We start from the raw sequence: 72,089 nt of genomic DNA, 5'->3' as shown, positions 1-72,089 counted from the left end.
GTCTCATTAAAAATGGCGGCGGCTCTAATTGATGGGGTTGTTTGGGGTTGTCTTTCCCGCTGGCACTGCCGGCAAAAGCCTTGGATAAACATCGCGTTTCCACGCTTGGCGATTAGAAAAGCGGGCCAGAGGGTGCTCGATTTACGTTGTTCAAAACAAAAGTGGCAAATGGGGATCTTGCAGGCACATTTAATTAATGAAAAAACTTGGTAAATTATATAAAAAAGTAATTCAACAATAACATAAAAAATGCAATTGATACAGGGTGTCTACTAATTAAAGATACACAGCAAAACAACTGATCCCTTATGTCGGGGTATTAGTAATTAACCAAATTTCCAAATACACGTGGAACAAAATTCATATCTTTTTCCAGTTGAAAGTTAAAAAAATCTCTGAAACAGGTCAACTAGTAAATAGTAATTGTCACTTTTTAGACAGACCTATAACATTACCGACATTTTTTTGTAACCTGAGGGGTTATTTATTTAATTATCTACTTTTATTAATTATCTATTTAATTCTCTAAAGAGTTACTATTTAATTCTCGAAGAGTTACTACTTAATTCTCGAAAGGGAGTTTATTTAGTTATCGTTATACTTTAAATAACACGTGGGAACTTAGAAATGTTGTATGTTCAGAAAATTACTTCCAAGCACTTACCCTTTCATTGCTTACGTGGGATGTAATCCAGTGGCTGGCTATACAGGGTAGCACTGAAGTTGGAGAAACAAAGGAAACACAAAACTTCCAGGAAGGGTCTTATTAACGATAAACAAAACAAACAAACGAAATAAAAACACAACGGCTCAACGACATTATTAATTAATTGATTCAATCGCGACAGCGTACCGAGATTCAGGGAATGTGCGCTCTATACAAAATTTAGAAAAACTATCAAAATTAATTAATTAGCCCGAGACTTTAAAGTTAATAATTAGTCTGCTCAATGTGAAACTTAAGAACGAACTGACTTCTTCGAGATCTTTCCCAAATTCCACAATTCGCTTTGACCACGCCCATTTCGTGGGTCCAGAAGTTTCTGTTCTTGTCTTATTGGCGGGGACCTGAATATCGGGACGCATGTATATAACTATATTAGGTTAATAATTACCTAATTGACTTGACTTTACATTTATAACAATAATTATATCACTAACCCTAACCTTCCCCTATGACTCCGCGTAGCAATTGCGGGACGGATTAGTCGATCTCATTTAATCTACTCTTATAGCTAGGAAAAATCCGTCAAAAAAAAACCAGCTGCTTAGGTATACTTTCTTTTCGAATTACTATCAATTTTACAATATAATTTAATTCTAATTTGGAATCTCCACGCTTTTTTCGCGGTGTTGCGCGTTATTAAAAAGATGGGGTTCTACGCGGCGCCTCCCAGACGCTTAACACATGGCCCCGACAGTTTGAGTGAACTTGTTGAATATCGGTAATTTTCTCCGAATGACTACTCTTGAAAACCATTAACCCTCCGATAATTTATGATGACTGAAATATCTTACTTTCCGTTCCGAGAACTAATAAATAAATGCGCGCGCGTCCCGGCTTTTGTTACATTTTTAATAGGAGTATAAATACAGGGTGTTTGGAAAAGTTGGTACAAAATTTAAGGAGGCGAAAGTAGAGCCAAAAAATTTAGAGAAGTTCCTATAAACATTGGTCCTCCGGAGCACCCTTACTGAGATATGGCCCCCCAAAGAATATTATCATTTGGATATTTTTTAAAATAACTTTCTTTCTGATTAAAATAATGGAATAAAAATTATAGGTAATAATCATACCATAAGGGTCTTTAACTATCATAAGTTTCATCAAATTCGGTTATAAATAAGGATAGTTTCCTAACTACCCTTAACAGAAATTTTATTCCTATGAATTATGAAGCAAATAATATTATTTTTTAATGAATTAGACTGTTTTGAAGGAAAAATGTCCCTACTTTTTTTCGAATTCTGCGTAGTTTAGTCAGAAATAATTATTTTTTAAATAATGTATGGCTCGAAACAGAAACTTTTTTTAACATTTTCGCATAGTAGGCACCTTTCATGGTGACAATTTCGTTGTAATGATACTATTGATTGTCACTTTCGCGTTCTATTATTTGAATTCTTACGTTTCTTAGTTGTGATCTTTGTGCTTGACTTTGCACTTCATTCGAATTTTTTACAACCATGAATATGCTGATATGCATTTTATTTACGGTTTCTGTAATGGAAATAGTCTGGCGACTCAAAAAGAGTATCGGCAACGTTTCCCTGATAGAAGGTAACCTTTTGCAAAATTGTTTGGAAAAATTCATGCAAGAACGATGGGATCATGAGCCAAAAAATATTAATTTTGTTCCATTTTTTTGGGGACACACTGTATTCAAAAGTTGTTTCTAAGTTGTTTAGATATTCTAAAATGCTAGACTAAAAATTGCGCATATAACGCACTACACGATTGCGGACTGGCCACCTCGCGATCCTGATTTAGCACCACTTGACTTTTCAACTAGAACACACGCGGGCAGCGATATAACAGGTCAACTACAGCCAGCAATATATTTTTCTGCGTTCACGACTCAGAACGTTGGTTTCTATGTTTTATTCAAGGCAACATTAACACACGTATTTTTAATGCTCGACACGGCTCTAATCCTCCGTTATTCCAGAGACCGGAATTTGTAAACGAAGGTTCGCGCCCGTTTATACATATGTATGGCTTTATTTCAATGAGCTCACATCCCTTCTCGCGCGAGCTGTTCTCCGCTGTATATTAATATTTCGCAAAACAAGTCGTTGCTGGAATTACCAGTGCGGTTGTTAAGTTTAATGCGAAAATTAATTCACTGCCAGTTTATTTCAATATCGGAGGAGGGCTTTTTACGGGGGTGGGGTTCGGGTTTACCCCCAGGAGTGAAAAATGTTGCTACCTGCACGGTACGGGTGTACGAGGAAAATTAATTTGACTTTATTCATGAAACAAGAGATGTTGGCTTCGTGAATACTGTTTCAAAGTTCTATCCAAACCAGAAATAGACAAATTTTAATAAAATGACCACTTTTTAGTCAATTATTTTATCAAATGACCATTTGTTTGCAAAATTACCATTGAAAAGGTCATATTTCGATAAAATGACCATCCTAGGTAAATTTTTAAAATCGTATTTAATACAAAATTTGTTAGTTTCGTGAATATCATTTCAATAGAAATCAAAACTGGAAATCACCAATTTTTATTGAAGTTGCAATTTTTCGATCGACGATATAATCAAATGACCACTTGCAAAATAATAACTAAAAAAGGTCATATTTCAATAAAAGGACCTTTAAATTTTTTAAATTCCAACGTAATCATGAAACAAGAGATGTTAGTTTCGTAAATGTTACGTCAAAGTTCTATTAAAATTTTAAATGACCGATTTTTAAAGAAGTGGTCACTGTTCGATACGATGGATTTGTAATGAAACATCTCTTGCATATATTTTAATGCCGATTTCTGCATTAAAATTACCATTTCTTAATTAACATGACCACTTTTTAATGTTTTAATCAAATGACCCACGAAAGAGGTCATATTTCAATAAAATGACCGTTGCAAACATTTCTTGTTGGAATGACCACTTTGTAATGAAATATTACCATATTTTCTAAGAAATTTAGTTTCAATAGCGAAATCTACATAAAGTCATCTGACATTTTGATAAAATGACTATTGTTCGGAAAGCGTTCTTCTAATATTTGTAATATATACATATACACTGTTAATAAAATAGTCACATCTCATCAAATGTTTCGATTAAATGAATGTTATTGTGTTGAGTAATAAAATGACCTATTTTTAGTAAAAAGGACATTCATCTACTGTTAATGAATTAAATGATGTTTTCTACATAGAATGCCGTTCTCTATGATATGGTAACTTTTCCTATTAATTGGTCCTTCGTTAAGTGACCTTAGTAAAATGACCACATTGTAACGAAATAACTGTTAAATAAATTACAAAGAAATTGTAGATTTAAATGACGATTTCTACATAAAATTAACCAATTTTTAATGACATGACCACATATTTTCAGTCAAATGACTTTGAGGTGTATACTTATTGATTTAACCCACTTTTTCCCCACGTTTCCGGTTTATCTCGAACACTATTAACTTTCGTATAAACAAACTCGAAGGTTGGACAATTTCCAACGTCGACAATGATGTTTGAAAATAATTGAGGCCGTAAAACTTTGAACCATATCGCTGCCTGTGGCGCGATAGCATAAGATTACATGCCCCGCCGTACGTTAATATGCGGTAACACCCAGTATAAAGAAGCTAACGATCTATTACGGGGAATTGGCGTCGTAAACACAAGTTTACTGTATAACGTTTGACGCAAATATGCCGAGGGGTAAGGACGGTATCGATCTTAGGCAAAAACCATCCGCATCGGCTCTAATTGCACACCAATCATTTTACCAAATGACCGTTATTAATAAAATGACAATTTTTCTCCGGGTACATTAACTAAAAGACAAAATGTCTACTTCTAATAATATTTTAATAAAATTCTCATTTCTCATTCTCTCATTCTCTTAAAAGATGTTATTTTTATTAAAATTCATCAAATTGAAGATCAGTCTTTCAGCAAATGACCTTTTAAATGAAATGACTCATTGCTAGTATCAAGAATGTTGGATTAATTGCTTTTCTGTTGGTTCTGAATTGAAGCTAACTGCTTCATAGGATCTAGAATACTAATCTGTCATGTCTCAAAAACTTATAAAGCATTTCGATTTTATATAGAATGACCTCCAATATTTTAATTAAATGACTATAAAAATGACCATTGTAAAATAAAAGATAACGTAAGACGAGATATAATAACATGATAACTCTTCAGACAATATTTTAACGAACTCACCGTTTCTTTATAAAATGACCATCTTTTAAATGAAATGACCCACTGCTGATATCAAAATAATATATGTGGTTATGTGAAAGTAAAAATGTGTAGTACTAATCATATATCATAAACTGAATAAAGCATTTTGATTAAATTATTAATTGTTAAATAGAACGTTTTAATTAAATGACCATTAAAAATGAGCGCTACGAGACAAATAAAAGATAAAATAAAGAATGTTTGTGGAGCACTAATCTTTCATCTATCACAAACGGAATAAAGCATTTCAATTAAATTAGCAAGTTTAATGGAATGATTTTAATTAAAAGACTTTAAAGAGTGACCACTACAAGATGAAAGATAAATTAAGTACCAAGATGAAATTATATCTCTTCGGACAATATTTAAACTTTTATGAAATGACCACCTTTTAAATTAAATGACCTCCAATATTTTTATTAAGTGATTTAAAAAAGTTAAGATGAATAGTAAAGATAAAATGATAACTCAATGAAATGACCATTATTTTATGAAATGACCCATTAATAATATCAAAATAATATCTGAGGTCATGTAAAAGCAAGAATGTTTGTAAAGTAATCATATATCATAAATTAAATAAAGTATTTCGATTAAATTGTCAATTAAATGGAATGACTTCCAATATTTTAAATGGCTATTAAAAAATGACCACTAAGTGTATAATAAAAATAAAGTAAGGTAAGATACAATATAAAATGATAACTCTATAAACCATTTTTCAAATAAATGGTCATTATCATCATCATCATCAAATGACCAGCTTTTATATTATTAAATGGCCCCTTGTTAATATCAAAATAATGTCTTATGTTATGTGAATGCAAGAATGTTTGTTGGGTACTAACACAGACAAAATAGTTATACAAACTGAATAAAGCATTTCGATTAAATTACCAATTTTTAAATGGAATGAAATGACCTCCAATATTTATGTGACTATTTTTAAAAAATTATTATTTTCAATAGCGTTATACAAATTGACCATACTTTTTCCGTCTGATTTGTTTTAATTCAAATGACTACTCAATCAAATGACCATCTTTTACCAACACAACAAAATAGCTATACAAATTACCAGTTTTTAAATGGAATGAAATGACCTCCAATATTTATGTGACTATTTCTAAAAAATTGGTCATTTTCAATATAGTCCAATTAACTAAGCCTTTAAATCGAAATTTTGTCAACTTGGCTGAATTTTTGATATGAGTTAGTTCAAGGTATATTATAACAATAAGTGAGAGTAATTTTTTGTTCAACCCCCGGCCAAGGGTGGAAAAAGATAAAACAAAGGGCTTTTTCAAGATAACTCAAAAAGGGTAAGAGCTAGAAAAAAAAGTTTTTCATAAAAGTTGTAAAGCAGACAATTCTACATAAAACTGGCCTCTTAACTTTTTCTTGTACTATTACAATTAACAGAGTTAGGGAGGCTAGAAGTTAAGGGAAGATTTCAGAAATTTAATTTTGTTAAATCATTAAAATTAACGATTAAAAATTTGATTTTTTTTATAACTTTCTTATTAAAAATTAAAAAATATATCTATTTCTCTGAAAAGAAAAGTTACATATTTTAGAGCAGATTGAAAAAAATATTACAAAATTCAATCATTTTTCTGTTTGTTATGATTTTTTTTAAATTTCTGAAATCTTCCCTTAACTTCTAGCCTCCCTAACTCTGTTAATTGTAATAGTACAAGAAAAAGTTAAGAGGCCATTTTTATGTAGAATTGTCTGCTTTACAACTTTCATGAAACTTTTTTTTCTAGCTCCTACCCTTTTTGAGTTATCTTGAAAAAGCCCTTTGTTTTATCTTTTTCCACCCTTGGCCGGGGGTTGAACAAAAAATTACTCTCACTTATTGTTATAATATACCTTAAACTAACTGATATCAAAAATTCAGCCAAGTTGGCAAAATTTCGATTTAAAGGCTTAGTTAATTGGACTAATAGGGATATACAAATTGACCATTCTTTTATCGTCTGATTTGTTTTAATTGAAATGACTACTCAAAAAAATTACCACTTTCAATAAGCTTGTAATAAAATGACAGCTCTTCTTCAATTAAATGACTATTTTTTACATAACATTTTAAGATCAAAATGTCTTAGAAAGGTGTGAATGTCTTTTTGTTTTTGCACTTTTCGTTCTCCTTTGCACTGAAATTTTTGACTAATTAGGCCTCACAAGAGCGTAATCGACATGAGTACCAATCTTTCACGTATTATAAAATGTAGAGTGGTACATTAGTCTTTTTTATAGAAAGAAAGACATTATGTAATAAAGTCTCTCGAGCCGAAAACCCTATTTTCTCGTTATACCCGCAATCCGAGACGTGAAATCCACTGAAACCTCGTCTGATAAATTGCAGTTCCAATAAAATCATGGCTTTCTAATAGTCGCCGGTTAAAGAAAAAGAACAACTCCGTATTTCATCTTCCCGGCAATGGCGGCGGGTGGATTTCCCATTTCTAACACAATAACTCCCGACGAAGTTGATATATCCCCTAGAAATTTTATGTATTAAACTTACAGCATTGAGAAATGCTCCCTGTTGAGCGGAATCGAATAATTGACTTTGGAAAGGGGTTTTCCCCCCGGCCTTCAGGCACGTTAAAAAGGCCAATTCCGATAGTGCACGGGAAAAAACCGTTGCTATTTACTGAAAGTTAACGAGAATATACGCAGACGTAAGTGGAAGATACCCAATTGTCAGAAACATACAAAGTATTATCATTAATAAACTAAATATGAACATATATTTTCAATGAAAGTACCATTTATCATGTTTTTTTTTGGGGGAATGACCTAAGTGATTTATAAAAAGGTCATTTTAAATAAAATGACCATTACTTATGCAATGACTGTTTATATAATGTCCAATTTAAGTTGTTCGACAGTTGCACGTTCAATTTATCATTCTCCTTTTTAGTTTTTAATGATGTATTGGATAAATGTAAAGTTTAACAGAGAAACGTTCCGGAATTTCTGGCTTTCCTTTTAACGCTGGTATTAACTTCCAGGACAAAGGACGATGTCAAAAGAGTCCAAATCAAGTACCTAATAGAATTCATTAAAGACGTCAGACAAAGAATTTTAAGTCAGTAATGCAAGTTAAGGAATAGTGAAGGCTTTAATTATTTTCACTTTACAATTAAGGCTAAGTTATCAGAATAGCTAATGAATGACAATATTGTGAATACCGTATGGATTTTATATCACACGTAAAAACTACAATGTCCTGATCCCCTTTGCATATGTGTTCCGGAAAATCCACAATGTAACCATCCATTAAAAGTAAGTATAGTTTTTAGTGAAATCTAATAAAAGACATAGCTCCAGGACCGTTAATTCGAATGTCATAAACTTTCCAGCAGGAAAAGGATTAATTTTGAATAAAATTCTTATCCCTGTGAAACAATCCTTACTGTGGGAAGGTGTAAAAGTTTTATGAGATAAAAACAGAAGAAAACGTACAATTCACGGATAACATTAACGGATTGTACGGAAGAAATAATAATAATAATAATAATAATAATAATTTATTAGCCCAACAGAAGTAATTCCATTTATAGAGCTAAATTACATTGAAATAGTACATAATATAAATATAAAAAACTCAATAACATCAAAAGAACAAAAAACAAAAAAAAAGAAGAAAAATACAATAGTTCGGTAAAGTGTAGGAGTTAAATGAATATACTTAACCTAAGACATGTAACTTAAAGCAAGAGAGGCATCAATTACGATCATGGTTTACTATACTCATACATAACATTTTGACCGAGCAATCGTTTATATCGCAAGTGTTACAGATAGAATTAAATGTCTTGCACATAAAATAAACTGGGGACTTTAACAATAAGTTTGTGCAAGCCCTTGGCAAATAAAAAGTTGCATGATTCCTCATCTCAGCGCGTGGTACTAGAAAACTTAGTTGCTCTAGCAAATCTGGGCAATCGATTTTATTATGAATAAGATTATAAAGGAATTTTACCGANTATATTTTTGGCAACATGAATTACACATTTATATATATAAATACTAGGAAAAGTTAAAATATTATTATCAATAAAATATGGCCTACAGGATTCACCTTGGGAAATACCAAAAATTAAACGAATTATTCGTTTTTGAGAGATTAAAATTCTGTTGACACTATGAATATTAACATTACCCCAGACTATAACGTTATAAGACAAATGACAATAAATTGTTGAATAATATATGTTAAGAAGCTGTGGAGTATCAAACATTGTTCTAAGTTGCAAGAGTGTATAGTAACCGTAATTTATTTTTTTACATATATTATTAATCTGACTTTTCCAGCTCATATCACAGTTGATAAATGTTCCCAGAAACTTGCTTTGTTCTGATGACTCTATTATTTTATTATTCACCGTAACTCGAAAAGGTACATCAATTTTTCTACGAGCGCAAAATTGCATGCATATAGTTTTTTCTGAATTTACGATTAGCATGTTTCTATTACACCATTCCGTAAATTGACCAGCTAAGGTATTTAGAGAACGTTGCAGCTGCTCAGGACTATTTTCATAGACTGCAAGAGTGACATCATCTGCATATAATATTGTACATTCAGTATTAAGGTTTGAGGGCAGGTCATTCATAAAAATTAGAAAAATGAGAGGACCAAGTATCGAGCCTTGTGGCACTCCTAGGCCAATGTTTTGAATAGTTGACATATTATTATTTAATTTAACATACATTTTTCTATATTGTAGGTAAGATATTAACCACGCCAAAAAAACATCTCGAAAACCTACTGCTGACAATTTTTCCGACATAAAATTAAGATTTAGAGAATCAAACGCCTTCGATAAATCAAAAAATAATGCACCAACGTATTTACCTTTATCAAGATGTTTATATATAAATTCGGTAAGATCAGAGCAAGCAGTTTCAGTCGATTTATTGGGACAGAAACCATTGTGACATTTGGTTATTATATTATATTTATTTAAGTATGAATACATTTTATCGTATACCACTCTTTCAACGATTTTACTTAAAATAGTAGGAACTGTAATACCCCTATAATTTTCTATTATTAAAGGATCATTCTTTTTTAATATAGGTGTAACAATACCAATTTTCAATTTATCAGGAAATGTACCACGTTCAACAGATAAATTTATGATATAAGCAAGAGGTGGGGCAATTTGATTACATATGTTTTTTATAATCTTGGTAGAAATATAGTCAATGCCTACAGAATTAGTATTTTTCAGACTATGAATTATATTTATAATATCATTATTATGAACATTATGAAAAAAGAAAGTATTGTATGTTTTTAACGTCGTTAAGGTACAAGCATGTGAAATATTTTTCCCAAAATGGTTCTGAATGGCCAAGTTAGCTGTCGTACTAAAATAATTCGCAAACGCATCTGTTATAGTATAAACGTCATCAGTGAACTTATTATTAATTAAAAGAGCAGATGTTTCGTTCTTTTTTGTTTTACCCATTTTTTCATTTGTTAATTTCCAAATATATTTTTGTTTCTGAATTGTCGTTTTACTGTCAAGTTTATTACGAATGAAGTCCTTCTTCGCATTATCAATTTTTAATTTGTATTGTTTTTTTAAATGTATGTAATAAATTTCTAAATTAGGATCATCAAATTTAGATTGATCCAGTATAAATTCTTTAATTTTTTTCCCATGTTAACAATTTCAATAGTAATCCAATTTCTTTCCCTGAATGGAGTAATAGAGCTTATAATGGGACAGTATAAACAGTATAGAAAGACTGCAGTTTCCCGGAAATTATTTTGTCTATAATGAAAACACGCGGAAGCCATGTTGTGACGTCACACCACGCGTTAGCGGCTAGCCCACATATTTGGTTGGGTGCCACATACCTAAGCAATCAAAATCCGGGGGGTCTTGCACTAGTTGCAATACTGGTACATTTCGGTCCACATTACGTAACATTACGCTGAATTAAGTTGCATTGTATTGTATTACATAGCGTAATATAGCGTTAGCATTACCTAACCTTCATTACATTGCACTAACTTACATTCAACTGACATTACGTTGAATTACATATGCATTACGCAGTATTACGCTCAATTTATTGATTTTCTTAACACTGTTTATCATTCATTTTGTGTTGATAGTGCTCTCGATTAACTTTGAATATACAGGGTGTGGCGTATATAATCTATAAAAATTATGAAAGTTCAATTTTTTCGTTTTTTTTCTTCGTAAATTAAAATTTAATTATGAATCAAAATATTTTCTCTGGTACGGTCCTATCCGTGTGCTGTACGATGAGTTACGTGCTGTAGACCAGCCGCGTAAACAAATCGTCGTTGAAAAATAGAAATATACTTATAACTAAGAGTTTTTTATTACAAATATCATCAGGAAGCTGTAGCTTAATTTTTATAGATTATACACGCCACACCCTGTATAATTTCTTTAGGCCTTCTTTCATCCAAACGAAGTTATCTAATTCCGACTTACAGAATTAAATCCTAAGTAATAAAGTAGTTGTTTCCAGCAATTTAGGTATGTTGTTGGGCAATTCCTTTGTCTATTTCTATTTGAGGAATTCCTAGTAAGAATTGTTACCCTAAAATAAACCTTAGATCGTCCCAATCGTATCTTAAGCTCATTTTCTTGTCTCAGTTTTCTGTTTCCCTATAAGAAGGCCGAGGTTTCAAGTTTCTCTCACTCTTACATTTTGGGACACTCCCTATACCGATAATCTTTCTTCGGTGGAGAAAATGGAGCTTTAAAAATCAACAACCCCGTCGAAAAAAGGATATCCCGAGCAGGAAAATGAACCTCCGTCGTTCTCGAAATATTCCCAGGCCGGGAACAGCTGGGGAATCGTCGGAATGGGCGCCGTCCCCCGCTCCCCCACCTCGCTCCTTGGATTTCCGCTATGAAAAATCGCCGAAATTAATTCTCCGAACTTCTTAATTTGGGAGATAACGTTAAGCGGGAGCCTCGGCGACAACCCTGATAAATAACAACAGCGTTTAAGAACGAAATTAACAATGTAAAGTATACTCTGGAGATGGGGGCATAAATAACGGAAGGACTAGGCTAGCGAGTAACTCCTGGCCGAGGACCTGATTAAGGTGGAGGGGGAGGGGGGATTGAATCCGTTGACACGCGCTGAACCTGCGCCAAATGGGGTTGTTTTAGGGTTATTTAAGTAATTGGAGAAGATAAGTTGGTACTGCAGGAATGTTTCGTCTGTTCTTAGGACAATACAGTTACAGGGTGTGAAATAATAGTGTAACACACTTTTAGGCACACATCTCTAAAAAAATTGGACGAGTATGAATTTTTTCCCTTAGAAGCTATACTACGAAAAATGAAGATAGTGCCTAAGGGAAATTTCTATGTCCTACAAATTGTTCATTTAGTTTACTGAGAAAAAATCCTTTTTTATAAATATTAGCATGAGATTTTTTAACAACAAACGAAGTAAACGCCACTACAAACGATCACCTATCATGGATTATATTGACTATACATCAGTTTCAAGGAACTACAAACAACTACAAAAAATTTTAAAACTAGAGATTGGAGAAGAATCACATTACGTTAAATTTTTAGTTACCACAAACGAAATAAACGCTACTACAAACGATTTTAGACACCTATCTTGGATTACGAGTATATTAACCATACATCAAATTTCAAAAACGATACTACAAATGCTTTTATAGTGACTATATATTATATTTCGAAGATCTACAAAGGAAATAAGTGTTACTACACACGACTGAAAATTATTTAGTATCTGTTGACTACAAATGATTTTCTATAGTTGCTGTACTCGAAAGAACTACAGACGAAACGAAAAAAATTTCGCAAAGTTTAAGTTCACAGTAAAAGTTTGCACGGAAAAGCTTGAAAATCGACTAATTTGAGACTTAATGGAATCTCAAATGTATAAACTTTGTTAAAATATGTTTTTTTCATGCTCAATGCTCAATTATTCCAGCAAAACATATTTAGAAAATTATTTCTATTTTTTCAGGTGTTTTTATTATTCCACAATTCCACGACCAGGCTTTGTCTTACTGTTAAATCTCTAGTGCGACCTAATTGTGTTTAATTAAAATACTTGCCGGACAATGACTGGTTTAAAACTGAAAATCTCGAACTATTTTTAAAGTAAGATAATCTACGGTGCATCAAACCTGTTAAAAAAATTCATAATACTACTTCAAACACCTACATTCAGCGAGATCACCCACGCTACTGACCTGGACATATTGACATAAATCTAAACTGGCCTACACCCGCGCCCCCTGGCGAACCTTAAATACAAATTGATAAATAGGGCGCCCCCTGCAGATGCTCCCGAATCCCTCGCGTCGTTACTTATGGACCCTTTGTTTCAACGTGCTCAAAACAAAGGGAAGCATATAGCGACGGTCCCAATTTTTTGTGGTTAGATGGAAATGGTTAGATTGTCATTTTTTCTCAGGTTTCGATCCGTCAAAATGGGTCACTCACTGATAATGAAACGTAAGTTATATTTCTTTATCGTTTTATTTTCGCAATTAGCGCATGATTACTTGCATAATAACATTTATTGGAAAACAATTCATCATTGAATCACCGCGGTAAAGGTAGCAGTATGTATACTAGAAAAACACATGCATTTTGTCTTGCTAGGCGTAAATTAAATTAATATCCAATAGTTTTGAGTTAAAAACATAGTAAAAACTAGGTTAATGACCGAATAATACTTTAGGTCAAGATTCACTCTTGATAAACCTTTGTGGGTCAGCGGTCAGCAGCGGTCCGAAAAGGTGTATAAATAATGACATTCTACTCATTTTTCCTTATCTTCCCTTAAAATGTATGACATTATAACTGAATCACCCTGTATATTATCACAAATTCAATGTTTTCACAAATAATTAAAACGTGATGAACTGTTTTCTTTTTTCCGGCACAATATTAACATTTGCCACAAATTCTTCCCTACCATCTCTCGCATCAGGAGGAAAAAAGTCCTGATCCGAGCGGCCTCGCCTATCAACTCGGTCTTAAGACGCCCAAGTTTCAGCCTGAAACGTAAACAAAACTCCGGGAGGAAAGAATTTGCCTAATGCGAGCCGGAAGGAGTTTTTCGGAGAGTTTTAAGCACTATGTACGAAGTAAGCCGCCGAGGAAAAAAGTTTAATTTGGCCGCATCCTCCGTCCTCCTTCCCTGCGAATAAGAACTGGGGATTCTGAGGACGCCGACCGAAAAAAAGTCTGATTAGCTTCGAACGCATTTGTCATTAGAGGGGATAGAGCCGTGGTAATTCGTTTTGTTTTCTTTTGATTTCACTCTACATACAAAATTTCCCGTGGAAACCGTTGTTTAAATTCCAAAAATATACGGGAAGGTGAGAATGAAATGAAAATATGTCGTTCTCTTGCCGTAATCGTAGTAAGTAGCTTTAATCTGAATATCGTTTCAGTGGTTTCAATTTTCCATCACCTACTACAATTTTATCATATGGAATAGGAAAATTCACCACACTTTCCATTCGGGACCAAAAAGTCGTAAAAACCAGCTAAATACACCATTGACCAGGATCAAGGACAATGTTTCAGACGACTCAGAGTCCCAACAAGGCGATCCAGAGGACGTGGCGCGAAAAAAGGAAATTTTCACCCATGTTTCCAAAATTTTTGTCGTCGCGCCCAAAAAAGGCGTTTTAATTCGAAGTCGAGATCGGAGCCCACAAGAGAAGACGCAAGCGAAGGAAACCGTGGGTGCGATTGAACGTCGACCTTGCGAATCGGCAGATACAGGCTGTCTACTAGAAGAGGGCCACTCCTATTGATCTCGCTTAATATACAACGCACGTCAAAAATCTTTATATGTTTTTTGTTGTATTTTTTGAGGACTTTATGCTTATGAAAACAAATTTGAGATCCATGGCCAACTTTGTGAATAATCATTAAAAAAACGGAAAAGTACCGAAAGTTTAGGGTCATCTAACTTTTTTATTTTAGGAGATAGAGAAAACTTATTTTAATAAAAGTTCCTGGCAAAATTGATATCTTCCACTTAGTGTAAACAGATTTTTAAAGCATCCTATGTAATTTGCTGCGTCCTCTACGGGGGCAAAGAAAAAATTGTCATCGAAAATTGCTTGTTTCTTCCTTTTTCCTGCGATATACTACACGTTGCCTTTATCTTACTAGAAGGATATTACGAAAAAATGGTTTAAAATGTTATAAGGTGAAAAAAGTGCAACTCTTGAGGGAGGAAGATAAACCGGGGAGATTAGGGTTCTGTAGGTGGTGACAAGAAAGAAAGAGGGAAAATCCTTTTATATGCAAAAGAATTCTCTGGACAGATGTGGCTAATTTTTGTAGCACTGGATTTTTTAATAGAAACATTTACTTCAAATGGACTAAAGGCAATTTACATTGCACGGATAAACTGCATTTCAACAGAGATTTCCAGTAAACGTTTGGGATAGAATTCTTGATACCAAAATCATAGGACCTTACTTCTGTGATGGTAAATTGATGGGTGCCGGATATTGCAGATTCTTTGCTTAAAAGACGTACATTATATTCATTAATTTTTTTGTAGTTGATATGTTTAAAGCAATTTATACATTAATCTACATTTTTGATAGGTACCAAAATTATAAAAAATGTAATAAATATAAAAGATAAAGGCGACATGTAGTACATCATATTAAATAGGAAAAAACAAGCAATTTTTTGTATCTACAGCCTGCTTCGATGACTATTTTTTTTTTGTCCGCGTAGAGGGCGTAGCAAATTACATACTATACTTCAAAAATTTGTTTAGACCAGGTGATAGATATCAATTTTGCCATAAAATTTTATCAAAATAATTTTTCTCTATCTCTTAAAATAAAAAAGTTAGACGGCCCTAAACTTTCGGCACTTTTCTGGGTTTTTTTATGATTACTCATAAAATCGGCCATGGATGTCAAATTTGTTTTTACAAGCATCAAGGCCTCAAAAAATGCAACAAAAAACATGTAAAGATTTTTGATGTGCATTGTGCATTAAGCGAGATACATAGGAGTGGCCCTTTTATAGTAGACAGTCTGTATATAACCAGGAATGGGTTCCTAGCCAGTGCCTGGAGCACGATCAACATTTTACAATTATTCTATATGCAAATGTCTATAGCCATATATATGGGGTGTCCCATTTGAATCGATCACTCCGAACGACATTGAAATTGAAAAACTTTCAGAACAAAAGTTGTAAGGTTTTAAGGGAGCTGTATGATAATGACCTTGATTTTGACCCAGAGGTCAAACGTGGGGGTCATTTGAAGGTCGACCTTAGAATTTCAAGTAGAAACCCCATTTGTTTGATCCAGAAATGGAAAAAACATGAAATTTTACGTCTAAAGATGTATGTTTAATACCGAAATCTCGAATATTTTCAATGTAATGACAGATAATTATTTCATTTCAATATAATTTCAGTGCTAATTGGGAAATATAGCCCATAGAGTTGTTACCATTTCTCGCAATATCTGCAGTTAGGAATCTTGTCTGTGATTTTTAGAAAGAATGTTTGATTTGTTCGAGTTAGTTTAATACATTTACAGTAAAGTGAAAAGAGTGTTTATGGACCTAAATTGCTAAAGAGCTAAAGAAAAATACTGAACAAACATTGCTCTTGAACCTGAGTCTAAGAAAAATGAAGAAATTTTTGTAAGAATAGTTGTAATAATAATAATAATAATAATTTATTAGCACAACAGAAGTAATTCCATTTATAGAGCTAAATTACATTGAAATAACTACATAATATAAATATAAAAAACTCAATAACATTAGAAGAACAAAAAAAAAAAAGAAGAAAGATACAAAAGTTCAGTGAGGAGCAGGAGTTAATTGAATATACTTAACCTAAGACATGTAACTTGAAGCAAAGAGAGGCATCAATTACGATCATGGTTTACTATACTCATACATAACATTTTAACCGAACAATCGTTATATCGCAAGTGTTACAGATAGAATTAAATGTCTTGCACATAAAATAAACTGGAGACTTTAACAATAAGTTTGTGGAAGCCCTTGGCAAATAAAAAGTTGCATCATTCCTCACCTCAGCGCGTGGTACTAGAAAACTTAGTTGCTTTAGCAAATCTGGGCAATCTATTTTATTATTAATTAGATTATAAAGGAATTTTACCGACTGACAACGCCTGAGGGTTTCTAAAGCTTGAAAGGTAAACATATCTAATAATGTATCGTGATCGAGCCCTGAGCCGGATATATACCAGTAGACCTAAAAGACAAGAATTTCAGAAAACGCCTTTGAACATTTTCAAGGGCATTAGAGTGTAATTGATAATAGGGATTCCAAATCAATGAGCAATACTCAAGCTTCAATCTAACATACACATAATACAGAATTGCGGACAACTGTATCACAACAACTGATTTAGAAAAAAAAAACTGATAACAGCTTATTTAGAAATAACAGATTAGCAATAACTAACAACTGATTTAGAAAAAAAACAACTGATTTGGAAAATTAAAAAGCTAAAACCAAGGAAGTAAATCTGTGGTAGGATCCAGATGATTGACAACTTTAAGAGGATTCAAGTCGTGATATTTCGCTGGACAGTTCGTCAGTACTATTATCGATTATTCTATTGACGTCCTTTGAATATCCTTTGTTTGTCGGAAGGAGATATTAACTACGACACAAGTAGTACATTACATAGTCGACTAACGAGACATTAAAAGTGTCCACTTACAGAAATCTAAATGTTACAAACTCGGCGTCGCACGTAATAACAGTATTTTACTCTAATTACAGCCGACGTTGCTCAAACAAACCCGGTTATAACCCTGTCTTGGGGTAATTCCGGTTTGGCCAGAAATAGAACTGCCCGGAACGCACAAATCATAATCAAGTACGTCTGGAGATCACGCGAAAACGGAATCAGCCAATGGGGGGGCCAAACCGGAAAAGAATATGTTGTTTTTATAATATCCGTTCGAAAAAATGTCGAGATCGTATACAAAATTTCCCTCGTCGTAGAAATGCAGCGTCATCATAAAATGTACGTTATTAGTTATAGCGAAAATAAATAAGAAGGATAAGACTGGAGTTAATTGTATTAAATAGCGTCTGGCATTGATTTTTTATTTATAGAAAGAAGCGAAGAAAAGAAAATGATATCCGAGTTATTCGATATAATGTTTTTCTTCTATTTCTACGCAGAGAAAATATTGAATCAGAAATATATATATTTGAGCATACGATAATCTTGAACTAATTGTAAGTAAAATGATTTCATTTAAATAAGTTCCTTCTCTTGAGGGAACATAATTAATTATTACAACATTATGGTATGTTGTATATAGGGTGTTCTGCAGAGGTGTACAGACTATAACGTAATAAAAGAAATAAATACAATGATATTTAAACACTTTTTATAAAATAGACCTTAAAATCATCCATTTTTGGCAACTATTACTACGATTTTTTAGGCGCCAATATTTGAAAAATTTTATTATAATTTTTTTATTAAAAATTCTAGACCTCGTAACTTATCTAATTTTCTTTAAATTACTTCCTTTCGACACCGACAATTCAGAAAAAAAAAATATTAAAAAGATAATAAAATACTAAAATAACTATAATAAATTTACCTAAATTGTAGAAATTGTACATTTTCAGAAGTATATATAAAATTAACACATCAATTTAAAGTGTCATAATGTTTCATATAAAAAAATGTTGCATAAATTGGCTTCAAAAGAAAATTCGTATTCTGTTTTAGTCCAGTTGGTAAAGGTTCGGCCTGTGACAAACCTTGATAACCCGGAAATAACTACACAGGCCTACTTTAAATGATGAGTACAATAACAGTCTAATTTGCTGACAAAGTATTTTATCAGGAAAAAAAGTTATTAACAAATTAATCGTGAAAAAAAATTTTTTTAGTAGTTTTCTTTAAATAATTCAGCGGGATGACGAAAAAATGCTGAGTTAAGCTAACAAACCCACGGCATGCAGATACATCTACGAATAATCACAAATTAAAGATGCACACCAGATTTGAACGGAATCGAAATTAATTTACTCGTGTTTAAAAAATATAATTCCTTCTTTTGTTTTTTGTTCATTTGTGACGTAGAGTCCGCTAATAAAGTTTGTCCGGGTATTTTATTTAGACCCGATAACACATATTTGCTAATGAAGGTAGTGACGGTCTTAGGAGCATGCAGTTCTGATGAATTATGCAAACTTTGGACAACGTCAATTTCAAATATTTCAATGACATTATTGTAATTACAATTTCAGATTTTAAAAAATGGTATGTCACGTACGTTTACAATTACTTTTCATCTGGGTTATGTTTCTCACTTAGAAATTCTCAAGAAATATGTCAAGATTAGATTGGAAATTAAAGCTGAAATTTCACACTTTTTTATACGCTATCAAGTAGGTAGATGTCACAACCAGCCAGTCAGCAAGAATACCCTTCCTATGATTCCTAATAAGATAGCACAGTTTTTGAAACTAGAACATCCTGAAACATATACAGGTCATTCATTCCGAAGAACTTCGGCAACGTTACTGGCTAATACAGGAGTTGATGTATTAGCAGTCAAGAGAGATGGTGGGTGGAAATCAGCCACAATTACAGAAAGTTATGTTGCTGACAGTTTAAGTAACAAAAATGAAATATCCAACAGGATTCTTTACAATGACAACTCCAGGTTCTAGTAGTACGTAGCATCATGCTGTTTTAATGGATCAGTCAGATAAATGTTACTAAATGTAATTACTATAAATATTCATTCATAATAATAATTAATAAAATGTAATGTTCATCAAATATTTCTATTTATTTGTTCATAAAATGTATAACTCGAAATCGCTTTTTTCCTTAGGGAGGTGTTATCTCACTTACCTCCCGTTGTCCATAGCAACTTCCACTGCTACGGTAAAATCCACTTACCTCCTTAAAAACAATGCATTAATAGTCTATTTACTATAGTGGGAGCAGATAAAATTATTTTGTCAACATTCTCATATAAATAGTTCCCTTAAAGTTTTCTGACTTTTCACCTCTACATCATCATGGCTAGTATGACATTATAATACAGATACAAGTAACCACTATAAGGCTTGTGTATAAAAAACAATTGCGGTAATGAAATATGCTCCTGTGAGACAACAAACATTAAACTAGCAATATTTAACCTGATTTATGTGACAAACTCGGTGTTAAATTAATCATACATATATAGGGTGATTCACTTAAGGATGTTCACAATGGAAATTTCGGAAAAACTTAGTAATATGAGTACTTAGAGAACTTAGTATAATGAATTTTTATATTATTATTGTGTTGTTATTTGTTAGTATCTTGGTTCAGTATTTTACATTATTGTTTCTAATAAATGTTCGTGTTGACCTATCCAATGTCATTTTGAACTTAATGGATTAAACAAATTATTAACATTATTATTACTAATCAGTAATACCACAATGATTGTTGTTATGATTCTCGCAACATAAATAACTTATTAAAAAATTTAAGCTACTAACGAGCTGTAATTAAAATAACTGGTACTACAATTGACGAAAACATTAACAAAATATCTGTGAATAGATATATTCGAATACAGAAGTAACATATTCGACAACAACGTNATCTATCTGGTTTTTGTTTTTCAACATTTATATTCATGTGCTGTTATTTATTCATGGTAATTGCACATCTTTTTTATCAAATGTTTGGTGGAGCATGGAAAACTTTATTCTACTAATTTCGCTGGTAACACGAGACACAACCAAGCAGCAACTAGGCTTCAAGACTTCTCGTTCGTGCCTCGAAATGTTTTCGGTTTTATCCTTGTCCCCAGGCACCTACTTTTATTACCCTATCCTAATTAACACTTATCCGAGTCATTACGATCACGGTTTGTGCTTAATTACTAATCAGTAATACCACAATGATTGTTGTTATGATTCTCGCAACATAAATAACTTATTAAAAAATTTAAGCTACTAACGAGCTGTAATTAAAATAACTGGTACTACAATTGACGAAAACATTAACAAAATATCTGTGAATAGATATATTCGAATACAGAAGTAACATATTCGACAACAACGTTGTGTCAGCATCCCGTCAAGTACGCCGTAACGCTTTCCCTTATTAAGCCTCTAACTCTGATAAATCTCGTTTCTAATTACAACAACACCAACGCAAACCAACCCGCTCCGCCTCTCGCGGAGCCTCTCCAAAGCCAATTCCTCGCCGCCAGCCCAAAATAGAAACACCTAAATCATACCTAAATCCCTCCTGCGTGACGCAAAAGTGAAACCGCTGGAATACCTGCTGCCGGGCGTCGATACCCCACCGCACACGGCAAGGCCTTAACCTAGGCCGTCCGACCGATCTGACCGCACGCGACTATGCACAGAACAAGCGACGGTCGCGGGTAGACAACTGAACGTCGTCACGCCATTCCAGCCGAGACGCGATCGCTGCACGAACGTGTTAGAGCGTCCTCCGGAGTCCAGTACACCTTCCGGAGCGAGTACCGGACCAACTGCGGCTCCGGGATGGCGAGAGAGCGCGAGAGAGGGGGCGCGCGCCTGCGCAGCCCCCATCGATCGGCTGGACCGAACCTGGCCTACTGGATGTATTATACATGACCCGCGCGAAGGTTGAGCACCACGGCGAGTTATGGGCGCCCCGGCGGGAGAGGAGGCTCTTCGGAGACGGCTGCGACTGGATTTTTTATCTAATTATCGCGAGGACTTTGAAAGAAATGTCCATAATCGTTTATGGTTCTTGTTACTGCTGATTTTGGGGCAAATCCCACTTCTGATTTTAAATTTTAGTATCAGAAGTGGGAACTTACGTTAAAATTTATGGTTTAGTTGCTTAGAGCGGCATATAAGTTAAGGGTGCGTCAAATTTAATGTTTGTAAAACCTGACGTAACTAGAAAAGGCGTTTTTATTACCGTCATCATGATGGAATTTAAAAATTAATATATTCTTTTAAATATGGCTGCAAACTTCTTAATGGATCTGGAACTACATTTAATTCTATAATTAAATATAAAGAATATCCACAATTATGGAAAGAATCGCGAATATACAACGTTTATAAAAAAGGTACTAAGAAAGGCATGACCAATTACCGGCCCATTGCTATCATGAGCAACTTCTCTAAAATTATTATAATAATTTACACACTGAACGTTATTTTCATGAAATTTTAATATCTCCATACCCACATGATATGTCGACTGCTCTGTTATCTTTGTTTAAATCTTACTTTAGCAATAGATACCAATTTGTGCAATATCTCGGATTTCAATCACGCAAATTCCATCAATTTTCAGGGGTTCCGCAAGGGTAAATCCTGGGGACATCGTTGTTTGTTGTTTTTATTAATGATTCAACTGAATGCCACGATGTCAATTATTTGTGGATACAGTTGGTGTTTATTTTGTATAATTTTAAAGACTCATTTATAAAGTTTATAATATTCAAGTAATGAAAGTACAACGGAGATATTTGAAGACTATTAATTTTATTAGTTATGAAATTTATCCTCCTCGTAGTACATCTCAACAATTATTGCTTTCACGTTTTAATTTTAATAGATAAATAATAATAATAAATCTGGATCAATATCAAAACCAGTATATCCATTTCTACCTTCTTTTCTATAGGAAAGAGAACTTTTCAGGAGATGAGTTTTATCTAATTATCATGGAAATTTAATATACATGCAAAAAATTGAGAGCAAATCTCCATAATTGTTTAAAAATGTCTTGTTACTGCTGATTTTGTCGCGAATCCCACTTCTGATTTTAACTTTTAATATCAGAAGTGGGATTTTACATTCAAATTTCGCACTTGCTCTGAAGGAAGCACTATAAAGCCCACAATATTAATTAAAAATTAATAGCTTCGTACAATAATGTACTTCTGACTGTACAGTTTCAGAGTAGATAAGCTGAGGGATATTTAATATTCTTTTTTATTCATTTCTAATTTGCAATATGGCAAAACTTCTGTTTAACAACAACAAAAATATATTTTAGATTTATTTTTGCTTACTCAAAATCCTTAAAAAGAATCGCCGAAATAAATTACCCTTGAAATTAATGTCGCCGAGGCACATCAGTCCCACGTAGACAGATTCCACTCTTTTTTACGGAAAACTTCCTAATATTAATTAGCATCCCTTGTTTTTACCACCCCCGCGAATTCCTACCCTCCAACATCATACGTTCGGTGTTGGCGTGGTATGCTTCTTTCTCCCCTTTGTCTCCCATTTCGTTGCAGATTTTCATTCGGATCCATACTGTAACTGGCCAAAATTCACCAGCGTCAATACGTACGTATACGGGATGTAAATGATTTGAAAATTTTCACTAGAGCCAAGCTGTATCTGTTTTGTCTATGTTGTTTCTAGTAGGGTAGTAGTAGTAGTTGTTGTTGTTGTTATTTCGATGTTGTTCTTGTCATATCTATCTGGTTTTTGTTTGTCAACATTTATATTCATGTGCTGTTATTTATTCATGGTAATTGCACATCTTTTTTATCAAATGTTTGGTGGAGCATGGAAAACTTTATTCTACTAATTTCGCTGGTAACACGAGACACAACCAAGCAGCAACTAGGCTTCAAGACTTCTCGTTCGCGCCTCGAAATGTTTTCGGTTTTATCCTTGTCCCCAGGCACCTACTTTTATTGCCCTATCCTAATTAACACTTATCCGAGTCATAACGTACTCGGTTTGGGCTTATGTACAATATATAAACAACAACTAATTTTTGTTTACAGCCTACTTATTCTAATCTCAATTGTTAAATACATTTATTTGGAACAATCTCGGATAATTCAAAATATAAGTTATATGGCTCGTAAATTGCCAGAAAGCAAAATATATTTACTGGGGCAGGTACCAAATGTAATTGTAGCGTACCGCTACATGTGTTTGTATTTTTATTCTTTTTTTATCACTGTTTCATTATTTATTTATAAACATACTGTTATTTTGTTCTTTTTTCTATTCAATTGCGAGGTACAATAGTATGACTCTATTATCTCAGCATGAAGTTCAGCTATCTGCAGTGGTATCATAACCAGACGCCTTTTCATAATAAAAAATGTTACGCCACTGCCTAAAATTACACGCAATAGTTTTCGTGAATTATGTGAGTGCAAAATAAGGCATTGAATTTTATTAATTAATATTAATTTGAAAATTCTAGCTAAATGCAGATTTATCAAAACACGTTTTTCTGATCACCAACTTTTCGTCTCTTTATGAAGACATCTTCAGGATTCTTAGATAAAATGAACAAATTCAGGACTTTAGGTCCCGAAAACTGTGTTTTCTTAAATTTCCTCTTGTGCAAAAATCCCACTGTAGCCCACACCTTTTATTTAAAAAATAGATCTTTCTATGATAGCACGGCACTGAAGTGGACTGGAATTTTATGTACTAATAAAGGGCTACATTCTTGTACCTTACACATTATTTGAAGATAATTGGTTCATTCATTTTATAGGTACAATTTTTTTTTTAATTTCAATTTAAACACTATGATTCGCAAATAAAGCAACTTAGACAAGATATATTTTATTTCAATTAAGATTTTCTGGTAACATGTGCTCTTTTTCATTTAAATATACCTCATCTACAGGGTGTTTTAAAAATATCAAAGCTTGCAACAACTTATCTGGCTACACTCTTCATCTATAAAGAAAACGATTCATGGGGATCACATAAGGTCGACAATATCGATTGATGCGCTATGAAAGACACACTCTAATTTTCTGGAAATCGTAACGAAGACATCAGGACCCTTAGTAGGGAAAAGTTCGACGTGGCGCTTTTTTATCATCGCAAATCGTCAAAGCAACCCATGGCCATACAAGTGAGACGTGATGGTGTGGATGATTTAAGACAAGGTGGGACCTACGACAAGTGTCAGGCCGTTGTGCTTTCTTAGGATGCCTCCAAAACGAGGAAAAATTTCGCTCCAGGAAAGTTTTGTATAAATATCATCATCAGGCATAGTGAGTGAGACTTAGAAGAAGAGTTTTTATAAAAAAATTGTTTCAAAAACTCGTTTTAGCTCTACAAGTACATGTTAAAAGTTATGATGTTAAAAGTTCTAAAACATTTTCAATAGCAGGTAGTGTGACTATATTTTTTTATTTTATCGGTACAGTGACGATCGATCTGCAAAGTAATAATAAACCATCCCTTCCCCACACAAATTGCCGACTACTAGACTAATCTCTGTATTACAATTTAGATGTTATTGCCAATACTGTGCCTTCTACTGATTAAGACCTGACGATCTAAGTCGGCCCCTTTAATTCGGGCCTTAAAAACCTCCCCCGTCCCCCTACCGCTTGCAGAGAAAGAGCACTAGATCAATCCGCCGTAGCATAAATTGTCCGATAAGGCTGGACGAGGACGTGCGGCGCTTACGAGCTTATTTTGGCGGAAAAATATCCTGTCCGTTCGGTACCTGAGAAATTTTCAGGGGAGCGCATGGATCAGGACGTGTAAACAAGTATTTTGTTCCAGGCCGTCGTTTTTGGGGAATTTCTATCGGAATTTACTCGAGTGTTTAACGACAGAGGCGTGCGAGATCCATGTTATAACTGGTGATGTGGGAGACAGCTACTCTGACGACTACAGGTCCGTCCAACATTGAATTATACCCAATATAACATACGTTGTAGGTTATATGTCGCCCATGCTAAAAAAATTGATTGTTTTATAGCTTACCGTTTTGATTTTCTCGAATCTACTAACAAAGTGTTACTTAGAGAGATGTCAAGATTAAAATTTAGTTATTATATTAATTGTATTTAATATTTTTTTAAATTTAGGCTACTCTTATAAAAAATACGTATCTACTGAGATATGTCTCTGAATGTAGGTATCTAAATCGTTAAAATATAATAAGCAACCAGCAATACATTTTTATAGATTTTATTACACAGTTTGTTTATATATGAATTAATGCACAAATAACAGACTTTCCTTTCCCACATCTAACGCAGATTTGCTATAAAATGGACTTGGTTTTAATATCAAATTAGGTACTTTTTGTTGTAAATAAATTTGTAATAAACCGTTTTATGAATAAGCGGCATTTTACAACAACTCCTATGTCATAGGACACAAGGAAACTACAAAAATACACATCAAAACTGAAATTTAGTAATAATGATTGACATTGAGGCTATTGATTTATAATACCAATGACGTCGTCCATCAGTTAATGAAGAGGATCGCAGTTCGCAGTTTATAAATAAAAAAACCTCATACATTCTTTAACGATCTTGCCTGCTGTTATTCCTTCTTCTGTGCTATTACAGGCCTAGTCACGCCATCTGTTGTCGAAAATGTCGAACATAAAACGGTTGCTACCTAGCCTCGACTAGGCACAGACCGTGCCTCAAAAGCATTGTTCCCTAACGAGGTCTATCATCTATATAAATAAAGTTTCCGTATGTATTTGCTCAAAACCGCTCTGTTCCGCCCTTGTTCCCTGACAGCCCAGATAACAATCCTGACTTTTCAGCGGGATGGGCAAACTTGCGCGCCTTTCAGTCTCGTTTACGTAGCGCTTAACAAGGTTCCGCAAGAAAAAGCGGAATATTACGGGGTTGCATCAATACTACCCGATAGCAGCATGCAATAACTCATACCTATATGCGAACTTTCCGACGTTTCCCGTGATGGATTTATTCGATTACTTAGGGAAATATTTACCGGATACCGAATGCCCAATGAAATTAAATTTTTATTGATCGGGTGCTTCAGATGGAAGTTTTTCTGATCTGTAAGGGGGTTTTTAACGGGGAATATACGCAGGGTGTCCTGTTTGGCGCCAAAAATAGAACGTGTACAATTAAAGATACTGCTACCTATACAAATTTATTTCTAAATCTCAATTGATTATGTAAACCAGCAAATAAAAATCAGCGAAATCGTATTTAAAATTTTACAGGTTTATAGTACGATCGTATACGATGCAAAGTAGAGCAAAAAATTGTCGGTCTTTTATCAAAGGAAAATCGTTTCATCATTTTTAGGAGGCGTAAGATGAACCGTTTCAAATTTAAAATGAAATTGAATGTAAAATCTGAAATACCGCCGCATACGCACTGTGTTCTGGTACTAGCTGTAGTCGGCCAGGTGCATCGAGTGTACGAAGTGGTCGGTTATACGTCAAATACTAACCTGGCGAGCTTGATCGTAGAGCAGGGAACAATAAACAGTGGCGCGTACAGAGGTGAAATGTAGTACATATGTGGAATTTAAATAACGAATTGGATTTATAATAAATTACATTTAAAACAAATAGTTTATGAGAATAAAGGGATTTTTGTAGGAACAGGGTTCCAGACGTGAACTGATCTCTTCATCGCACCCCATTACGATTCTTTTTTTTATAAGGAGAACGAAGTTTCAAAGCAAAAACCTTGTATAACAGATATACTATAAATATTTACAGAATGAAAACAAAATATAAATCCTATGATATGATTCTATCAAATGAAAACACTAACAACAATTCTCTACCAATCTCAACAAAATAAGTTATTTTTCTATCAAACAAGAAATGTTAACAAATTATAAACAAAATATAAATTCTATGATTTATGTACTGTACGCCAAACTGCATTTTTCTCATCTTCATTTAATATTAATTTCTTCTTTGCACCCCCTTTTTTAGGTTTCTTAACGTCTCCTTCAATTTTCTTCTCTCTTAAAATTTTGAAAACAGATAATTCGCTTACTCCAGTATATCTAGAACACATTTCCACCAAACCAGTCTTCAGTTTCATGGGATGATCCTTTTCTAAAGGGTTATAGACATTTAATATTATCGTTTTTTCTCTGTAACTTAATATAGATTTTTTTGTACCCACAGCAGTACATCCGGCTCGCGAACATCCAGGCACCGCCTCCATTTATCCATATAACGACAACAGAGCAATAATAATACAAAAAACTTCACTTCACTAGCACAGAAAATATAATAGCATTCACGATTCACAAACAACAGCCCGAAACACACACACAGCACACAAATAAAACACTAAAAACACTTTTGTTACGGAGCACAAGAAATATGATTTCACTCACAAATTCTCAAATAATAGCGCGAAACACACATATAGCCCGAAAGAAATATAATTGCACTTATAACAGTTATAACCTCACAAATATCGCGAGCGAGAAACACGCAGCACCAATACAACCGAAACGAAACTGACCACGCCAGGCCGGCACGCGCGCCGCCGCAAAAAACACAAGACACAAGTCATATGAGGGATAATAAAGGGAGTAATAAATGTATTGTTGTCCTGCCGCCCAATGTGCGAAGGAGATGCCTTTGTTTTTCATTTTGTCCTTCATAAATATATAACTGTTAATCCATAATGCATAAAAAATTATTCAATTTCCAAAACCCCCTATAAAATGTGTTGCACTGATTCCCTTGACAGGCAATGATTTATTACTTTGCATCGAATACGATCGTACTATAGAAGCTTATTACTCCAAAGCATTATCGCTCCCAGAGGCTTCAATTTATAAGATTAATCGGTGTTAACATCAAGTAAATGAGTAGGTACGACTTGAAACAACAACTGTTACGAATCACAAGGATTGGAGTAATAAGGCACATGCAACTCATGATTTTATCTGAAAATTGGCAACTAGGCAACTTAGATAGTTGAAATTTTTGTAGTTTACGAAAAACCTTATTTTTGATTTGTTTGTGCCAAAAGAGCTAAACCAATATATTTTTATTTATATTGGTATACAAGGTGTTTGGTAAGTGGATGCATTCCTTGCAAGAGGTTATATAGTACAAGTGATTTATGATATATTTCCTTAATATCCCATATACCGATCTACAGGGTGTTAAAGTTTTAATAAAAAACTGCAAATTTATAAATATTTATATATATTTTACAAATTAGTGAAACCGGATTACGTCATGCAATAAATCGATTTTAATTTTTTTTACTCGAAAACGGTGTGTCATAAGAAAAACAGTCGAGATACCTTTTCTCGTTCAAATTGAACAAGAAATTCAAAAATTAATTTTTATTATAAGAAAAATCAGTGGCTATAATTTTTTTCTTAAAAAATATCCAGAGACGTGCCTATGCGCACGCCACTGGTGAAACTGAAAACAATATTTTTATCGTAGAGCATATATTGTTGTTAACTGTCAAACCCTGTAAAATTTCATTAAAATATTCTGAGCGGTTTCCGCAATATTTATAAATTTGCATGTTTTTATTAAAACCTGCACACCCTGTAGATCGTAAACTAAGCGTTTTCGGAATATGGTATATTAAGGAAATATATCACAAATCACTTGTACTATAATAACCTGCAAGGAATTCATCGACTTACCAAACACCCTGTATATTAGTAGATCTTCTATAGGTTTGAAAGATAAAGACGTTCACCTTTATTAGAACACGTTTTATTTTTTTTGCCTCTTCCTGCCCCAAAAGTCGACCTATATTTTACAATTACGCTGTATATATATGTTGATATTTATACAGGGTGTCCCACCAGGAATCGCCACATTCGATATCTCTCGGTAAGTAATGATCCAATAAATCTGAAAATTTGGTAACCTAGCAAAGGCAGTAGTCAACACAGCTAAAATATTTTGCGGTTATACCGGAAACCGACATTAACTTTCTTATTTTAAACTGGTCACCCTATATATTATTGCATTTTCGAATTCTACGTGAAATTTGAAGGTCTTTATTAAATATTTCCTATACCTAGGACTTATACATTTTGAGATATTCATTTTCAAAGAAAAAATTTGACAGGTACAAGGGTCTGCAAAGATGCTAGTAACTCTTTTCAGGAGCGTGATGTCAAGTGGATGTTTGGTACCTGTAAAGGGCATAGGTAACACTAAATTATGGTATACCAACAAATTAAAGCATTTAATAACTAGGCGTTTGATTTTTGCTGCTACATTTCGATAACTTCAGACAGCTATAACTTTGTTAACTTAAAGGGAACACCCTGTATTTTTTACTCTGTTGTATGCAATTGAAATTCACTTTCAAGCCATATAAGCATTGTAACTCTTTTAGAGATATTTTCAATTTTCTATTTTTTGTAGTTTTTCTCATATCAAATTGGCCATGTCCAGAAACACTAGAAAAACAATGCAAATAACTTGAAATTTGTCAAGTTCGGTGTCAAATTATTGCTATATTTATAATAGTTTTTGCCGAAAATTTAAATAAAAATGCCTAATTATATATACTAATAAGTATTGTTATTCATGTAGAAAACTACAATTCTGTAATAGAAACTAGATTCCTATTCTCTATACAAGATGGCGCCAGCAGCGCTAAAGTAGGTTTCTTTGTGTATGGTGTATGTAGTTGTAGTTTGTACTACTGAACCAAAAACGTAGAGTATAATGTTGAGATATGAGATATGTCCTGTGGTAATACTGTACTAATTTACTAATTAAAAGTGTAATGAAGAAGAAAAGAGTTCGGATTCATTGGCCTCCTAGAATAAGGATTAATTTAATTTGTTTGTTATTTATGGACAATGTGACAAAGTAATTTCAAGAACATGTTGAGAATTTATTTTGAAATAGAGAATCAAATAGTGGCGATTCCTGGTGGGATACCCTGTATAAATATCAACATATATACAGCGTAACTGTAAAATATAGGTCGACTTTTGTATTATTATGTCCTGAGACTGTTTTTTTTTTCGATATAAATATTTATTAAAGATTAATAAAATAACGGCATATATAAAATACTAGCGTAAGAATTAAAATCACAAATTAACCACAAACATGACACCTAACCAGAAACGATAAATATAGAAAATCTTTCGTAAAACATATTTTTTTTAATAAAAAGTATACTATGTTACTTCTAATACCTCCAAGAATATGTGTTCAAAGTTTCATGATGATCGGTTAAGTAGTTTTCGCGTGAAAGCTTATAAACAAACAAACTTACATTCACATTTATAATAGTAGGGATTGTGCAAATTTTTAATTTGATTTTTGTTGAAAATAATCATTAACTTTTAAAATGTGCCAAGTACTATGTACTCAACATTACATTGCCTGTAATTATTTTGGCATTTTTTACTGAAGAAATGTGTTGATATTATAATTTTAATTTTATCTTACCAGAAATATTTCACTCATAAACTAGATTTGTCGTTAATGTTTTGTAAACCTTTCTGCCGTGCATTGTAGTATAAACATGAACAATGAAATAACTATCAACTTTCTTAATGCGAGATATTTGTACTTACGCAAAATTAAATTTATAAAATCAGCCCACTGACTGTTTTTGCCGTTTCCTGAAATCTTTTTTGTGCCAAATTAAAAAAAAAGTGGCGTACATTGTGTTTATTCTTGTATCAAAATTATTATTGTTCAACTACTACACTACATATGCAATACAAACTAAAATATATTTGACAAAGTGCTCGTTTGATTAAAACTACGTCTTAAAATTTAGTACAAAAATACGGCCATTGTATTAATATTTTATTTATTAGGTACACTGGTACAAAAAAACTTTAATCCTTAAGAGACTAAACCACTTTACAAAGCCAACAAACAACTCATTTAAAGACAACATCCTAACATACAGAACAAACGGGGAATAAATAGTGCTTAACCTAGACGTTTCTCTTTATGGCGTCATCCAATTCGCTTATGCAGTTCTTGAACTTCTGCCACTGCTCCATGGTCAGCATGATACCCTTTTTACCTGGCTTCAGCTCACCATCATCGTTGTAGAACTCCCTTATGTTAACGTACCATTTACCTTTGAACTCTGACAGCTTAACGAAACGGTTTTTCCCCAAGTCCCAGCTATTTTCATCTTCACTGGAGTTACTAGGCTTTGGTTTAACATCGGATTTCGGCTTCTTTATCGGTCCTCTCTATGGAGGGAATGAAAGCGTCGGTATAGGTTAGGTTTAGTGTAGGAAAAATATATACTTACATCCTCTGGACCTGAATCGGAGTCGGAGCTTTCGTCCTTGGTAGGCTTATGTTTAGGCATTTTGTACTAAATTTAGCAAAGCTTTTTACAATAATCGGCAGCAAAGAAATTAAAAAGCCGCTCACTACCAATAACCACTGACCAAGAACGACCTCGAATATTCGGAAAATAATGACAAACATAAGAAATGTTACAAAACTTACCAACCCGAAATTCACTGTGTTCTGTGTTCTTTCCTGTTCCGTTTCGTACTTCGTGTTAAATGTGTCGGGATCCGAATTTGTTGTGCGTTACACAAATTTCACTTTCAAGGATGTATTTTTTTGTCACAGTTCTTTTTTCCCTAATAGAATGGTCATAAACTCCCCCAAATGGATTTATACAAGTCATGTTAGGTTATAAGTACGATGTAACAGAAATAACTTTACAAAGGAATCAAGTATATTATGGCATTGGTTTTAATTTAATAGAATCACTTGTGTGAGGGTCGTTGCCATTCTGTAACATTGATTTCATTAACTTTATTAGGTAGTTAAGTCAAAGTATTAGTTGATCCTCAAATTTTGACGTCCAAAGGTCATTGCGATCTATGCCCTTAGGTCTGAAAAGTTATGCATTTATCAATATTATTTATAAAAATTACTCTTATTATCCTATTATAAACTTTAAGCACAAATTCTCTTTTCGAGTAACCCGTTCTTATATCTTACGTAGTGATGGGAAATTTCGAGTGAAAAATCGAGTGGTACTCGATTATTAAGATTACTCGAGATATCTCGAGATGTTTACTCCCACCACTCGAGTGATTATTACCCTACGGTTGCACCCCAAAATGTTATTGCATACTGCAAATAGTCACTGAGTGCGTAACCTTTTTTTTAGAATAAAACGAAAAAGTGGTTAGGTTTTGAAGTGCGTGCGTTTTTTTTTTTTTTTTTTAGCTACGCTTATAAGTAATATATGACTATACAAACATATTTGTGCGCCGCTGGGATGAAAACGACCAATATCTCGTATCTCGAGTGATCACTCGATTATTAGAAGTACTCGATTACCGAGAACTCGATTATCAAAATTGGTCGATTATGCCCATCACTAATCTTACGTCGACTGCGGTGCCTCCTATCAGCCGACCGCCTAACTTCTTTAAAACTGTGGTCATGGTCACTGTGAGAAATTCTGATCAATCTAATCTCTGTTCTTTATATTTAATGTTCTAAGGTAATTGAACTACCAAGGACAACAATATTTTATTAATTATTTAATTTTGTACATTTATCTATTATCCCTATCCGTTTAAAATTGAGGTAACTAATGGCTTGAAGATAATTTTGTGTTCAATTTTGTAAGGGTGCAAGTAGTTCGTGGATACTAAATATTTAATCGCAGTTTTCGTTTTCAATTAATTTTCAAAACCGACATCTATGAATGCCTTGAAGTTAGACGTTTATAACCGTTTTTGCGTTTTTATCAACTTTCATTCCAGTTTCATTCGATCAACAAACATCATTAATTTGTTTTGTCGATTTTTTAAAGAAATAAAAAAAGCATCTGTTTTTCTAGATTCACTCATCTATAATCAAAAACTACGTTTAGAAAATTAAGAAAGTAAACAGATACAAGAAACAACACAACCTGTCTCCTACGCTTTAGGTGAGTTGCATTTTAAAAAAGTCATTTTTACCTTATTATTTTTCCTTCAGAAATTCATTATTTTAGGCTAAACCTTAACATTTTCCAAAACACAGAAACATGACTGATCAAGAATGTGACCAAATGGAACAGATGCAGGAAGAACTTTCCCCCCAAGAGTTAGAAAAGCAGGAAGAGGCCAAGTTGAAGGCGAAGTACGCTCTCCCTGGGGCCCCTGGCGCCCCCCCGGGCCGCCTGGCTGGAGGACACTCGGCTTTCTTGCAGAAAAGGTTGGCGAAAGGCCAGAAGTTCTTCGATTCCGGGGACTACCAAATGGCCAAACAGAAAATGGGAGGAATCAACAAACCGGCAGCTAAATTACCCGGTCCTACACCTTTTACTGCAACAGGGGAGGCTATTCCTACCCCAGAGACCATCCCGGTGAGAAAGACGTCCATAGTCCAACCTTCGAAGCTAACCTCCACTAGTTAGAGCACTGTCGATCGTGTCGGTGTGGTTGTTTTAAAGGATTGTAAGTGGTTGGTTATTTTTTCATGGAATTGTTAAATTTGCTGTACTAAGTTTAGTTTAAGGTTTTCTAATGTTATTGATATGTCAATAAATTATTTAAAACAAATTTTTCGTTCAGTTGGAATTTTGGAGATTTAGCAAGAAAATGATTTCTATCGTAAAAGTGTAAATAGCGTAGTTTCCTTTTTAATTTGATTACAGTTTTGCAAGACAAGCTATAAAGTTTTTAATTAACGATTAAGCATGATTGTATTTAATTTAAATTTTAATGGTCGATTTATTTTTTTTAGTTACGAAATAAATAAGCTTTTATTACTTTTGAGTTTCATTCTGCTTTTACAAATGTACTGCATGCCAATAGTTACAAAATAATGTATATACAGGGTGTTCCAATTTATAAGTTTGTAAATATAGTAGGTAAGTAAAAACAAATGAAGTTCAAACAAAATATTTTTAATTAAATAGAACTTAAAATTGTATTACATTTTTTTTTCATCAGATATCTAATAATATGAAATTATTCTACATATCTGTTTGGTCTCACCTACTGGATTGCTAGGATAATTAACTATTCAACGAAAAAGACAAATTATTCTCCCGTGTCGCTTTTTTCTCGATTAATTCAAAAAATGATTTTTCTCGATTAATTCAGAAAACATGGAAATAGTCTTTTTTTTGAAAATTTTGAAAAAATATTAGGCCTATATATCAGAATTGGCACCTAAAAAAGTGAAACACCCCTCTGCCGAGGTTGTGCGCAGGAAGACGAGACAGTTTTCCATGTACTCTGCGAGTGCACTGCTGTCTCGTCAATGAGAGAATCCGTGCTAGGAAAACGGTGGCCTTTTTTTCCTTGATAGGTTGACTGATGGCTCACGAGACCTGATCTCTCACTAAGAGGATGCACAAGGGGCCCAATGAGGCCTAAGTGCTGTAAAAAAAAATGTGGATGTACAAGGGACTCTTACAAATACAATTTTGAAAAAAAAATCAAAAAGGCAATTTGAAAATTATTTCAAAATACACTTCTGCACGGCACTGGAAAGTGGTTCACTATAAAACCTGACCTTACACAAGAAGTGTAATAAAAAATGGACAAAAACTTATATTGAAAGAATTTCCCAAGGAAAGAAATAAATAGAATTTTATCACATATTTTATATCAGCAAGTTTAACTGCTTTTGCCGCTATTGTTATTGTTAATTAATGAAATTAATTTGTGGTTTTACTTAATAAAATAATTTGACATACCTCTGATTTACAACTGTTTTGTCCACAGACGTGTAAACACATTTGGACCCCTCTTACACAGTTTCTACGCAGTGCCTTGCTTCACCATAAATTAAAACAATTCCCATCAACTCCAAGTTGCTATACATGTAAGCCATTTTTGACACTAACTACTAAAAAACTATGGTAAACACTATCGCAATGACGTTAATACTAATTGTAAAATCGGATTTGAGTATTCGAAGTCGCTGGGGCCACGTGACTCTACGCCCATTGCGTAAAGCGCACAACGCAAATGACTCTAGACTACAGTTGTCCAGCCATGTAATGGTGAAAAGTACTACAACTTCAATAATTTTTTCTCGGAAGATATGAGGATTTTACAAAAAATTTTTTTACGGTATTTACTCAATTTTTCATGCTGCATCTATTCCCAAATTTTGATGGATAAGTTGTGAATCACCCTGTATAGTTAATTATTTCAGTTTCTTCTGTTTTTGACTTAGTATCTTAATGGCCTATATGCCTATAATTTGGGACACCCTGTATAATTAAGCTGCCATATAATCACAACAGAAATCCATTACTTAATTTATTCTTTAATAAAATGTAAAAAAACTTCTTATTAATTGATACCCCAAATAGTTTTAAATTAAAAATGTTAACATAAGTTATGCAACACGTCTTTTCAAAAATTTAACCAGTGTCTATTTTGCCCGATTTTTCAAAATTAAATGCGGTGCAGAATTTATTTTTTTTTTTGAATCCGATATATCAAATTAATTTTCCTGTGCATCGTGTAATATGATTTGTTGTCGATTAAATGACACTTACCTCTACGTTCATTTGATTGTCTCCATGGTTGGAACATTCTAATTAATATTTGTAAGTATTTTACATAAAAAGAAAATGAAATTTGAAAAAATAAACTATTGATACGTGTTTTTATAGATCAAAGGTAGGAAAGGTAACCTCTGTATGATCCCCTCTCAAAGATATACCCTCTGTATACAATCGGAAGCATTTTTTTTTGTTCCAGGTCAAAAATTGCACAAGTTACATTTTTAGCCGTGGACCTCTTGAAAAAAAAGGCGTTGACGAAGAAATGCGGTTAAGTCGCTATTTTTTTATTAATTACTATGAAAAAATTTTCTTTTGTAATTCATTAGTAGTATAATAAATTCAATTTATTCCTTTATTTCATTTAATAAAAGTCCCGAAATATGCAAATATGTCTCGCTCTAAGGTGGCCTAACCCCTTAAAGCACTGTGTTTAGTTTATGAATATCAGTGTCAATAATCTCGGACAGTGACATTTGGGTGAACTAAATACATAATATCAATCCACCTGATGAAAAAAGTATAGCGTTATTGTTTTGTATCAACAAATATGTCAAAAATTCGTCATTTTTCGTTGTACACGCGTTATTGTAAAAAAACTATTAATCTTAGCAAAAAGTTCAACGGACGATTTGATCTAGAGAAACTCATCTTGAAAATGAGACTTATAAGATAAAATTGCTTTATAAATAAAAAATTTATTGCAAAATTAAACGGAAAACTGCTTTTTCTTTAATTGTTAATAACTTTTTAAATAATTAATAAAATCTTACCAAACTTTCCCAAAATCCGAGTTTTTATATTAAGAGATGTACAAGATGGGCTGGATCGGTCAAATAGTTTTTGCAAAATTCCATTTTTTATCCCATTTTTGCAAAAAAGGCCCAAAAAGAATGTTTTAGTCATAACCCGGTCCCCGGAATAGTCATTTGAAAATGGGCCTTTTTGCAAAAATGGGATAAATAAATGGAATTTTGCAAAAACTATTTGACCGATCGAGCCCATCTTTTGCACATCTCTTAAGGATATAAAAACTCACATTTTGGGAAAGTTTGGTAAGATTTTATTAATTATTTGAAAAATTATTAACAATTAAAGAAAAATCACTTTTTCCGTTTAATTTTGCAATAAATTTTTTGTTTATAAAACAATTTTAACTTATAACGTCTCATTTTAAAGATGAGTTTCTCTAGATCAAATCATCTGTTGAACATTTTTTGCTAAGATTAATAGTTTTTTTACAATAACGCATAGAACAAAAAATGCTGAATTTTTTACTTATTTGTTGATAAAAAACGACGCTATACTTTTTTCATGACCCACGAGATGAAACGCCTCTTGTATTATCATTCCCAAGACTTTCCAACAATAAAATCACGCACAGTAATTTTCACGATTTCTCGATGATTTTTCACCTTTATTTCTTGGTCTATTACACCAAAATGTAATTTGTGCTTCAAACTAAGTCCATTTTATAGAAAATCTGCGTTAGAATGGGAGAAAGTCTGTTATTTGTGCATTGATTTATATTTAGACAAACTGTGTAATAAAATCTATGAAAATGTATTGCTGGTTGCCTATTTGCTGTAGAGCCCTCTTAAGCGAGAAAAGAAAGGACCAATGTTAATTCTGCAAACCAATAACAACCAAATATGTCACCGCTTCATTTTATTACATTTTTATTTGTTTCAATTTTATCAGTTCATGAGAATATTTATTTAATTCTGTGTTTAACGAGGGTTTGGTGTGTACACGGTAGCACAAATGGCTCCATCTGTCATGCTGACTCCCAACTGTGCCATTAAAATGACTACACTAGGAGGCGACCTGCTATATTGCAGGTACTTGTTGCACGACTGCCACCCACAGAGGGTGAAGACAATGTCTTAATTGTCAGTGTTGTGAGAAACAACCACTCCGAAGGCTATGTGCCCCTACCGGCATTGAATTATACCCGCAACACCTAGGATCGTTTGTCAGTTTAACCCATCAGACACAGACCGGTTTCGGACTTATTAGTCCTCATCAGTGTGTCATAGGTGAGACAACCGACGAACGATCCAGCTGTTTTGCGTCGTATCTTCACGACAAGGAAATACATTGCACTAGGTGTTGCGTGTATAATTCAATGCCGGGAGGGGCATATAGCCCTCGGAGTAGTTGTTTCTCGCAACACCGACAATTAATAGAGGGTTTGGTGTGTTTGTGTGTACTCATTGTTAAATTTCTGTAAATGAAAAGGAATGTATTTAGTTCAAGAACGATGAGTCTAGCACATGTAGTTAGGAATTCTCTCCAATGGAAGAGAACGAAAATTATGGAAAAAAAAGGTTTATTCAAAATTACACCCTGTATATTAAAAAAAAATATTAAAAAATTATTAAAAATATGAAAAGAATTTGAGAAACCTTACGAGTGAATAAAACACAACACATTTTCAAAAGTAAACGCTATATTTCTTACAAATTGCAGACCACGAAAGTGTCAGAAAAAAATTATTCTTTATACACGTATTTCAGAAAAGCATTCTCGAACGGAGTGCTCTGCTCCCCACTGTCGCCGTTTTGCAACACAAACCCTCCGTTTTCATCGATTACCGCTTCCATTACCAGCTGTCCGTTCTCTCCTTCCCCAACGGCTTCCCCCTCCGTCTCCGCGTACTCAGAATCCAGTTGTTCCGCGTCTTCGCCCTGCTCTACCACCTCAGCATCGTTAGAAACGATAGAAAAGTTCGTAGCATTGATCAAATCGTCCGAAACGTCCCCGTCGTACCTGTAAAAGCCCCATATCCACAACTGGTTCTCCATGCACTTGATATACCCGAGAACTTTGGAAAAAAAGTTGTTTATATTGATTTTCGGGTGGCTCTCGATGTACTGCCAAGCCTTCAGGACGTTTTTCTTCTGCGAGCTGCTCAGGTCCCTCGCAAACGACTTTTTGTTCGGCGCCGAGTACGTCACTTGCAGAAAATGTTCCAATTCTATCAACTTCTCCACAACCGTGACGATCGTAGTGTGCTGCCGCTGCATCTTGCCCTTCGACAACATTATAAAGTCCCTGAGTTTCTTAAACGGGGCTATAACGTTCTCGTTTATCCGACTTTCCAGTCGGTGGACGCAGAACAGATCCGGGGTCACTTTCATGATCCACTCGGTCCGGACGTGGTCGAAAATCGGTCGCGTCAAGTCGGTCAAGCCCAGATCCCTAGCTTGTATCTCCATGTTGTTGAGCCCGTCCAAAATCGTGTTGACGGGCAGCAACGGCAACATCAGGAGCATGTGGTAGATGTTCCGGAAGTAGGAGTTGGTTTCCAAGTCCCTGGATAGGTTCAAGGCGCAGATTTTCTTGTACAAGTTCTGGGTGTAGTAGAAAACCGATCCCCCTATGGCGGAATCGAGATAAGTCTCCCCCAACGCGTAGTAAAGGTTGGCCTCGTAGTCCGTGACGATTTCGTGTGGTCGCAATTTTGGGGCGAGGCTGTCGTGGAGGTACTCGAAGATTTTTTTGTAGATTTCCTGGGTCTTTCTGTTGACCAGGGCGTAGAGTATTGGGTAATACTGAAAATATTGTGAATTTAAATATTTTTTAATTGTTATTATTCGATGAACAACATTTTTAGACTAAGCGGTATCCGTTTTGGTTTGGGTGAATCGTATGTTCACAGAGATTTTTGGCTTTTTGGCTTTGAAGTATCACTAGAAATTAAAATTTTTCTATGTGCATCAAAAGAAACGTGGGCTTAACTTTTGGCGGCACAATATGTTAAAAAAATTCGAAAAACGTCATATTTTTCTTCCTATTTAATTATGTATCTTTTCAAGACTTGATTTTAGGCGAAAATGGAAGAGGAAAAAAATGTTTGCAATTAAATATTTTACAAAATATGACTAGTTACAAATCGAATGAATCATGATTATTATAGTAAAAATCGATAAAAACGACAAAAATAGGGTTAAAAAACATTACTTTTTAGGGAATTTTTTGGGGTCTTTAAATTGGATATGGACCTTCATACTTGGCTCAAGAAAACTTCATGTTTCATCAAAATCGGTTCGATAGATTTTGCATAATAATTTTGCAATCCAGATTTTGAAAAAAATTTGTAAATTTTCAAAATTTTGCACAACAAAAACCAAGGCCTTTAGATACTTGAAAATTTAATCACATATAGAAAGGCTCTGAAGCTTTCAAACGCTTTTTGAAAAATTCGAATCCGTCAATTAGGAGAGCTCTGGCGCTTGTTTAAACATTAATCGAATTTTTGTACTTATAAACAATTAGAATAATTTTGTGAATATTCAACCAAATCAAATTTTTTAAAATAGAATGTGGTGTTAGACAACGCGGAAATCAATAACTATCTTGAGTTTGAAGATGAAGAAGTTGATGTATATATTATCGAAGAAGAAAACGTAATCCCATGTAAAAAAGTTCGATTAAATTTTTAATTTATATTTTTATACATACAGGGTTATCCAAAAGTCCCAGTACGGCGAAAAAACTTTCAAAAAAAGCATTTTGGGAAAAAATGTTTCAGACAAAAGTGTAAGGATTTATCCCTGGCTATCTGATGGTGACCTTGGATTAGACCTTGACTTCGACCTTCAAGGTCATTTGAAGGTCACGTTAAGTTTTTTAAATGGAAACCCCTATTTTTTATTGTGGATTTGGAAAGAGCAGGAAATTTTACGTCCACAGATGGTCTTGACCATGACTTTGACAATGACCTTCAAGGTCAAATGTAGGTCGACTTCCAAAAGTCCCGGTATGGCAGAACTTTCGAAGAATGCATTTTGGGAAAAAATGTTCCAGACAAAAGTGTAAGTGTAAGTAAAAGTGTGATTTTTCCCTGGCTATCTGATGGTGACCTTGGATTTGACCTTCAAGGTAATTTGAAGGTCAAGTAATTTTCTTTTAGTAGGAACCCCTATTTTTTATTGCGGATTTGGAAAGAGCAGGGAATTTTACGTTTAACTATGACCTTGACCAATTCCTTGACCATGACCTTCAAGGTCAAATTAACCTGACTTTGACATGATCTTTAGGGTCATTGTCAAAGTCGTAGTCAAGGTCGTATTTGAAGGTTAAATTTCAGCTCTTTCCAAAGCCGTAATAAAAAATAGGGGTTTCCATTTAAAAAACTTAACTTGACCTTCAAATGACCTTGAAGGTCAAATCCAAGGTCACCATCAAATAGCCAGGGAAAAATCCCTACTTATTTTTTCAAAATGCTTTCTTCGAAAGTTTTTCAGCCGTACCGGGACTCTTGGATAACCCTGTATAAATAAATATAATATACATTCATAAATTTAAAACAAAAATTTGTGTAAATTTTTTAAATCCTGATTTATTAATTTAGTCATCATTTCTTTTGTGATTGAAGTATAATTCAAATATTATTTATTGTTTAAAATATAAGCAAATGAGAAATTAATTCATTATATTACTAATTTTCGACATATTTTGAAAATAATTGTTGTTTAAACAATTTTAGAATATTTAAATAAATTTGTTTTTGATCTTTGATAAACGGTATATAAGTTTATGCACTTACCTTTGATACGATAAAAAAATAAAGTTGATAATTAAAGGAAGTTTAAAGTTAAATAATTATCGGACTGTTGAAAGATCAATAATTATTAACGATAGGCATTTGAAAATATGCTAATTGTTTTTTTTTTATCGCGAGACATCGATTAAAAAAAAAATCATCAAAATCAGACCTCTAGAAGCTGAGATAGTAAAAATTTTTAAGTGCGTAGCGGTTTTGAACTCGCCGATTCAATTTCGAGCAGGCCGAAGCGGCTGCGCTCTCTGCTTCCCCCACCACCACCACCACCCATACGATTTTCTAGAACTTCTCGCATGCATAAATAACTTTAAACACGTTTTAAAGTTGGTTGCCAATGAAGAAAAGTATTGCAAACTTAGACCTGGTAAGTACTCGGAATACCAAAGGTATTTTTCGAAAAATTAGCCCGGATGTCCCAGTACATTTAGTGTAAATGACGGTTAACTTTGATCGGCTATAACTACGTAACTAATTGACCAATCGATCTGTTTTTTTTTTTTAAAGAAGCGTCTTTCCAAGAACCTTTAAAACCTATTTTAAAAAATTTGATTTGGTTGAATATTCACAAAGTTGTGTGTAATTGTTTATAAGTACAAAAATTCGACCAATGTTTTAACAAGCGCCAGAGCCCTTCTAATTGACGGATTTGAATTTTTCAAAAGGCGTTTGAAAGCTTGAGAACCCTTCTATATGGGATTAAATATTCAAGTATTTAAGGGCCTTAGTTTTTACTGTGCAAAATTTTAAAAATTTGCAAATTTTTTTCAAAATTTGGATTGCAAAATTATGCAAAATCTATAAAACCGATGTTGATGAAATTTGGTGTGATAATTCTACAAAACATGAAGTTTTCTTGAGCCAAGTATGAAGTTTCTACACCCAATTTAAAGACCCCAAAAAATTCCCTAAAAAGTAATGTTTTTTAACACCATTTTTGTCGATTTTTTCGATTTTTACCATAATAATCATGATTCATTCGATTTGTCATATTTTGTAAAAAATTTAATTACAAACATTTTTATACTCTTCCATTTTCACCTAAAACCAACTCTTGAAAAGATACATAATTAAATAGGAAGAAAAATGACATTTTTCAAATTTTTTTAACATATTGTGCCGCCAAAAGTTAAGCCCACGTTTTTTTTACGCACGTAGAAAAATTTTCATTTGTACGATTCACCCAAATATGGACATTTTAAAACAGATAACGTCTGGACTATTTTGTAAGTCATTACAATGAAATTCAAAAGTGTGTTAAAGAAGTACAGTGGATTAAAAGCAAATTAGAAATATAAGAAATAAAAATTCAAAAGTGTATTAAAATGTATAAATTGCAAGAAAATTTAAAGGAACACTTGTTATTCCTCAAGGACCCCATATTAAGCCCATTTATACATCATTAGACCTATCAATGACTTAAAACTGAAGTAGAAGTACAAAAAAAAAAGAAAAATACCAAAGCGCATTAAAAACATCTGCAAAAAAAAATACTATGCAATTATTTTTAACTTACGCTGTCCTCGATCCACACCAAGACGGTCACGAGCTGGTACTTGAACTCCTCGGTGGTGTCTATCTTGAACGAGGCGTCGATATACATCAAATTACCGTAAGACACCTGCTCTACGATATCGGCATTAGCGAAAACCACCGCCTTGCAGTCGTCTTCCGCCGTGAATCTTTCCTGGTAGAACTGCACGCCGTTGTGGGTGAAATGCAACTTCTGGAAGGCGTCGTCCTCGACGTGGTTGTAGAACTGATCGAACGAATTGATGGGCGGTATTTTGTAAGTGAGCTGGTGACGGCAGATCTCGTTTATGACGTTTCTTAGCGGTACCAGTTCTTTGATCTCTGGATCGCTGCATCAGAAAATCGCACTGAAGCTTTGTATACGATTTTTTTCATTAGAACTTACTGTTTACAAACTTCGTCATAGACGCTTCTGAAATTGAGGGTCTTGTCACTCTGCATCTTCCGTTTCATGACGTAATAGAACATCTGCTTCTTCTTTTCCGCCTCGTCGGGTCTCCTGTGGTTGTGCGGTCTCTGTACGGTGATTTCGGAGCTGTACACGGTGGGTTTAATGCGATTTTGGACACCTAGGGCGTGGCATGCTGGGAGAACGCATCGCAAAAACCTAAAAAAGGTATAGGTTAAAAATTAGGGTGTAACGTTTCCCTTACAGATTCCTGAAAATTTAGTTTTTTGCACATAACTCAAATGCTTTTGTTCGATTTAAATGAAATTTAGTAAAAAAAAATCAGTGTTTAAGATGGAATTGGAGAAAACAAAAAATATCCCACTTCTGATTTCAAAAATATTACCTTAGAGTGCCCTTGCAAAGCCTATATTCAAACAAATACCCATCAATCTGACAGAACTCCACGTCATACACATAATTTATCGACGTCCCCTCAAAGACTCCAATCTCAGATTTGTAGTTGTTCTTAATTGTAATATTAATACATTTTGGTAAATTTACTTCTTCTTTTAGTCCGGTTTTCACAGTAGTAAGCGAACTCGGACGTTCCGTATTTTTCCATATTGAAACGACGCCTTGAGCCACTTTTTTAACCCTGTTCGTTTCCACGGGTTTGATAACGATGGGAAGTTTCAATTTCGAAAGTGTCGCTATTTTTTCCGGAGACTGTTCGTCGTCGTTCTCGACGTGGATTATGATGTTTTCCGCCTTGGCTTGCTCCTCTGTAAGCTGGCCTTCTAACACTCTCCTCAATTCTTCTTCCACTTTGTCGAACTTTGCTTTAATCGCGGCCTGTCGGGAAGACAGAGCTGGCAGAGGAACTAGCGGAGGTGGAGACAGAAAATTCGGTTTGCTTTCTAAAGGATCGTTTTTCTTCACAAGGAAATCACTTAGAGATTCCAGGTCGTCTCGATCATCGTAATCGTCCTCCGAATCGCTTAAAATTTCATGTACACGCAGTTTTTTGCTGGAAGACGCGCCGGCACTCAGCTCTGCTTTTCGTTTTTGGTCAGACGATCGTTTAAAGGAGCTTTTATCGTCTAGGATAAGTTTGTCCTCACCGTGTATATCCCTCTGCTTCTTGTCGTTGTCTAAACAAACGGATCTGAACTTGAAGTAGGAATTTATACATTCTAAGCAACTGGTACAGATATCCTTTGACAGTTTATCACTTTTTAAAATCTAAAACACAATATTAACTAGTAGTATATGTGAAACAGGTGTAAACAGAGCGTACCTCAATGGGATATATGCATTCCATGATGGCAACACATGCAGGTACATTTTCTATCTTTTCCTCAAATATGTTTTTCACGTCCGATTTTTCTTCCGCACATAATCTACATGTTTTCTTTTCTTGCTTTGTCCTTGGTGGTTCTACAAGTGTTTTTGGTGATTCTACAAGTGTTTAACTGAGCTTTCATCAAATTGATTGATTAAAATACTTACCTGATTCCTCATTTTCTACAACAGATTCATTAGTGACTTCTTTAGAAGTCAAACAGTTATCACCATCTGTAGAGTTTTCTTCAGGACAATTTACCGTGTCGTCACCATTACTTGTGTTTTCACAAGGCATTTTATTTATTTCCTCATCAATTTCATCCTCAACTGCTGTACAAGCCTCAATTTTCACTTGTACTTCACCTGTTTGTTCATGGCTCTCAGCAGTATCTTCGCAAAGCTCTTGGCTCTTAGATTCAACATCTTTGTCATTGTTAGTAGTACTTACAGCAACCTTCGTAGGTAAAGCTCCTTCTTTGACTGTAACTAATTTTATTTATATATTTTACATGCACTGGAAGCTTTTTAAAGAGGCGTTACCTAAGCCTTCGCTGTCGATTAAATCGGCGTCCTCAAAGTGTCTCGAACACACAAAGCTGGTAAGGTTAGGGTTCACATCTTTAATTCTCAAAACTTCCAGCCATTTCTTCTTGAGGTTTGGTTCCTCGGGAAAAAGTACGCCTACAGTGTTTTTGCAGTTCGGTACGAAACACTTCGAACTCATCTGTAATTATGAATTTTTGTCCTAATAGTTTTATTTAATGGCGTGTAGACAGTTCAAGTTTTATAACTAGTGGGATTTTTTATCTAATGAAATTTAGTGGCGGTGAATCAAATGGGTTGAGAACGGCCGTCACTAGATGGCGCTGTCAGTGTCATATTAAATCATTGATTTTATAATTGTAGAACGGCGACAAAAATGACTAGTAAATATCAAAACTTTTGGGTTTCAGCGAAATTGATTTAATTCTTTTCAGTCCAGTTAAATATAGAATTTCCACTTTAATTTATGTAAAAATTATTAAAATGCATAGTTACATTATATTTCAGAAAAAGGTTAATTTTTTTTTATTGAAAATTTCGTTTCCACGACTAAAAAAACGTGCAACACTTTTCAAAAAATAATATTTATTTGAAAACTCAACACGAAACAGACATAAATATAACATAAACAATGGAATTAAGGCATTTTAGTAACGATCCATGGCAGACGACCACTCCTTTTGAAGTGGTAATAGTCATAGGCCAGTTTGCCCAGAATAAACAATATGAGGCAGGCCAACACGGCGTTTAGCAGGTCTAAAGCTTCTTGTACGGAATATTCTGTGGGATATTTACATACTGAGCTTCTCGATAACTCAGCTATCTAAAAAAAAGAAATGCAATTATTGGTGATTAGTGGCGTCAAATTGGATAGACGTACTGGTAACAATGAATTTTCGTCCCCTTCAACATATGCACATCTAATATCGTTGATGTCCTTGATTTGTGGTGCATATTTTTGAAGCATTTCCTGAAGCAAGATGGTTATAATTAGTGGTATATTATTAAATATTAAGAACAAAATTTACCTGAAATACTGGAACGAATACACAGTCACAGCGCCAGGGGTTACCGCCAAAAAGAATCCGTACTGCGTTGGGCATATTTATATTTTTCTCTAAGGCGTTGTCCAGGGCATACACAGGTAACTGGAAAATAAATAAAACAAATCCCATCAATTTGAAGGAGTACAGGGAAATGTCTCCTACCTTGATCAATTTGTTTCCTTTTAAAGAAAACGCCCTAAGGTGCGTCAGCCAATGGGACCCTTCCAACACACCAATACTATTGACCTTATTATTGTCCAGATATAAATCCATCAGACTTCTGTATGCCGGGTTGGTTTTGAGCGGTTTGAGATTTTCTATCGAATTTCCTTCTAGGTGCAAAATGTTAGTCTTGTGCGGCAGTTTTGAGGGAAGTTCCGTGAGGTCTCTGTATGAGCAATTCACCAGTATAATGGGCTCCAATAGATCGGATTTGGGGTCTCTCACTACGTGCGCCAGTAAGCAGTTACATTTTTCTGTACATTGGTCCTTGATATCCTAAAAAAATATTTTTAGAATATCACTTTTTTCGTATTTCTATGAGCACTACAATATACAATTGTATAATTCGTCTACAGTCAATTTTCCTGAATATTTGTAAAAGCAAAACTGAAATATATTTTACGTCAAATTTAAAGATTACTTTAATTTAATGGAACGGCGGGAACTCCTATTGTCGTCACTGTTTTTATATAGTCACTGTGCAGGCTTGAACAAACTCATCTTGTTCGCGAGATACGCAAAATCAAGAAGACAATCCTCGGTAGGAGCAATAAACAAAGGAAACAATAATAGTGTATTAATATGTTAATAAATAAAGATTTTATATTATTTATTTAAATATATGAGCAAATGCTCCTGCGCATTTGACATTCACGGACAACATGAATTTAATCAAGCTGTACTTTCACTTTCAATTAAAGAACCGTAGGGAGTAGCGACTAGTGACATCTAGCGGTTACCTACTTTTAGGTACTGAGCAATGGGAAAAAGCGGTTTCCCAGAATGGGGTATTCCATGGCAAACTAGTTCGTCGATGTCCTGGACAATGGTCCTGTTTAAATTTAAGACCCATTCCAGATCCTCTGAGCATTTCCATTTATTGTCTGAAAATATCAAGATACTAGATAAGTAAAACAACAAAAGTAAATTTAAATATACACCATTTATTCATCTTCAGTTTTTTGTGGCACCCTATACTTGTTGTTTTATGATTCCCATTCGATGCTTTTATTCTCATTTGAAGTAGCGATCAAGTGGGTCGAAATTCCTCTCTTGTTTTAAAATATAACTGGATCACGGATAGTTCGAGTAGGAGAAAGACGGAATAAGAAAAGTGAGAAAACGATCGCAATATCATCAGTTCCGGCTCGATGATATATTCGTACACTTTGGAACGTATGGGACTGTCTAGGGGAATATTCAAATAGCATATGTCTTGGTCTACAATCTAGGTATATGCCGTGCCGCTGAAAATACAACGCCAACTTTTAATTTCTTATTTTCAGAACAAAGTAGCTAAAAATTCAGAACACAGACAAATAATAATAGTTATTTACACCATAGTGAAGGTAAGTATTATATATTAGTCGAGGACGATTTTGCGCCCGAGCGGAGCGAGGGCTGGCAATAGAGTCCGAGACTGGTAAATTATACTTAACTGCTGCGTGGTGTACAATTTTTTATCTGCTCCCACAGTTCTTTATGGTTTATGAAATAAAGATTAGGTTTTATTTTTTGACATTTCTTAAGCAACTCATTTTGACATTATTCGAAATCTTGCAGTCTTCTTGGTTGTTTGGATTTGTGTAGTTGCTAAGGTTGCTACATAAAAGTTGCAATTTTGTTGGTTTTGAATTATTATTATTTATAAATGAGTGATTTTCAAATAGAAAGTGCAGCAAATGCTGCCTGCGAATTTTTATTGCCCGAGAAGTCGAAAGTACGCTACGGACGAGCATATAGAAATTTCAAAGTATGGAGCCAGAACAAAAATACTAGTGTTTCTAAAGAATACCATTTCTACGATTCCTAATAAGATTGCACAGTTTTTAAAACTAGAACACCCTGAAACATATACAGGCCATTCATTCCGAAGAACATCGGCAACGTTACTGGCTAATACAGGAGTTGATGTATTAGCAATCAAATAATAAGCAGTATGTAATGAACATTTTTTTCGAATTGTCAATTATTTGCAAGTCAAAGTTATAGTCAAGTTAATTTTTTTTTTATTTTTCTATTTAAATAATTTATTTAATTTCAAGTTCAGATTAGTCTCTCATTTGGCACACCCACTAAGTAGATCAAGCTCTATTGGACCAGTCAGAGAAAAGTTTCATTATGCACCGCTAGAGGGCACATTACCTAGAACTCGAAATTTGTTTTCATAAATTTTTTCTCTTGCTAGACATCACAGAAATTTATACATTATTGGAAAGAGAAACAATATCAGAAAAAAATATGTAGGTACTCTTTGTTCAAGCCGATAAATGTAACCGTTTGCCAGGAAATCGCTATTAAAAACAAATAAGGGATTTATGACCAATAAATATTCTGCTGTCCTGTTACTGTCAAATTATTGGCGACAGCAGAAAAAATAAACGTAATTTCGTTTTTATAACTCCGTATTTCAGGGAAAAAATAAAAACTTAATCCCAATTTGAAGGACCATAAATCAGCAGGAAGGGGCGGGAGAGATGTTTTTACGTAAAAATTCTCCCCTTAGTTTTCAACGAGGAATCACTTCAATTTTTTCCACACTTATTAATCTACACCCTGTACATATAAAAGCTTATTTCCAACGACTTTTACCCGATAATATCTTTACGCTACATTTTCTGTTATATTCAATATAAACTTCTCCAAATTTAATAAACAACTTACGTTTGAGATATATCCTTTGCAGGGGCCCCAAATAAAAATTCTTGTCGAGGGAATACAAGTGGTTTCCTTCGAGGATTAAATCCTCGATGCTGGGAAAGTTACTTAGCAACGTGGAGCTGATGTTTGTTATCGTCAAACGTCTCAATTCCAGTACCTACAAATGAAAAAAAAAGGAAAACTCATTATCTAGACAACGGTAAACATCGCTTGTGTATTTAGCAGGAAATTATTTGTGTAGTATTCTCCTGATAACTTTCGCTCAAATGAACCGATTGAAATAAACTTAGAAGGTCGATTCTGTCTTTCTCTATAAAGTAATTCTATAAGCAACTATTAACCTGTCAGTAACATATTTACAGAACCGTAATTGTGGAACCATCCCTGTAACGATCCTAGTTACAGAGATACAAATGAACTGCTATAATTTACGCTTTGTGTAAACTACTGCAGCTGTTGTTTTAGTCGTACTTTAGTCGGCGTTTGTATCAAAATATCTCTCAGATCACGGAGTAGCCTCCGGCACATGTTTCAGTAGGCTTATATTCCTATTCTAGGCCAGTCAGACACGTAAAAATTAGGAAAAATTCCGTTGAATCGAATGAACTATTTTAACCCAGTTGAATGTTAGGGCTTCATTTTCAAAATGGCGTTCAAAGTTCACATAGAACAGGTTTTTTCATTAAAAAAAGAAATAGGAGAATAAAAGAGGGTCGCTTTTGGTGTGCAGCAAAATAAAACTGTCTCTCAAGGGTAAAAATAAAAGTATTTTTTATTGAAAACAATGTTAGTGAAAAAGAAGTGTTGTCGAGGCGAACGTTCGCTGGAGAGTCGTTCGCAAGTATAAGTATCTGGTCCTTGGCGCCAATCTGTCGTGGATCTTTTCCTGGAACCCTTTAGTGCGTCCAAGCGGCGTCAAGTTGGCACTCCTGATGTGATTTCCAAAAAAATAGGGAAAAAGGAATTATGACATTCAAGCAATTTTATTACATGAATCGTTGAAAGGGTCATCTTAGATGAAAAAATCGCGGAGTGCTATTAAATTAGAGGGTGGAAATTGGAGATAAGTGTGAAAATGCACCCCTTCCAGTTTTGAATTGTAGCTCGAAAACAAAGCAAAATTTCACTATAGTTCATAGGAAAAATTATTTAGAGAATGGAATTTTCCATCGAAATGACTTATTTAAAAAATTTAAAAGGAAAATTTTATGCAAAAAATCGTTAATAAGCCATTTGAAAAAAAGCAAAAAATTCGATTTTTTAATTTTTTTACTTCTTGCCTCTAGTTTTCTTTTGAGTAAAGATAAGTATAGGCATTGCTCCATAGAAAAAAAGTAGATAAAATTTCCTTCAAAATAAGAGGTTGTAAAGTACTTTTGGATGAAAATTGAGTGATATATGGCCGCTCAAACTTACAATTAGCCAATTTTCGATTTTCGTCGCGTTTACCCTTATACGTTTTAATTCTCATTTTTTGCACAAAAGGAAGGAAATAAGACGTTCAAGGATTTTCATCAAATGACTTGTTCGAAGCGTTATTAAATTAGAGGGTTAAAATTGAAGAAAGGGGTGAAACTGCACTTTTGCAGATTTTTAAATATAGCACGAAAACGAAAAAAAATTTCGCTATAATTCATAGGAAAAATTTTGTGGAAAATTGAATTTCACGCATCGAAATGGCTTATTCAATAAATTTAAAAGAAAAATTGTATGCAAAAAATCGTTAATAAACAATTTTAAAAAAGCAAAAAATAAGATTTTTTGATTTTTTTTACTTTTTTGACTATTTTTTTTTAGTAGAAGTAAGCAAAGAAAATTGCTGTACAAAGTAACTAGATGAGATTCCCTTCAAAATGATGCATCTTCAAAAGTTTTTGGACTAACATTGATTGAGTTATAACTGGTCAAACTTAAATATTTTTTAGATTTTTGTCGTTTTAAACATAATGATTATAATTCTTATTATTTTTACAACAAATTAGTACTTTACTTAATAAAAAATTATTTCAAAAGTTTTATTTGTTAATAAAAAATAAAGATTTTCACAACCTAAGAGTCAAAAAAGAAAAAAATAATAAAAAAATATAAATAAACCACTCCGCGGTTTTTTCATCTAAAATGACCATTTGAACGATTCATGTAATAAAATATCTTGAACGTCTTAGTTCCTTTTAAAATCCTATAATCAATAGCCTATAAAGAGCACTGACACTTCCTTTCTTTTCGCTGTTTAGTCATGAAAAATTTGAAGAATTTTTCCAGTTGAAATAAAATATTACGCTTATTTGTCTTATCTTAATTTGTGCTTATACTTAACTAATTTGGTATTTGAAGCCATCCAAAATATAGAAGATTTGTCAAAATACATTATTTTTTTAATCACTGAATTTTAATCTGGAATCCTGCTCCGAATTTTTCCCACTTTTCCTTTGACAACTATTCAGACAAGCTTACCTTTATACTGGTTTCATTCTCTGGTGGTACCACTCTTACGATGTTCCTTCCAATTACGGACAGACGCTGAAGATTGGGAAACTTATTCGCGATGTTGTTCAAGTCAAGAATCTCCCAGTTCAGGTCCGACAGTTCCAGGACCGTTATGTTGCTCGGATAGGGAATGTTGGGCAGGTGCTCGTGGCACTTGAGCTTGTCCTTTTGGAAGGTGCAATACTGAGTGGTCCTGGCTGAGGTCATACTCCCGTGGAGGATCCTCAAAAAGATAAGCCTGAAAGAAAAAGAAAAGTACAGTAAAACAGGCTCTCAGCATAACAAACTTGGGGGTTATAAATCGTCAGAAATAAGATTGTTTTTGTCTTCGGGTCCTTTCAAAACATGTGTCGGCTAAATTTCAATACAGTCGACAACTGTAGGACATATTGGTAGAATTTATAAAAAAATAAATTAAAAAAAATTGTTTATTTGTAACGATCCCATTTTATTCACTAAAAATATCTATTACAAATAAATCTAACTCCACTATGGGTGGTTAGTCTTATTAATATCAGAATTCATCGAACATTTAATAACTGATTAATAAGTTTGGTAATTTGGTTCGACTGAGGCTGGAAGCGATGTTGCCCGATGTAGATGGGAGAGTGAGGCTAGCCTAGTCGACAGCGAGGAGTGAGATACAAACGTTTTTGTTTTTTTTTTAATCTATTACTATAAAAAAAATTATGTATCAGTCAAAAACTCATCGAGATATCGAACTTTGAAAGTAACTTTTTTCTACTCTCAAAACTCAAAGCTATAAAAGAAAAAAGCCCCAAATTACGGATACTTATTTTGAAAATAACACAAGGTAGAGGATATGGATATCTTTTGATTTTATTATTAGTTTCTTACAGAAAATAAAAAAGCATAATAGTACAGGGTCGAAAAAAATGCATGAAACAAAACAATGTATTTTTTAATGAGTGAGCTATGCCAGAATAAAAAAAGAGAGAAAACAAGTCTTAATAAACAACAAATATTTTCTTTGGAATTCTATTTTATAAGGTGCTCAAAGTGTTCACCATTTACTTCCTGACGGTAATGAATTTGGTGAACAAAATGTTGTAGTGAATCTAAAAGGGTGTTGGGAGAAATAGTGGAAATTTTACGCCTTTTAAGTATTTGCTAAATTAAATGTAAGACTATAGTCTGTTTGGAAATGAAAGAGAGTAATAAAACCCCGAGATAAGAACCGGCCATGGGCGTGGTAATATTTCGTTTCAGGTAATTATCGGGTAACACTAATGCTAACAAAAATGACAGGGATTGGAAAATCGACTATCTACAGACTTTTAAAGGAAACAAAAAATGAACAAGATACTGTAAATCCCCCAAAATCATCTACAGGGAGGTCAAAAGTCGTTATAGATGATTTCTTCAAAAATGTCATTCGCAGAAAAGTACACTCATTTTATTTTAAAAAAGAAATACCAACGCTAAACAAAATTTTAAGTGAACTTTCAGAGGACAACGATTTGCCAAAAATCAGTAGAAGCAAATTATGGGCCGTCTTACGAGAGTTGAATTTTTGCTGGGAAAAGCAGAACAGGAAGTCAGTTCTTATCGATAAAGATGAAATTATTTGTTGGCGAAGATCCTACTTAAGATCAATTAGAAAATTCCGTGACGAAGGGAGGAATATTTATTATCTAGACGAAACTTGGGTCAACGAGGGATATACTGTAACAAAAGTATGGCAAGATAAAAATGTAAAAAGTTTTCGACAAGCATTTTTGGATGGACTTTCAACAGGGTTCAAGGCACCTTCAGGTAAAGGGCGAAGATTAATAGTGACACATATAGGTAGTGCCAGTGGTTTTGTAGATGGCGGTTTACTTTTATTTGAATCTAAAAATACAGGTGACTATCACGAAGACATGAACGCAGATGTTTTCGAAGAGTATTTTACACAGATGTTGGATCTTATTCCTCCGGGGTCTGTAATTGTCATGGATAATGCCAGTTACCATTCACGGCAGACCGAGCGGACGCCTACGACTGCTTGGAGGAAAGCCGATATAATTCAATGGTTATCCGGAAAAAACATTTCTTTTGAAACAAATATGGTGAAAAAGGAACTTTTGACACTTGTCAATCTTAATAAAGATCAGAAAAAATATGTTATCGATGAAATGGCAACAAATCGCCAAATAACGGTACTACGGTTACCACCTTATCACTGTGAACTTAACCCAATCGAATTAGTCTGGGCGCAGGTAAAAGGAGATGTAGCGCGAAATAATACGACGTTTAAATTAAGTGACGTGAAAATTTTGTTAAAAAATTCCTTGGAACGAGTAACTGCAGATAACTGGCAAAGATGTATACATCATGTACAAAAAGAAGAGGAGAAAATGTGGGAACTCGATAATTTAATTGACGTTACTGTGGAACCTATCGTTATCAATCTAGGAGACGAAGATAATTCATCAGAATATTCAGAGGATGAATTTTAATATACCTACTTTTTTATTTTCTTTATTGTACATTTATACAACACTACATTTACTCACCATAATTTGAATTTTCAAAATACATATATTTTTGTGTGGAATAAAAGTCTATTCATTAAATTTAAATAAATATTTTGATAATAATATTGAATAATTTTATTTGAATTACTAAAAACCCTCTTAACCCGGTTATGATGCTTAAAGTAGCCTCATGTTTTGAAATGCTGTTTTTATATTGTTTACTTATAAGAGAAATGGACCGAGAAATTGAAGCGGCATAGACAAAGACGGATTGTCGGGGATTAAATTTTAGCTACCTGCTACAATTTAGTACAACCCGGTCACACAAAGTTTTTTTAAAAGTACACCTCATCTATACCGATAAAACATAATATAAAAATATTGAATATAAGCACCAGTACTACATTTATTTACGATTTGCATACATAATAAGCTTTTATTACTCTATTTCATTTCTAAACAGACTTATAGTTCTACAATTTCCAGTCTAATAACTAGAATTAAACTTTATATATTTTTGTGTTTTATTTACTTTTAATTTAAATCTAAATGGTACACTATCCTAAATCACCCTGTAGATATACTGTAAAGAACTATATAAAGTAAAAAATTTCCCAACCAAATCCAAGGATCTGTAGAATTTAACTTCATATAATACGTCTATTTCTGTATCCTATGAAGATTTTGGAATAATAACAACATTAATTAAAACCAGAGAATACTCTTATGAATATTAAAGTTTCATTTTCTCAAAGTAGATGGCTAACAAAGAAGCTTGTTTATCTTTCAGAATTGAATAATTTTCTCTCTGTAGCTAATATTTCTCTCAGCTGCGTTGCCTTTGTAGAACTATGTTACTTTTCTTTATATTGACTTCGTTCTGGATTCAACGTTAATGAGTAAATTATTTATAGTTGCGAAAAATGTAAGTAGTAATTTACATAAACGTAGCATAGAGAGATCGTTATTTAAATATTTTACATTTCGTAGTTTTCATAAACAATTATAAAAGCACCTAAAAATGTATATTTATTAAATGTTGGAACGATGTAACAAAAGATAAAAGGTTATCATATCTATTTTTCTTCTCGTAAGGCGTAACTTAACTAAAGCTGACAGTTTACTTGTCTTAGCCCTTTTGTGTAATAAAGAAGGATGAAAGGATTCTTATTTCAGAAAAGCAGAGTAATTAAAGATGACAACTTCCTTGTTTTCTTTTAAAGAATTTGTGTCACAGAGGATTCTATAGAAATTACGTAATCTTATAGTGTAGGTATCTACAAATAACTACTTATAATGAAAGAAATCATTCGTTTTACTGGAATATTTAATAAAATATTAGCAAAGACAACAAAAAAGTCATGTTTTTATTAAGTAAATGCGTTTTGCTGAAATGTACCAACAAAAAAATGTCTTGTCCCTATTTAGCAGCTCACTTGTTCAATTATCGATGTGTTTTGAGTGAGTTGCTTTGCTCGGCTAAATTAATGGACTTTCTTGTAATTTATTCAGTTGGGAGTAGTCAGCTGCTATTTATCACTTACTGTAACTAAGGCCTAACTTAAAAATTTTCCGGAATAAACCAGAATTTGTCTCAGTGCGCATGCGCATGTAAGACAACCGTTTTCTTCCAGTCTTGACACTTTGAACATTTTATATAAAATTTCTGATAAATCTATAAGTATAAGTTCTAACTTTTTGTTATAACAACATTTTTTGTTGCGTCTACGTTAACAAATGTCACATTCATGGGCCCGTTTTAAAAAGCCACCCTGTATATACTTTAACGAAAATTAGGTCAGTCCAGTCGCAACAGCATCTGTTGGCCACATACACCTCGTGAAATATTCTGTTTGTGGGCTGGACATCCTTATTAAATCATTTAAATTTTTCAGCATTACGGACTTTCAGCGTTATCTGTTATACACTTTTTCGAACGTAGCCTTCGTCGTACAGCTGCAAAAGCCCGCTTCTCGTTTGTTTCGTGAAATTTATCACGCCTACACGTTTCTAGATGAGGTAATTCGAAAGAATATTTCATATCTCCGATCGTGCATGAGAATACTGTTAAAATGTAACTTTCCGAATAATTTGTGTCAATTTTTCTTTTCTTTTTAAGTACGTAGGGGTTTCTGTCCTGAAATATTGTAGAATATCTTTGTTATTTCGAAGCAGAGCGATTTCGCGACAATCTTTCAAAATTTAATCCTATTTTTAAATTCTGCGTTATTGAAAATGAAATTGAAATGTTTTATCGATGTTACACTTGCTCTTTCTGCTTATTTCTATACGGAAAGTTTGTCGCAAGTTTCTGTTACATCCTGTATATAAGGTTCTTTTTAGTGAAAGGTCGGTAAACATTTACACAGTACAATATTCTTTTTTAAGAATAGAAGGTCTGAAAACGGCGATTTATGTTGATCTTTTGGGGTCAAAATCAGGACCGTCTCGAGGGCAACTACATTAGAAAATTTATTTCTCTTTGATATAGAATTTTTTAATGTACAAGGTCTTCAGATTTGGTCCGGAACGTCTTTGTCATTTTAGTCGTAAGATTTAGATTGAGGTGTCTTCATCATCTAATCAAATGACTTTTCATTTAGAAATCATTATTGTAATAATATACACCTAAATATCAATTAAAACCATTATTTGAAAATTTGGTAACTAGAATCTTAATTAAGATTTTATGCATACTATACAGTATCCTCATAGTATTTAAACGATCCCCAGGCCTTTTTATTTAAATTTTCAGCAAAAATATTACAGACATAATAATAATTTGACAACTAACTTGCCAAATGTCAAGTTATTTCAATTGTTTTGGAGTGTTTCTGGTCAGGGCCAATTTGACAATAGGTATGATATGAGAAAAAGTGTCCAAGAAATAGAAAAATATCTCTAAAAGTAGTAACTGCATATGGCAGAGTAAAAAAATACAAGGTGTTCCATTTAAGTTAACAAAGTTATAGCTGTTTGAAGTTATCAAAATGTAACAGCAAAAATGAAACTACTAGTATTAAAAGTTTTAATTTGTTGATATACCATAATTTAGCATTACCAATGCCCTTTACAGGTACCAAAAAACCGCTTGATATCACGCTTCTGAAAAGAGTTACTAGCATCTCTGCGGACACTTGCATCTGTCAATTTTTTTCTTTAAAAATTAATATCTCAAAATCTATAACTCCTCGGTATAGGGAATATTTAATAAAGTAACCCTCAAATTTCACGTAGAATCCGAAAATGCAATAATATATAGGGTGTCCCATTTAAAATAACGAAGTTGGTGTCGACTTCCGGTATACCCGGAAGTGCTGGGGAGTTCTAGATATTTTAGTTGCGTTCATCCCAGGGACGTTGCCGTGTTGCCAAATTTTTAATGTTTTTAAAATTTTTAATCTCTAATTTAATATTAATTTAATTATTTTATTATAACAGATTCTATTTACGTCCTGTCAGTTTTAGTGGATGAATCTGGCAACACTGAAGGATTAGCTCAAAAGCAGTGCTGGCAACGTGAGCTTGTCACTACAATAAACTTAAAACATTCTAAAAATTATGACATTTGCCGCTGGATTTGAAATTTCCGCTTAATGACGTCACAATGTATATTTAGTTCTTTTTATGACGTATGGGTATCATATATTCATTTTGTAATATATTTGAAAAGTTAGAAAACACCCCAGTATGACGATTGTTTTCTTAACAATCGTTAGAAAGTAAACATCTCTTTTGATATAACAAAATGATAAAAACTCCTACGGGTGTTTATTTTAAAACTGAAGAACTAAATTTTGTTGAAACTTGCTTTAAAACTAAAAAACTCTTTTACTTTTACAAGCATTCCGCCGGGCATAATTTCCTTCACTTAGACGCCTTCAACTTGATCAATAAATGTAAATCACCTAGAATTTATTATTTTAAAATTATTTTCCCAGAAGTAACGATGGAAGAACAAAAGTTTTTACTAATTAACCTACAAAGTGTGATATAGGTATCTCAATGGACATTACTGCTCAGTACAAACATTGCTACGTTTCATAGTTCTATTGACCAATGATCTTAGCTGTTTACTGAATATCGCAGGTGTAATTCAATGCTGACAGGGGCTTTAGTCTGCAGTCCCACAATACCATTCGCTGAATATTTTTATATCACCTAGAGATTAGTAATTTTCTGCCAGTAGGTACAAAGCAATGCTTTATGTTACTTTGTACGATATAACTCACCCACACTCGAAACACATCCGTCTCTAATAAGTTCGAAACCAGTATATGTCTTATGGTTCCACTGACAAATAACCTTAGTTGTTTACCAGATATTTCGCGTGTATCTCTCGACACAGAGCTTGGAAAAGTATTGGGTAAAAGTGCTTGCACACGCTGAGTATGACAGAGGTACAAAAGATAGTATAGTAGGTACTGTTGAGTGGTTAATACAGGGTGGCTAAATGAAAACGAAACAGGGCCATTTTCAGGAACTGCGTCAAGATTGTAGAAAAACGCTCAGACCCGTCGATTTAGGTTAAAGGTTGACATTCTTTGCTGGTACTTTCACCCCCAAGCAAGGGTAAGCATCACCCCAAAATATTTAAATGGCATTGGGGGTTGAGTAATATTTCTTTTGAAAGCTCTTACAATTCTCTTTACAACAGACTTTAAATTCTATAATTCCGCCCAATTAAGAATTTTGATTTTAAAGTTGAAACTTATATACAAACAATTAGTAACGGTAAAAATGTCAGTCATTCGAGTTAAGTACGCCAATGTTATAAATTTAGTATTTCGACTAAAATCGACGGGTCTGAGCGTTTTTCTATAATCTTGACGCAGTTCCTGAAAATGGTTCTGTTTCGTTTTCATTTGGCCACACTGTATTTAATGTGCGAGCAATCTTCCCAGTGCTTGTTGTACGGTTACCTTCAATTTCATTGAGCAAGCACCTGTTTTATTGGAGCAGCAATTGGAGAGTGCCAATTTCGGTATGTTTTTTAAAACTCCTAATTTCATTAAGACGCTGATGTAGCCGACCATCGTATGATGTGGAATAACGAGATCTCGATAACATTGTAAAGAGAAAAGTGAAATAATGAGAGACAAACAAGTTTTAAATGGCAATTTTTCAACTGTGCATAAAGATGCGATGAAAAACTGTTAAGGGTTGCAATTTTCAACCACCTTTCGGGGGTTGCAGGCGATTCAAAGTATGCACAATTACATTCTTGTGTGATTCTTCAACTGTAAGAAATAAAATAAAAACTTACTTTTAATCTACCCCTTTAAAGGAGTGTAAATAAATTTATATAAAAGACCCCCTAAATTTTTGGTAAGAAATCGGTATTTAAAGTTTTTGGCAATATTGAAAAAACACCCTGTGAGAGACAAAAGCTTCTTAATTTTATTTTGAAATAAATGTTACCATGGTTTATGATTCCATGAGAATTTAAAATTTCGGAAAAAACGAATAAGTACTGGTTTCTTTCTATTACCTCCAAAGCCACGCCACTGTGTTCCAACTATTAAATGCATCAGTCTTCCAAAACCGCCAAATTAAGTCTTCAACGATACTGTTTATCCTTATTTGAATTCATCTGAAATGTTTATGGTAATTTCCATGACACCGACACGCAAATGGGCATTTTTCTGTCGAATCCTCCATTACTCACGCCTTTGAAGGAATTTTATGAATGGCAGACTTCACCTTCGAGAGAGGCAGACCGCTTTTCAAGTCAAGTATAGAATGACCCAGTTTCCATAACTAAGAACCGAGCAATCAAATCATCGAGACCTGCGATAAAAGCCGAAAGCCGCGTCTGTAGCTCATTAAAATGTGTGAACAACGTAAGGATCGGTCACTGGGAATCTCTGAATAGGAGGCGGCCTTCGGTTCAGGCCCGAATGTAGTGTTGTTGCGAGTTTATTATCAGATTGATGAAAAAGCTGTAACACCTGGATGATGTCAAGGGCAATTAAAACGCGTGTTCTACTCATGTTATCTCACTTGTATGTATATAAATGCATATTAAAAAGAATAAACAGGGTGAGTCGGTCATAAAGTCATTAATTTTAAGGGAAAAATGAGTGGAATACGGTAAGAGATTTAAAAAATTTTAAAATACATATTCACCCTGAAAAATAAAATATTTTCAAATCATTATTATGCATTTTTAATCCATAATGAACGATAAAAAACAAACAGATCTTTTTACATAGACACATGAATGAACATCATATTTTTTACATTTTAAATGTTAACAAGTACCTATTACTTATTTGTTAATGTAAACAAATGCATAAGGATAATAATTGTTTTCGAATGTTAGGTTATTACAATTTACTATTTTTAATACTGTTAACATTTTCACTATGTTTTATAATTTGATATTAGTTTTTAGTAATATGTTCAATTAATTATTCAGTTTGTAGTACGTATATCTAGTGACTTGCTTTTCAAAGAGTAGTATCGTACCTACCTATTTAAAATGCCAGTACGGCTAAAAAAATATTCATCGTTCGCACTTTGCTAATTAAGTTGGGATCCGCTGCATTTTGATTTTGAAACCAATTGCAAAATTGAAAATGACTGGGGAAGTCAGCTGTTTCGCTTCAATATTCTCTGTCATAAAATGTGTTGTAAAGTAGAGCGGCATTTTAAGGGATAATTTGCTTATCACTTAGTTTTTAATAAATAACACAGGTAACAAATGAACTTTAATTTACAAAAATAATCAGGAACTGTAGTTTAATTTTTATAGAATATACAGGCCACACCCTGTATACTCTTTAATATACATTACATAAAAATAACAGAGAACTATGTGAAAATTCTAAGAAACAGCGGTTGAATTTAGCAAAGAAAGCACTACTCATTTCGTTAATTTTTAATCTATTCAATTTCATTTTGTTTTTCTTGATGTCGACGTGAAACCACGAAATTCCGTTTGTGCTAACTTAAATATAGCCGGATAAAAGCGAGCTTAATTAAAAATTGGATGCCTTTTTTATATAACACGTTAATATGACGCGTGTTTTACCGTCAAGCTGTAATAGGATTACTTGTTATCCAGCACAATGGGCTACTATGATTTTTGGTCTAACGCCTTAATTAATTTTTGTAGGTATATCATATTTACGGCCAACGTGATCACTGATCAGTCAATAATATACAAAAGCGGACTACTTAGTTAAAACTGTACACAAGGTGTCCAAGCAAAAAAAAACATATTTTTGCGTTTCCTTCAAAATTAAGCTAAGATAAGAAATATGAAAAAAATGTAGTTTTTTTTTAATATTAGAAAATTACATCAATAACAATATACATACAGGGTGTCCCCTTATGAATGGGACACAAAGCAGTTGTAGGTAGAGGGCATCAAATAAAAAAATTGACCAAACAGGGCTTGGTAAAATGTCACTCCGTACCGATAAACAAAGTGTTCTATCTAAAACCGTTAAAACATGGAATTTGAAATTTAGGGAATCTGTTTTAAAAGACTATAAATTACATGTAATTGCTTTTCTAATGACTAGTATTATTGTTCTTTTTTGACGTCTTTCGCCTACAGCTTCTCCGAGTCCCATTCTTAATGAGACTCCTTGTACCAGTAATATCATTTATGTGAATTCAAGTTCTGTTAATCTCGATATAAATTTCAGTCTTTTGTGCAAAATGTTTAGCAGGAAATTGAATATTTATTCATGCACAAACCCGGACAAGCTCTAAATGATTTTTCCCTGTGCGAATTGTACACCTGGTGGGGATTTTCATTTTGTTTGTGTTATTAGAAATTAACAAAAAGCTGTGAGCGTGACTGCGCATACAAAGATACACGGACTTGTTGGAAGTAAACAGTTCATATTTCAATCATTTCTATATTACATTGTCCACTGCATACATCTATCATACTACTAACAAAAATTGTTAATGATTCGTTTTTAAACAGCAAACAACTTTCCAAATTGTACACCAAAAGTTTTAGCCTCGAGTGACGAATTATTTCTTGATTCACAGTGATAAATAGATCTTCGAATTGTATTGGTAGTCCACAGTGCAGTTATTTAACTTACTTACTGATACAAACAACCTAATTCGTTGACGCAAACTGTAGCTCTGCGATTAAGTCGTAGCGTGTGTGGTTGCCCTTAGATCAAATATGCTAAGTTTTGAGGAATTGTTTTAGGGAGCAATGTAATTGTAGCCTTGTTTTGGCTTGATAATGACCATTTTTATACCAATTCAGATATTTAAATCAATATAGATGTAATTATAATATTGTTAGTGTTAGAAACATGTTATTATTTATCAGGGAAAAACATTTCCTAATGTAGAAATTGCATCAAGAATTTTTCTAACTCTATCAATAACAAATGCGTCAGCAGAAAGACCATTTTCTACTTTGAAAAAGACGAAAATATATTTACGAAATGTCAAGAAGGACTTAATAATTTATCTGCGCTATTAATAAATGACCTAATTAGTGCGTTTGATTTTACTGATATTATAAATAGTTTCGCCAGTAAGAAAGAAAACGTATATAATAGTTATTGATGATACGAGCGTTAAAAATGATGTTTCATTTAGGTACAAAATATTTTCTTTTATTGTTAAAAACAAAATATTTAATACTTGTACCATAAATAACTATTATTCCTACTTGTTTAACTTTTTCCACTTAATGTTTTTTTTTCGTTTGTTTACAACTTATCCAAAATAATTTGGGAATAGATGTGGTATGAAATATGGAGTCAATATCGTAAAAAAATTTGTAAAATCATTTTAAATAGTTTTCGAGAAAAAAATTATTGAAGTTGTAGTACTTTCAACCATTACATCTCTGGCCAACTGTAGTCTCTAGCTTCATCATTTACGCAATATACCTGGAGAGCCACGTGGCCCCGGCCACTCTGAATACTGAAATCAGATTTTACAATTAGTATTAACGTCTTTGCGATAGTGTTTACAATAGTTTTTTAGTAGTTAGTGTCAAAAAACTCGGAGTTGATGGATATCGTTTTAATTTGTGGTGAGGCCAGACAACATTTGTGTTATGGTGAAGTATTTGTGTTATTGTCAAGCAAGACAACGTTTGTGTTAGTTCCTAGAAACTGGATAAGAATGACCCAAATGTGTTTCGGTACAAAATTGTACTTATTTGTAGGTGCCCTGTAAATCAAAAAATTTTTTTTGGATAAATTCTGAGTCACCCTGTATATTACAATATACAGGGCCTGTACATTTCATTTGCTGCATCCTCAACGAAGATGAATGAGTGGAGCAAGTAACAGATATTTTATCTCCGGATCTTAACCAACATCTTTAAAGATTCATGCTCCCAGCAATCAATCAAATCAGACAAGGAAAACACTTTCTTCAATTATCTAAACGACGTTATTACTCCAGAGCGTGAGAGCTCTTTCATTTAATTTTTTTTGCCAAAATTTTAAATTGTAGGTTAAAGCATATTTGAAACTAGAAGCTTATAAAAAGAGTAATACGACCTTAGACTTTATAGCAGTTTAATAATTTGATTTGACAATTTGCTTTCAAAAAGTTTGTATGTTTCCAATTTGGCGATTAGTTCGCTAATTAATAAGAAGCAGAAATATAATAATTTCACTCGTGTTTTAATTAATTCTAAAACTAAAAAAAATCTGGAAAGTTATTAACGGCATAAAGAAACATAAAGTACCAGGGAAATTATTTGAAATGATATTTTTAATAAGTAGGAAAAAATTAATTTAACGACAATTTTAACAAATTTTAAAATATCATTTCATTGATGAAATATGTAATAAAAATTGTCTGGGGAAGTGCATACAGCACAATTTTATGCTTTTCCCAATTTAATCACCAGGCTCGTATCTTGTTTGTGGCGTCAATCAATATTTGCAATTTGCAACCCAATTATTATGATTTTGTGTACACGGTAAAAATAACATATTTTAACTAAACATGCATAACGAGAACGATTAACTCTATTTGTAGCAAGTGCATGTATTAGATTAGGTAAATATGGGATGAATATTAGTGGCGTGATCACAATCCGTTATACAGAATTATTATATTATTATTATATTATACAAAACAGATTGCTTTTATATAACTTAGCGATGTGACATTTTAAAGTCACCATATTTGTTTGATATCACTGTGGTCGAAGCGCCGAACGTTAAAAAACATTCTATAGCTTGTTAAAAATATTTAGATTAGATTTTAGAAGATTTAATAAATATTAACTAATATTGGTATGGAGATACGTTACCAATAGTAAATAATTTATTTTGTATTCTACTGTTAGACAGCGAAACTATTGAAAAATAATGTAGTCAAAACAAATGTCTTTATTATGACAACGACGTGTTATTTTAAAGTCACCATTTTTTTTTTTTTTTGATGTTAATATGGACGAAGTGCTGAACATTAAAAAATAAAACTAATTTATGTTCTAAAATAATTATTTTCGCTGTTTTGTAAAACAACCAAAAAATTTATAAGAATACTAATCTGATTGATACGAAATATTTTTGTAAAATCGTTTCAAGTTTTTACAAACCATTACTTGTTATTATTTTTTTAAGCAGAGTATGTATTTAATTTGTGAATCTCAGTATCAATGACCTCTGAAATTGACCTAATTTAGCGGAATTATATTACTGTCACTACGTACAGTAGCTTTAAAACAATTAAAATACAGAAATACAGTGTTTCCACTCTCTTTCCTTATTCAGTTACTTCAATTAAACCGTGAACAGTTTAAATTTAAGTAGAATCCCATCACGTTCCGAACGCTTTCGAGGTACAACGGAGGTTAAGCCACCGCTATTCTGTTGCAATGTCGCCTTTGAAAGCGGATTCGCCGACTGTCGTCGCACCTGGTATAAAACAGGAATGGCCGAATACTTCACTGTTTCATTTGGTAACATTTTTAGTTTAGTTATCGACAAGTTATAAAGTTATTTATTTCAGTGTTTAGTGACTGTAATTTTGTGTTTTAGTTTTCAAGTTTTTGTATGATATTATGAAAAAGCACGTATACGAAGTCAAGAAAGAGTTGATACGGATAAAGCCTACTTTTTGTCATGAGCAAAGAAGATGATATCATATGGATTACCCCGATTTGTAAGTATCGAATAAGAAAATGTTTGTGTCATGTTATCATCATGGGCGTATCTAGGATTTTTGTTTGGGTTGAGCTCACACACTTCAAAACCTAAACACTTTTTCGTTTGATTTGAAAAAAAAAGGTGACGCAATCAGCAACTCACCGTTATAAACATTGGTTTAACTGCAAACTTTCCTTTAAATACGAGATTTGACAACAATGCATAGCCCAGTTGCCAATTGTGCATACGCTGCGATTAATGCGTGCCGTTATTTGAGGTTACACTAGCTCCTCCAGCAGCGGGGTATGAAAATTACTAAAAAAGGGTTAAGAAACGAACGGGATTTGAAAAAATAAGCTATTGATAAGTGTTGCTAAAGGACAAAGGTAGCTTCCTTATAAATCCGTATGTATATGAAATATAGGTATTTCTAAACAAGATTCATATAATATGTTTTTGCTACTTATTACCAAAGATATACTGGTTATATCAAGCATATTTAAAAGACCTTCGCAGCAATTTGTTGTCAAATTCAAGTATTTTAAAATTCAGACGTACATATTTCCAGCCACGAAAATTACACGTATCTTTTAATATCGTGCTCATCCTTTGATAAACGGATATACCAAACCCAAAAGTTTTAATTTAACTGTTCAACTCTGACGTGAATATTTTATCTTGGTCTGAGTAGGAGGTGAGCAGAACAAATGAACAAAAGCGAAGCTCGATGCTGCAGACCATTGAATATACTTTAAAATAGTGTGTTTATTTGTGACAGTATATTAATTATAAATATGTTTGCTGTAACTTGTAATAATAGCGGAATGGGATCCTAATCTTAAACCACGTTTTCAAAAGCATCCTAAAGGATATGTTTCAGATATTTTATTACCTTTCCAATATAGAAATGTCATGAATTATTTCAAGAAGAATTGACTAAATCGCTGGCGCGTGATGAAATCACAATCTAAAAGACAAACATAAAATTGAACGAAATGTTATTGTAGTGTCTCATTTTTATGCCCTATAAGGTTTATACATAAAACACGAGCACTCAGAAAATATTATGTGAAGCATACGTATGGTTAGGATATATAGTGTCTACTTTTACGTTTAAACGACATTTAAATTATATTCGTATTTAAATTTTCTTAAATAATTTTTATAACTTCAATGCTTTTTACAAATATTTATTTTATCTACCATGTAGAGACCTAAAGTTGGCTTAAAACTGTACAGTTGGATAGACTTATACAGGGTTGGGCAGATGTGTCGGAACACCTATAGGGTAAACTATAAAATTTATTATAGTAGAATATATTGAACGTCCACCGCTATTGCCAGATTTTAAGTCCATTAGAATATTTCCCTTGGGGTCATTTAAAATCTGTTGTCTACAAGACCAAGCCTCAGTCGTTAGAAGAGTTGGAAGATCTTATTAGGATGGCCGTTCAAGGAATATTACAGCATGCAATTCAAAATTCCTTAAGAGCCTTCGTAGATCGATTAGGATATTGTCAGGCTGCCGAATGTCACCAGTTTGAACAATTACTATGAATCATTTTAAAATAAATTCAGGTGCTCTATATTTTGCAATAACAAATTTCATTTTCATTAAATGAAATTTTTACTCTTTATTTTGTTTTATTCAAGATATAAAAAACAATAAATCGCAGACCCACCAAACCCTATATCATTATAATCGGTGAAAATATGTCTTTCTAAAAATGTTACAATAAACAGGGTGGTTCATTTAAAAAACTGCCTAAAAATAAAGTAGATGTTGGAAATTAAAGTACGTCGTTGAAAAGAATAAAAATACTACAAAAACCTTTATTAAAGGTATTTTTTAAACAAATTTATGGTTCACCCTGCACACAGGTCTTCCGACACATTTGCCCAACCCTGTATATTAACTATATTCGTATAAAAATAGAGACAGAGGAAATAAAGCTTACATTGAATATTTCAGCAGGTTCAAATATCTACGTTTGTTTTTTTCTTGTAAATTTTCATAACTTTAAGTTTTTGTCTAGAAAAGAATCTGGAAATAATCCCAGAGACCAATCTGACCCTCTTAAATCCATTACTAAAATTTGTTTCAAGCAAAAATCTGAGATTTGAGGCACAAATAAAATTACTTTAAGAATATCCCTTGTGGATATGTTTATTGATATTTATTTTGAGTTGCGCGGTTTGGCTAAGGAACATCGTTGGAATATTTCCAACTTGCCGTAAAATATGATGATTCCATATATTTATTTATGAAACAGATTATGGAAGGAAGCTTGGATATTAGTGTATGTAAATTTAGTACTTCCCCTCTAGTTGTTGAAGATTTGACGCTTGAAGAGATTGCCAAATATGCATAGTGATGCTAAATAGTCCATAATTTATATTTAAGTATTTTAAAATAATTAAGAGTACTTCAGGGTACAAACCCAAAACCTCTTGTGTTCATATCTATTAATTATACCACAAAGTTAATTGCTATGGTTATACATTGAAACTTCATGAATTATTCCCATAAGATTCATTCATTTATCAAATTTTAAAGCTCTAATTCGATTATAGGTACCTTTGCAGCCATATTTCATCATATCCCGTAAACAGCTAAGATAATTCATCAGCAGAATCACCAGGCACAGACCGGTTTCGAACTTATTAATTCTCATCGGTATGCCTATCTATCTATAAACATGTTTAGACTGTGGGTGAGGTATAACCTAAGTATGTGCAATATCTTAAATGTCATTTGCTACTAGGTCACTCTTTGCCAGGTACACATCAGTAGTTGTTTCCCACAATAACATTAGTTCAAATTAGTTAAAAAGTTTATTTCTAGTCGTCTAGTGTGAAACAAGTTATGCTTTCATAGTATCGACAAATTAGTAGGTTACTCTCTGTCAGTAGTACAATGCAGTGCTTGAGTAGCAATGACAATTAAGATATGATCTTACATGTTTTTGGGGTCGCTAATCATGAATCTGTATTCCAAAATATTCTAACACGTCAAATTACGATATATGGCCGGTATTTTACGCATTACATCAATTTGGAAATACATTTACACGCAAAAGAGGCTGATACGCTCAATCCCGAACTCAAAATCCAAAGCCCCAACAACCCTATGAGTATGTTTAGACCTTTTTTTAGTTTATTGAACAATTTGACGTGACAGAGTATTTTGGAGTTCAGATTCGTAATCAGCGACGTCAAAAACATGAAAGATACCTACTTCCTTGTAAAATAAAGATTCATGATCGTGTTTGGCGCATGAGAAAATTAAACCGAATAAAAATTGCAATTTTTCGACGAGAAAAGCCTCTCGATCCCACTCATCAATGTTTGGGTCATATGAAAGCAAGAATATCCTGTATACGTCCAATTTAACGCTCTAAGGCATTCCAAAGGGCTTTGCAAAATAATTAACATTTGAATAAGACAAGTCCTATTACCTATTTGGATATGTAGAACCTTAAAATGTATTGCTTTATTGTACGAACCTGACAAGGTCGAAGAATTTATATAGCCCGTGATATACGTAAAACTCTTTCTAGAAATCGTAAAGTTTATCGAGGTGATTTAAGTAATTAAAAAAAAAACTTATTTAATGATGTTGGTTTTTAGTAGTTTGTAACAAATTTTATCTCCAAATTCAATTTTATAGCAGTAATTCTATATGGCGATCTTGTTTTTATTTTTACTCACCAATATATCACAAACATCATTTCCACAATCGTGCTTCACACTTGCGAATAACCATGTTTCAGCATCAAAACGAACAACACACTTTATCCTTAACTGGCACTAATTCCTAAAACTAACAAAAGTTTATCACGTCAAAACAACCCATCTTATTATTTTCATTATCTTATTTTGGCCGCATTTTTGGCACGGGATAATCAAGTAGGCGTCTCAATGCAACAAATTTGTTGTAATTAGACGAAAATCTTGTCCGAAAAATATTTAAACGCGCTTAGTAGGCCTATAAAACGGGTAATCCTATTTTAAATAAGACTTTCGCTTGTTTGCTCTGGTATTTCGATAATGGGAATGCAAATAAGCACGTGAGAGTCGCGTATTTTGCCGGAGAACGCGGGGTTCTAGGTGGATTCAGAGTGTGCACTGAGGAGTCGCGGTACCGCAGATAGCCTGGCTTGGACGGGCAATCGCGGTTTTAGCAGGACTGGGATGGGTTTCAGGAGGGTTACAGGTGGTTGGGGCGCGTTTCCGTCGCGGTTTTATAAAATATTGAAAGCGTTATGAAATTAAAACATTCTGGTTACAACTACTCTGCGAACTAATGTTCCGATCAATGTTAAATTATACGCGCAATATCTGGTAAATACTCCTGAGTAAGACTCCTCAAATTATTAATTGTATTTTTTAATAAATGTCAACAAAAACTGTGTCACCAATTTGCTTTAAAAAAAATTAAAAACAAACCTATTCTGGTTATTGATTTTCTTAAAGTCATTTCCAGATTTTAAGCAAATCGGTAGAGTGATACCCGTTCAAAAAAAGGCAACATGCACAATACAAGGGATTGCAGGCTAGTAACTATACCTACAAGTTTTTCAAAGATACCTACTGGGATAATAAAATATTTTCAAATAGTCTACATGTTCCTTAATAATAATTATGGTACCTTTAAATCTATAGACCTATTTATTGAGAAATAGCCGCAAGGATCTATATTAGGTCCAGTACTACTTTTATTGCATATAAATGACATAGATACGCTCAAATTTACTACACTGGATGTAGCGTTGAATGGGGCTTATATATATACAGAGTGTTTATATACTTGTACAAACCTTAAAGGGTGAATCTTTGACTAATTTTTAGATAAAAAGTTCATATGAACATGGGTCCCCAACGGTTTGGTTATCGAGATACAAAGCGTCCAAAAATTGTTTTATTTAGTATTTTGATTATACTTTTGTTCAATAACATGGCAATTTGACGAAATTTGGAAAACTAGGAGTATTGATGATGAGGAACACAAATATTTACTTTTTTGTTTAATGTTAACGGGCGCCACATACAGTGCTTACCTGGATTTAAATAACCACAACTTTTTTGTGCCGCTCTGTATGTCATTTATGACTGAACATACCTATTCTCTCAATTTTACTTCCAAAAGGCATTCTTTGTTGGAATTTTGTAAGTTTAAGAATTTTTGAGAAACAAGTGAAAAATAAAAATTCGCACACAAAAATTTAACCAAAATACCAAACAAAAAATTTATTATTATTATTATTTTTTTGGACGCCTCCGTTTGTCTCTGTAAGCGTTCGAATTAGGATCGAATTCTGATTAAATTTAAACTGTGCAAGGTACCTGTTAAAACTTTCCTAAATGTGTTTCTGTCTTCTTTACATAATTATCGTCCAGCTAAGCAAGGTCAATTTAAGAGGTCATTCAGCCAATATTTTTGAAATTATGTGACGCAAATTGTAGTTAATTATACAGGGTGAATCACAACTCATCCAAAAAATTTGGGAAAAATTGAGTCAATATCGTAAAAAAATTTTTGTACCCTTTATAGTTACCGAGAAAAAAATTATTGAAGTTGTAGTATTTACAACCCTTACATCGCTACATTCGTGTTGTGCGCTGTACGCAATGCGCTCTCACTCCACGTGGCCCCAGGCGATTCCTAATACTGCAATCTGATTTTAGTATTAACGTTTTTGCGATAGTGTTTACATTAGTTTTTCAGTTGTCAAAAATGCTTACGTATCGGAGTTGATGGATATCGTTTTAATTTAAGGAGGTTCGATACATCTCTTGCGAGGCAGGCGGTGCGGGAGGTAAGCCTATGCTTATACACGGTAGTTTCGTTGTGGTAACCGTACATAAACTAATTTCAGCGAACTAAATATAATATATACGAATGAAATTTATACAACACATATTAGCTTGCATATATTTTTCGTGTTTAATGCACGGCAATTAACTTTTTATTTGAATAAAAGTGTCTATTTATTCATTTAAGAGCTTGTAAAATGATGGATGAAATCTGGCAACATTGCCCTGGCGTGGTGGTAAAAGTTGGGTCAACTGTCATTAATCATTACCAGAGAGCGGACAATTTGTGACTTTAACCTTGAACATAGATATGTCATTCATAAACCTAGATACATTACCCATGACGCAGTGGCGTGTCGGGTATGCATCGGAAATTTACGTGATAATTCACGAAAATTCCACGGTACATACATTTTTAGGCGTTATAAAATATTTAGAAAATCAGAAATTGTATACTACATATTTATTAAATAAAGTTCGGTTAAAAATAGTGTCGTTCTTTTAATTGGTAATTAGGAGTCTATGTAACGAATATCCTCAGGCGACGCACATGATAGAATAGTCCAACTCATGCTTCATTCATAACAGGGCTGCAGTTTGAATTCTGACCAATAGGAATTCGATGAACGCAACCGATGTCGACCAA

The 72,089-nt window shown here is 33.4% G+C and overlaps 4 protein-coding genes across 7 annotated transcripts; 1 reads left to right on the top strand and 3 right to left on the bottom strand.

Moving 5' to 3' along the window:
- Window positions 1-31,536: 31,536 nt before the first annotated feature.
- Window positions 31,537-32,165, bottom strand: LOC108907085 (activated RNA polymerase II transcriptional coactivator p15). The gene is made up of 2 exons (XM_018710606.1): window positions 32,013-32,165; window positions 31,537-31,950 (listed from the first exon to the last, which is right to left on the bottom strand). Exons 1-2 carry the CDS (start codon window positions 32,070-32,072, stop codon window positions 31,684-31,686), a joined length of 327 nt encoding a protein of 108 aa, XP_018566122.1. The 5' UTR covers window positions 32,073-32,165; the 3' UTR covers window positions 31,537-31,683.
- Window positions 32,166-33,471: 1,306 nt separating this feature from the next.
- On the top strand, window positions 33,472-34,281 carry LOC108907082 (alpha-endosulfine). 3 transcript variants are annotated; one of them, XM_018710602.1, is made up of 2 exons: window positions 33,472-33,665; window positions 33,761-34,281. In XM_018710602.1, the coding sequence occupies exon 2, from the start codon at window positions 33,765-33,767 to the stop codon at window positions 34,134-34,136; it is 372 nt and encodes a 123-aa protein (XP_018566118.1). In that variant the 5' UTR covers window positions 33,472-33,665; window positions 33,761-33,764; the 3' UTR covers window positions 34,137-34,281. The 3 variants fall into 3 exon arrangements, with proteins under 3 accessions (XP_018566118.1, XP_018566116.1, XP_018566117.1); XM_018710600.1 differs by having other exon boundaries at window positions 33,732-34,281; XM_018710601.1 differs by having other exon boundaries at window positions 33,716-34,281.
- Window positions 34,282-38,685: 4,404 nt separating this feature from the next.
- Window positions 38,686-45,855, bottom strand: LOC108907076. Of its 2 annotated transcripts, none has more exons than XM_018710593.1 (7): window positions 45,623-45,855; window positions 45,248-45,568; window positions 45,036-45,196; window positions 44,142-44,980; window positions 43,733-43,954; window positions 43,331-43,676; window positions 38,686-39,802 (listed from the first exon to the last, which is right to left on the bottom strand). In XM_018710593.1, the coding sequence occupies exons 1-7, from the start codon at window positions 45,804-45,806 to the stop codon at window positions 38,741-38,743; spliced, it is 3,135 nt and encodes a 1,044-aa protein (XP_018566109.1). In that variant the 5' UTR covers window positions 45,807-45,855; the 3' UTR covers window positions 38,686-38,740. The 2 variants fall into 2 exon arrangements, with proteins under 2 accessions (XP_018566109.1, XP_018566110.1); XM_018710594.1 differs by having other exon boundaries at window positions 45,248-45,562.
- Window positions 45,856-46,199: 344 nt separating this feature from the next.
- Window positions 46,200-69,741, bottom strand: LOC108907081 (protein singed wings 2). Its single transcript, XM_018710598.1, has 8 exons — window positions 69,338-69,741; window positions 52,009-52,279; window positions 49,558-49,711; window positions 47,638-47,777; window positions 46,834-47,169; window positions 46,654-46,773; window positions 46,506-46,595; window positions 46,200-46,448 (listed from the first exon to the last, which is right to left on the bottom strand). Exons 1-8 carry the CDS (start codon window positions 69,355-69,357, stop codon window positions 46,263-46,265), a joined length of 1,317 nt encoding a protein of 438 aa, XP_018566114.1. The 5' UTR covers window positions 69,358-69,741; the 3' UTR covers window positions 46,200-46,262.
- Between the last annotated feature and the right edge of the window lie 2,348 nt (window positions 69,742-72,089).

Source organism: Anoplophora glabripennis, unplaced genomic scaffold, assembly GCF_000390285.2.
Source record: "Anoplophora glabripennis isolate ALB-LARVAE unplaced genomic scaffold, Agla_2.0 scaffold227, whole genome shotgun sequence".
NCBI classification, from domain to species: domain Eukaryota; kingdom Metazoa; phylum Arthropoda; class Insecta; order Coleoptera; family Cerambycidae; genus Anoplophora; species Anoplophora glabripennis.
The sequence above is the reverse complement of the archived record's forward strand: the minus strand, read 5'-3'. Positions and strand labels throughout refer to the sequence as shown.

Bases quoted from the DNA above. Each gene is read 5' to 3' on its own strand.
- LOC108907085 (XM_018710606.1), bottom strand. From the start codon at position 32,072: ATGCCTAAACATAAGCCTACCAAGGACGAAAGCTCCGACTCCGATTCA. The intron at 31,951-32,012 runs GTAAGTATATAT...TTCCCTCCATAG, and splicing joins CCGATTCAGGTCCAGAGGAT to AGAGGACCGATAAAGAAGCC.
- LOC108907082 (XM_018710602.1), top strand. From the start codon at position 33,765: ATGACTGATCAAGAATGTGACCAAATGGAACAGATGCAGGAAGAACTT.
- LOC108907076 (XM_018710593.1), bottom strand. From the start codon at position 45,806: ATGAGTTCGAAGTGTTTCGTACCGAACTGCAAAAACACTGTAGGCGTA. The intron at 43,955-44,141 runs GTAATATTTTTG...TACCTTTTTTAG, and splicing joins CTTTGCAAGGGCACTCTAAG to GTTTTTGCGATGCGTTCTCC. The intron at 39,803-43,330 runs GTAAGTTAAAAA...CAATATTTTCAG, and splicing joins TGGTGTGGATCGAGGACAGC to TATTACCCAATACTCTACGC.
- LOC108907081 (XM_018710598.1), bottom strand. From the start codon at position 69,357: ATGATGTTTGTGATATATTG. The intron at 46,596-46,653 runs GTAAATTTTGTT...ATCTTGCTTCAG, and splicing joins TATTCGTTCCAGTATTTCAG to GAAATGCTTCAAAAATATGC. The intron at 46,449-46,505 runs GTACGTCTATCC...TCTTTTTTTTAG, and splicing joins ACGAAAATTCATTGTTACCA to ATAGCTGAGTTATCGAGAAG.